We start from the raw sequence: 72,089 nt of genomic DNA, 5'->3' as shown, positions 1-72,089 counted from the left end.
ATTCTTTGGGGAAAGCCATATGCTTTGAAGGCGACTGAAAGGTGTGTGTGCAGCCACAGGCATTATGAAATGTGGGAGATTTCAGAAAATAATGATAGGGTATTTTAGAAACTATTTTGACTTTTAAAAGCTATAGTCCTGGCCACAGACTCACAATACACTCCTCGACCACCACTTTCCCCTCTCTGTGTTCCTCCTTTCTTGCTCCCATGCCACGGTCATTGCTACTGTGAAAACTGCCTTCTCTTTTGCTCTTCTACGCCCCTCCCCGACTTCATGCAAATCCAGGATTATGATGAGGCAATGCAAATCCTCCACCGCAGGCTGTGCAATGTCATCTTTACATTTTTTTTATATAGAGGGAATAGAGAAAACACCCACCCCCCTTTGTATGCCTTGGTGATGTTAGTGGGGTGTTTATTTTTAAAGGTGTGGAACACTTTGCAAGCTTAATATGCAGCGTCTTGCAGGGAAATATTGTAACCAGCAGATGCACATCTGCAAGAGCAGTGTGCATTATGAAGAGAGTCCCTTTTCCAGAGCTGTGATTAATGTTCTTAATTGCATCTCATTTTCCCCACAGCTGGCAGATGAGGTGATGCCTCTCATTGTGCATTTGTGAGGGGGGAAACACTGCTAGAGCATTTTGTCACCATAGATTCATCCACTTAAGAGGTTGCTAATAGGCGTTTTTCTTTTCTCTTCCACTTCCACTGCTTGGAAAGGACAAATTAATTATGGAGAGAACTCTATAATTTGAAAATATAAAACATTTTGTATGGCAAATGTGATCTTTAAAACACAAAGTTTAGAGATTTGGCTTAATTCACAAAATTAAACTATTGTTATACCTTTAACACTGTAGTACTATACCCTTCTTTTTCTACAATTTTCACTCCTGCTACTACCAAGGCAACACCCTCCACTTTTTCCTCATCAAGTATGAGAAGTCTTTACATATTTGCGAATTAAGCGCCAGTGGAGGCACTCATTACAGATGGGTGAAGAGGCTCTCAACGGCGAGTGAGCAAGTACCGTTCCACTCCTGCTGGTGTACGATTGGCATCAGTTTGCGGAGTGCCTATGTGTGTGTAGGGCTCCCCCAACCTGAAAGAGTCCTGGGCCCCTGACTGATTGATGACGTTTCTTCTCCTTACATACATATGCAGGCCTGCTTCAAACTGATACCAGGCACACATTGCCCAGGAGCATAGCTAGCGTGCACATATATATCTAGGAGCAAGGCTGTCCTGATGACCCTTGAGAATGCCTTTACATGTTTGTAAAATATACAGTAGATAGGGCTTCTGAAAAGGAGAACCTCTGTTGGACTCTGAGAAATCGGAGACAATCTTGGCAAATCTGGAGTGTTCACTCAGAAAAGGACGTAGCACTTCCTTTTGCAGCTGGCCAGAGCCAGTAGTCCAAAAAGGGAGCAAAAACATGACCTGTGCATCAGGACTCTGAAAAATAAGGAAAAATGTGACCTGTGGGCCAGGTCTCCAAAAGGTGAGCACAATGGTGGCCTGCAAATCAGGGCTCTGAAAAATGAGCGTAAACTTTTGCTGACCTTTGGTTCCTTCTAATTTTTCAGCTTCTTTACTGCACATTAATGTCATGCTCATTTTTTGAATCGTGACTAAACACCACTTCTTTGCTCATTTTTTTGAGTTCTGACCTGCAAGTTACATCTTCACACATTTTTCAAGACCCAGGCCACAAGCCCCATTTTCACTCTTATTTTGGAGTCCTTACCTACAGTTCACATTATCTCTAATTTTGGGGCTACTGACCCGCCAGGCACTTTGGGGGTGTCATTTTCACTCCCTAACTGCACATGAAGGTTTTGCCCATTTTTTGACTACTGACCCAAGGTCACATTTTTGGTTGCTGACCTATGGGGTTGCATTTTCACTCATTTCCCCCCCTCCTGACCCTTGAGTCAGCTCTTCACTTAATTTTCAGCTCTATAATGGAGGGTTACCTTTTCGCTCATTTTTTGTTCTCTTGACCTTCAGGTCAATTGGTTCACTCATATATTTTTTTTGGCTCCTGAACTTTGGGTCATAATTCCACTCATTTTTCTGAATCTTGACCTTTATGATATGTTTCTCGGCCATTTTTTGGAGTCCTGACTCACGGGTTATGATTTGGGTCACTTTTCCTGCCTGTCACGTTTTCATTGATTTTGGGGCTCCTGACCTGTGGGTCACATTTTCGCTCTCTTTTCAAAGGCTTGTTTCATGGGTTACATTTACAGTCTTTTTTTGGCTCCTAGCCACTGGTAACGTTTTTGCTCATTTCTTGGCTCTTCCCCCCGTTACCAGGGCTATTGGCAAGCTAAGGGTGTAAGTGATATGATGTGCTGGCAGTGGTGCAGGAAAACTATTATTAGAGGGCAAGTTGGGGTGTGTTAATAGCGTAGGTAAGAAAATACCTCCCTCTCTAGACGATGCCAAACTCAGACATGTCAATACAGAGGACTATATAATACAGCAGTCTATTAAAATGGCATTTAATTAAATTGTTAGTTATTTTTATGACAGCTGAGAGGTTAGTTTGCTGAACTTGTCATACTAGCATTGACCAAAGGAATACCATTATTTCTTGGAAGGTGTGTAAGGAATTAGCCCAATCTTTGCACAAATACAAGGTGTAAATGAAACTGGAAAGGTGCCCAATATGCCAAAGACATGCTTGGATGCCATTATAATTCTCCCCATGGAGAGCAGTTATTCTGCAGCTCTAATTTTATTCCTATACAGCTAGCATTCAAGGAATGATAGTATTTTTGAACTCTCTGTGTGGCTGGAAGTGTTGACACACATCATTCTAACTCCACCAGAAGCTCCTTCCCTGATTAGTAAAGGTCTAATTCCTTCTCTACTACTACATCTACTTCTGCTCCATTGACTATGCAAAAGACTTTGACTGTGTCGACCAAGGCAAACTTTGGCAAGTTCTTAAAGAAATGGGAGTGCCTGATCACCTCATCTGTCTCCTGAGAAATCTCTATGTGGGACAAGAAGCTACAGTTAGAACTGGATATGGAACAACTAATTGGTTCAAAATTGGAAAAGGAGTACGACAAGGCTGTATTTTGTCTCCCTGCTTATTTAACTTATATGCAGACTTCATCATGCGAAAGGCTGGGCTGGATGAATCCCTAGCCGGAATTAAGATTGCCGGAAGAAATATCAACAACCTCAGATATGCAGATGACACAACCTTGACGGCAGAAAGTGAGGAGGAATTAAAGAACCTTTTAATGAGGGTGAAAGAGGAGAGTGCAAAATATGGTCTGAAGCTCAACATCAAAAAAACGAAGATCATGGCCACTGGTCCCATCACCTCCTGGCAAATAGAAAGGGAAGAAATGGAGGCAGTGAGAGATTTTACTTTCTTGGGCTCCATGATCACTGCAGATGGTGACAGCAGTCACGAAATTAAAAGACGCCTGCTTCTTGGGAGAAGGGCAATGACAGGCCTAGACAGCATCTTGAGAAGTAGAGACATCACCTTGCCAACAAAGGTTCGTATAGTTAAAGCTATGGTTTTCCCAGTAGTGATGTATGGAAGTGAAAGCTGGACCATAAAGAAGGCTGATCGCCGAAGAATTGATGCTTTTGAATTATGGTGCTGGAGGAGACTCTTGAGAGTCCCATGGACTGCAAGAAGATCAAACCTCTCCATTCTGAAGGAAATCAGCCCTGAGTGCTCACTGGAAGGACAGATTGTGAAGCTGAGGCTCCAGTACTTTGGCCACCTCATGAGAAGAGAAGACTCCCTGGAGAAGACCCTGATGTTGGGAAAGATGGAGGGCACAAGGAGAAGGGGGCGACAGAGGACGAGATGGTTGGATAGTGTTTTCGAGGTTACCAGCATGAGTTTGACCAAACTGCGGGAGGCAGTGGAGGACAGAGGTGCCTGGCGTTCTCTGGTCCATGGGGTCACAAAGAGTCGGACACGACTAAACGACTAAACAACAACAACAACAATTCCTTTTCTGTGTTGATCCCTCCAAAAGCAAACAAAGCTATGAATCAGAACTGCAGCAGTCAAGGAAAGGAAAATGTTCATAGACTTCCAAATCAGACATATAATTACAATATAATACTAGCTGTCAAGTCTTTCACAAACAGCAGACGTATGAGTGAATGTTGGGGAAATACTCCTTAAATATTAAGAACCTGAGCAGGCAGCAACTAATGTCACTCTTGAGACTGCTATTAATCAAGCTGGTAAAAATCAAATCTACAGAAATGGGATTCAGATTTTAAAATTGGAATTATGTAAATGTCAGATAAGGGTAATATGGGCAATGTCACTGGAATGAACAGTTTAAAGGGCCTTGTCTTAAAAATGAAACACATATGCAACACCTTTGAAAAACATGGCTTGGAATTTCAGTACCAGGTTGAAATCTCTCACAAAATTTTCATTAATTTGCCATCCCAAATGCTCTGTTAATGAAAAGTACAGCATATCCCACAGGGACATTCTGTTTCCTACCATGAGAGAATGGTGATCATTTTGGTTGCCATGATCTTGCACAATTCTGCTGTGTGATTCCCCCCGCCCCCAAAATATGCTTTTGGGAGGTTGTGATGTCACGTGGTACTCCCAAAGCTATGCTTTCGGGCTCCATGCCCCTAACTGCTTTTTTGGGGGGTGGGGGGACAGCAGCAAGAAATCATGCATGATCACAGCAACCAAAATAGCCACCGTGCTCTCATGATTTTTTTTTTTAAAAAGGGGGGGGAGATGGTGTCTGGGAAGATGGTGTCCCAGATTTTGGCCCCTGAAGGAAATGTGGTGTGGAAAGGCTAATTTTGCTGGATTTCTGCCCACCTAGATAGATAGATGATAAAGGTAAAGGTAAAGGTACCCCTGACTATTAGGTCCAGTTGTGGCCGACTCTGGGGTTGTGGCGCTCATCTCGCTTTATTGGCTGAGGGAGCCGGCATACAGCTTCCGGGCCATGTGGCCAGCATGACTAAGCCGCTTCTGGCGAACCAGAGCAGCGTATGGAAATGCCCTTTACCTTCCCGCCAGAGCGGTGCCTATTTATCTACTTGCACTTTGACGTGCTTTCGAACTGCTAGGTTGGCAGGAGCAGGGACCGAGCAACGGGAGCTCACCCTGTCGCGGGGATTCGAACCGCCAACCTTCTGATTGGCAAGTCCTAGGCTCAGTGGTTTAACCCACAGCGCCACCCGCGTCCCAAAGATAGATGATAGATGATAGATACACACACAAAAGGACCTCCTGCAGTCCACATAACATTAAGCGATGGCCCATAGCTCAGTGGTTGAGCCCCAGTTTTAAACATCTTTAGCATCTCCAGTCAGTGCAGATAATACTGAGCTCCCTCTGCTCTTGTTATTTTATTTTTTGCAATAAACATTTCTCTTTAAGAAGCTGGCTATGTTCCTTCTCTCTCATCACTCACGGAAAGAACAGAACAGGATTTGAAAGGCATGTGCGGTTTCTGCTAAGCTCAAGTTACAGCATGTGTGGCAACATGTGCCTGAAGATGGCCCCTTAAAAACAGAATGCAAAAGAGTTGACCATTGTTATCCCCCCCCCCCAGGTGAATGCGGTGAAAATTGAGGAACTACATGGAAAAGAAATGGATGCTACTGGAAACATCAGCAGTTATTCAATTGCTGGGATGGGCGATGCCTGTGCAATCATTAGGACTGCTTCCTTTGCATTAGTGGCTGTCAAAGCACTCTCTCCCTGTCTTTCCTGCTTTGTATTTCAAAGGCACTGGGAGAATGTACTGAAATGAGAAAAGAGTTTGTGCTCGTTCCAGTAATGCCTTCCAGCACAGATGGTCAGCAGCAAATGATGAGGCCTTTCAAAGCATCTAGCCTAGTGAGCTAGTGAGACAAGGACCCTCACAACCTGTCATACTGTGGCACACCACTTCAATTTCTGAGCGGTGTGAGATTTCAGGGGTTCCAGGTGCTTATGCAGGGCTTGGTTTCCTTCAAAATGAGAGACAGCAGAAACTGTGGTGTCTGTATGATAGATGGTTGATTTACCCATATGTACAACCTAAGCCTACGATGGAGGGATACATGACTGTAACAGACCATCAGGGTCTTTCTTCTCCCATAGCTGCTGCCTTGGATTCAAGCAGAAATCAGGCATGGCTCTGAGTCCCTGGCTTCCCAGCCTGCTTCTTCCTTCCAGCTTCTAGTTCACACAACTCAGCTCCCAACCTTGGCCTTTGTCCTTCTACCAGTGAGTTGAGAGAGTGAGGGGGAAGGGAGATATTGAGCACAGAACCACTGCCTTTGTTGCCTTAATGGCCCATACTTTGAAGGCCCTTACCCTCAGGAAGCTAGCCTGGCTATTCCAGGAATCAAATCTGTGTTGGATCCAGGAGTTAGAAGAGGGCTCAGGGATACAGCCTAACCCCCCCCCCAACTCGTAACAATATTTGGAGATGCTGTAGCAGCTAGTACCTGAACTACATGGGGAAAATACATTGGAGATGATGAGAGAAGGGCAATCTGTCCATTTTGGTTTCTCATTTTCCCAATCTTAAATTCAGTTCTCCACATTTCCACATTTGTTTACAATCCTTAATTTTTTAAAAAGGTCCTCATGAAAATTCTTCAGCAGTTTAGTGCAAATTTCTCCCCATGGACACAATGTTTCGTATGTAATTTTGCCTAAGATATACATTTTTGCAAAGCAATGTTCCATACTACAATGCCGCCTTGCATGTTATTTTTGTTCAGCTATGCATCTTTATGCATGTGTTTGTTTGTTTGTGCATTTTCATATGGATTACTTGGCTGGAGCATCGTACTGCAATTGGTGGAGAAGTATATCTGTGCAAAGGGCCCGACAGAGTTTAATTTAAAGGGCTGATTGAGTCATCAATTTTTGACACTTTCCTAAGGCTTATACATATTTTCTAGCACTAGGTGGAGGTAGACAGCCATGATGAGGAAATGCTTCCCAGAGTCAAATACCATAAAATGACATATCATCTGGTTAACAGACAGTGAAGAAAATCATTTGAATGAAGTATCACTTCTGCTACCTAATTTACTGAGGGATATTGATGGCAGCTGACCTAGTGTTTACAGCGCTAGGTTCTATTCTTTTGGACAGAGATCAGGTTGTATCATCCAGATGTGTACACAGTCTGATGAAATCCAGAGGGAAACGGGAAATTTAAAGGAGTCCCAGATAATGGAAGCAGATTTCCTGTTAGCTTTCTGCCTTTTAACAGGGCTGGTTATTTGTCCATTAAGCCCAGCCCTGACAGCAACCCTCTAGGGTTGTTAGGGCAGAGGTCTTCCTTATCACCTTCCTCTGGACCCTAGAGAAATGGCAGGGATTCAACCTGGGACCCCTAAGGTACGTTTATGGGGCTGCCACCTTATGCCCCAGAAGCAAAAGTAGAAAAGTTGGAACTGAACATGCTCTAGGCCTGTATTTTGGGGACTGGTTCCAAGGTGGTTGGCAGATGGAGAAAAATATACAGTGAAACCAAGAAATAAGACCAGTTAATGTTTCATCCCTATGTATATTATACATGCAAAATGTGTGCTCTGTCACTGAACTATGAATCTTCTCTTGTGGTTCCTGCTCCGCACAGGATTGTTCCTAGTACCATTACCTTCTTGTACCTGCACCAATTTCCTGCCCATTTCTTCTCTTTGTCATCCCTGTCTCCAATCTCCTATGTGTGTCTGTGAATAGAAACAGCACTGGTGACCTATTCCTGCCCTGAGTTTTTGTTTTGGTAATTTCAACCAAAAGCATCCAGGTTCAATTTCTGGCATTTCTAGGTAGAGTTGGAAGAAAAACCATGTCTGAAAACTCTGGAGAGCAACTCTCAGGCAGTCCTGAGGGAGATAGACCAATGGTCTGACTTGGTATAAGTTCCTTTAACCTATGCTTGGAGTGACAGCAAACAAATTTGCTCCAGTGCTCCATCATCTGTGGCTGCCCTTCAAATATTTGAAGATGCAGTTGAAGGGCTCTTGAGCTTGGGCTGCAAATCCACAAGGAGAGAGGCAAAATCTAATGCAGATGTTCCAAATGGTTATAGAATAATTGCTTGACTTTGTTCATTTTAATGAAGTACCCAGCTTCTTCTAATTCCAGCATTTAAAAATTACCTACAATTTGCTAGTGAGTGTAAGAACAACCTAGACAGAGGCATAAATCCGAAACAATTGTTGTTGGGTTCACGGCCCTCTATAATAATAGCCCACTTTGTCTTTTTTGAAACTGCCTTCCTGCAGTGGCCAATATTTTAAACCCACTGCCCTTGAAATTAGGACAAAACTAGACTGAGGGTGATGCTAGAAGTGTTGAAAGCATCATTTTACTTAAATAAAAAGGACCACTGGTTAATTCTTACTGTCTAAACAACCTGCCCAGTAACATTTGTTTTATTGGATTTCTGCTTATTATCTTGTAAAAACATTAAGACAAGAATAAGTGTTGAAGTAGTTTGAATTTTAATATATTTAGTCACCCTGTTTGTCTTATGCCGTAACTCAGGGACAAGGCACAGAATCTGGCTGGACCCAACCTATCATTTCAAGTTTATAGAAGGTGGTAGCAAGCTTTTGCTTATTCCTCTTTCTTTCTCTTAGACCAGGGCATGGGTGGGAAATGGGATCTGGCCCACTGGCACCATTTTTGCAAACCTGCAGGGGCCAAGTTGGACAGGTGGGTGGTCAATCAGCTGACATCACAAGGACATCATGGCACAGTGACATCATAACAAAAATGACAGGCAAAGCAGTGTGTGCAGCACTCCCCAAGCAACAAGAGTCAGCTGATTGTTGCCACTGGCGAAGCCATGCACACAGAGCTACCCAAATGCCGACAATCAGCTGATAGTTGGCATTTGAGAAGAGCAACACAAGGGGGATCAGTGGTTCCCATTTTTGTCTAAGCCCCGTCTTTACACCTGACATCATATATCACATCTGGAAGCCATCTGAAGGCAGCCCTGTATCGGGAGCTTTTTGATGTTTTTATTCTATTTTTGGATATGCTGTAAGCCACCCAGAGTGGCTGGGGAAACCTAACCAGATGGACAGGGTATAAATAATAAAATTATTATTATTATTGATTATTAAGTAGAGTAGGTAGGTGTGGCTTGGCTGAATTGGCTTCATGGACCACATGGAAACTGCTGGGCCTAAACAGCCTATGGGGCCCCATCTCTGCTCTAGGGAAAAACAATCTGACTCAAATTTTGGATATTTTAATGTGGTATTATCAACTCTCTCCCCCCTTTATTTTCCCTAAGCCACATCAGGCAGAGATCAGGAGGAAATGTCATTGGCGTTTCCCAATATAGAGTTGAAAATTTAGATCCAGATTTCGTCTTGCTTAGAGAAGACCCATCAAAATGAATGGGACTGAAATGGGACTAAGATCTATTGATTTCATTGTCCCTATAGTTCACACACATTGTAGAACATCCTTCCTCCTCCCATTGAATAGCTGATGGTCCCCACCTGCTGTATCCACAGGATATCCTAGATTATTTAAACTGATAGCGGGGTGTTTAAGGCACATTGGCATTTAAGCTAGCAGCTGGACACAAAGCATGTCTGAAATAATAATAATAATAATGCAAGACTCTTTTTTATTATATAGCTTGGGAGCCAAATGGGATATTTTGCGTGCAAATGCAATGTGACAGCAAAAATAAATGAGTGAATAATGAAAAGAGAGTTTAAAAATGAATATTATGGGCTACACAGACAGGGAGAAGAGGGCCTTGCTTCTAAGGAGTCCTTTATTTGCAGTGGATTACAAATTAGCAGTAGCCCAAACGATAATGAGCGTATTGGAATGTAAATGAGCTCATTATTAATTTCTACAAGCTTTAAACCAAATTTAGAATAATAGGAGGAGGAGGGCATGCATTAAAAGTACAGGAAGAATAGAGTCCATAATTATTTCCATTCATTCCTCAGTCTAGAACTAGCTGGGTTGTTACGAGAGAACCCTAGGTCTGCATTGCTGATTCCTGCCCTTTGCTTAAAATTTGAGAATCACATTTCGCTTAGGAAATGGCAACAGCAACAAAAAATACAATAAGTAGATACATTTAAGGCAGGAGCAACCTTTTGCCATGGAGATGCTGTTTAAAATGGCCTTTGGTTGCAGAAAGATTTCTATATAGATGCGCTCGCCACATAGAATGACACATTGTGAGTTGCCATGCCCAAGAAGCTGCCAGGAAAATTAAGGTGATTTAAAACATGATGTTTCAATATACAGTGGTACCTCGGGTTACATACGCTTAAGGTTACATACGGTTCAGCTTACAGACTCCGCTCACCCAGAAATAGTACCTCAGGTTAAGGACTTTGCTTCAGGATGAGAATAGAAATTGTGCTCCGGTGGCACGGCGGCAGTGGGAGGCCCCATTAGCTAAAGTGGTGCTTCAGGTTAAGAACAGTTTCAGGTTAAGTATGGACCTCCGGAACGAATTAAGTACTTAACCCGAGGTACCACTGTATGTGGTTAGTATGGGGAAGGTGATCAGCAACCATGGGGAGACCAGTTTTGGCATGATCCCTGATATGGATGCTCTCTAGTCCCCAGAAAAAGGTAGAAACATCTAGTGGCAGAAATGGACCAGTTTATATCTGCATCAGGTGATGGATTGCGTGCATTAATAAGCTATTTTCTACAAGCAGTTATTTTGTGTACTTCAAACACAACACTTTCTCCAAATGCTTTATTCAAATTTTCAGCTGTAGGTGGTCAGGTGTTCTGAGGAGAGATCACATATGTTATGTACTGAGTTGAATAGGATCCAAAAGGCAGCAGTCTGATTGGTCCTAGAACAATAGGATTCAGAATGCAGCAGTCTGATTGGTCCTAGAACAATAGGGTTCAGAATGCAGCAGTCTGATATGCTGTTGGTCCACAGGAGCCACCCAATCCAGCTCCAGCTGGAAGTGAACCCGCAACCAGATTGGCCTACAGGTGAATCCCGGAATTAGCCAATCACGTGGGGCCCATTGCGTAAATTATGTATATAAAGCAGACATTCTGGGGGAATTTCCCTTCCTCCTCACCACTATGAGCTGAATAAAGAGCATGAAATCCACTCTCGACTCCAAGTATATTTCAACATAGAAGTTCATAATTTGGAATATGAATGTGTCCAGCTCTTAATGCTCAGTTGTTTTACAAATCAAGCTTTATTTAGGTGGTGATGATGGGGTCAGATGGATTTCCACCCCCATGGTTGCTACTGGGAATTCCAGTTCTCGGGGACAACATGAACAGGTAAATTTGATTTGTCAACATCTGTGTGTAATCATTGACATTGTGAGCCTTGATGGAAATTTCACAAACATGAACTATTTTTCTGAATGTTCAAAACCACCCTGTGATCTTCGGATGAAAGGCGGTATTGAAATTTAACAAATACATAGTAATAATAATAAGAAAAATGCTCATAGTTAACAAGCCACTACAAGTTTGAGCTGAGAAGAGCTTACGTTATTAGTTATGAGTAAGCAAGCAGTAAGAAATCAAATGATGTGCCTGCATGTGCAAGCTAGCTTTGAAAAGATAAGGAATGATCACTTTTTTTCTGCACATGAATTGCTTTAGCCTTTTTTTGCAGAGTTGTGATATTAAGATGTTAGTCAATTGAAGGAGAGCTTTGTTGGTTTTTTATTAAGCCCCACAGTTTTTGCTGCTACAATTCTGCTCCCTCTCTCAGCTCTAATAGTTCAGCTTGAAGATTATTACAGCGACAATAGATAAGGAATAGGATTGGCAATCCTGCAAAGCCCTTTACATTCGCATGCCTTGGGCGGGGGGAACAAACAAGTTCTGCAGTTCTGAGAAGTGCTATTAGATATGGGTAAGCGTTTTGGGTCCTGCTCCTTCACTCTGCTCATTTACACAAACGTCTCTGGTGAAATACTTGCAACATCTCTAAACAATGTCCAGACAGATTTCGTACCACGAGGGCCACTGTTCCCCAGGATGCTTCAGTGAGCACCTTATTCCATCTTCAGCTGGTTCTAGATTCAGACACTTTGCACATCATAAGTCGAGCTGATATCTACCAGGAGCAGGGCCTTTTCTGCAGTGGCAGCTACCCTCTGTTGTCTTGTGAAAGTCAATGAGGCTTGTCTGTTGTTGTTGCTATGAGGTTGGGTTTTTTTGTGCCACACTTTGCCAAGTGTTTGCATTAGAGCATCACATTGGTCTCCATGTATTGCTGATGATTCTGCTGTTTATTTTAAATGGTTGATACGCTGTTGCACTGTGTTTTACCATTCAACGACCTTGAGGTTCCTCTGGATTAGGGGCAGACTTTGGTCTTTCAAATTTCAACGGCAGCCTGTGCAAGGCCAAAATTTGGTACCCTGCACCTCTCGCCTTCCAATCTGCTCAATTTACTAGGTCATAGGCTAGTACACCCCAGGTAGTGTGGTTGCTGACCTTGAACCAGACATCCTGGAGAGTGAAGTCAAATGGTGCTTAGAAAGCACTGCAAATAACAAGGCCAGTGGAAGTGATGGTATTCCAGCTGAACTATTTAAAATTTTAAAAGATGATGCTGTTAAGGTGCTACACTCAATATGCCAGCAAATTTGGAAAACTCAGCAGTGGCCAGAGGATTGGAGAAGATCAGTCTACATCCCAATCCCAAAGAAGGGCAGTGCCAAAGAATGCTCCAACTACCACACAGTTGCACTCATTTCACATGCTAGCAAGGTTATGCTTAAAATTCTACAAGGTAGGCTCAAGCAGTATGTGGACAGAGAACTCCCAGAAGTGCAAGCTGGATTTAGAAGAGGCAGAGGAACCAGAGACCAAATTGCAAACATGCACTGGATTATGGAGAAAGCTAGAGAGTTCCAGAAAGACACCTACTTCTGCTTCATTGACTTGATGCTTTTGAATTATGGTGCTGGAGGAGACTCTTGAGAGTCCCATGGACTGCAAGAAGATCTAACCTATCTATTTTTAAGGAAATCAGCCCTGAGTGCTCACTGGAAGGACAGATCCTGAAGCTGAGGCTCCAATACTTTGGCCACCTCATGAGAAGAGAAGACTCCCTGGAAAAGACCCTGATGTTGGGAAAGATGGAGGGCGCAAGGAGAAGGAGACAACAGAGGATGAGATGGTTGGATAGTGTTCTCGAAGCTACTAGCATGAGTTTGACCAAACTGCAGGAGGCAGTGGAAGACAGGAGTGCCTGGCGTGCTCTGATCCATGGGGTCACGAAGAATTGGACACGACTAAACGACTAAACAACAACAACAAAGTTGTGACACCCTGCAGTACCCCCTAGGCTCAGCACCCAGTGTGGCGAAACCGGTTGCACTGTTCTAAATCCGCCTCTGTATGGATGGAAAGATGAGCTAAAAGAATTAGATTTATGCAGCATTTCCAGGTTGTGAGCTGGCCATTCTAACAAAGTTACTTCCACTGGCTCTTTGCTGGCAGGGGAGATTTTCAGGCACTCTACAATCAGATGCAAGATTGCTAGGGTGGCCAGCCACTTAGGAATGCTGCCCAGCCCTGAACGACGTTGAGCTACATTTCCCATGATCCTTGGCAAATTGGCCACACTGGCTGGGGTTGATAGCAGTTGGAGTCCAAAATCATATGGAGACTCCAGGTTACTTACCCCTAAGAGAGTTCATAACGAGCTCAGGTTGGGATTTCTCTGCCTCTCCTTGCCATTTCCAGTCTAACATTTCAAACCTTTGACAGCTATAGCTCCCTTGGTACATTCTCTGTTCTTGTCTCGCTGTATCTATTTCATATCACAAAAAGGCTATTAATGCAAATTTATGTGAACAATTCTTTTGGTCTGTAGCTTTTTCATTATTGCTCTATAAAGAGGCCTTTTCATTTCACTCGAGGAATCATGTGTGTTGCCTATTTTTAACTCACACATTTTTCTGCATGGGCTGCATATTTTAAACACTTAATTCTGCTGCAGAAAAGCTCCCATAACCTTTGCATTCAGAGGATCCTTCTTTTTCGGTAGGATTCACATTGTGCCTTGGTGTATTGTAGCCAACGTTGAAAATCCTGCTATTTTTAGCTCCCGTGACTTCCATATACAGTTCAGATTGCTTTCTGAAGCTTTTCACTGCATCCTTAGCTTCTCTTGTTTATTTTTTTTTAAAAAGCACTGATGGACTTGATTTACTTATTGTCAATCTCTTCTTCCTCCCTTTGTCAAACTGAACACGAAAACAAAGTTGCTTCCATCGGCTCTTCTCTAGCAGGGGAGATTAGCAGGCGCTGTGCAAACAGATGCAAGATTGGATGTCGGCCACATAGGAATGATGCCCAGCCCTGAATGATATTGAAATGTAGAGAGACAGCCATGGTCTATTTTTGGTACCAAGCTGAATTTCTTCCGAGCTCGTTGTTTCACTAGCTAGTACACTGCATCATTGTTGTTCACCTTGAAAGCCAGGTATGGTTCCATCACCGTAGTAAAAGAGAAGTCAGGGAAGAGAACGGAGTCTTACGGAATTGTACAGACCAAGGCTACAGCATTTGGAAGCAGGCTGCTAATCTGGCCAATGGATGCTGTCACAGTTCTGGACAAGCTGCGTGAGCACCCTTTCTCATGAGACTCACCCAGAAGGGCCATAGCTCAGTGGAGAGAGTGTATGTGTCAGGTTTCAGAGAATCTGATCCTTCCCATGATAGCAGCCAAGAAGCAGAGGAACAATCAAATTTCTCAACACTTTATTACTATTCAGAAAGATAGACAAAGGATTGCAGTCTTCCCTAAATAAAGGCGTTGCTCAAAGCAAAGTCCTGCCCCCTACATCTCTCCTATTCTACATCACCCATGTGTTGGCTTTCTGCCTCTGAGCTCTCTGTACTACTACCCCCAATGCACACCTGGTCCTGGGAGGGGGGGTCAGGAATGCTTTCCAAAGACCCTGAGTCTGTCAGCTGTCTCTCCCCTGCTGCTGCTTCTTCTTGTTCATCTTGCTGTTCCTCTTCCAATATTTCCCAGCTTCTCTGCTCTGCAGCCCCTGAACTATGCCCTTCTGCAAACCACTGTTCTAAATCTATACAGTCATACCTCGGGTTGAAGTAGCTTCGGGATGAGTATTTTTGGGTTGCGTGCTGCGGCGACCCGGAAGAAACGGAGCGCATTACTTCCGGGTTTCGCTGCTCACACATGCGCAGATGGTCAAAATGACGTCACGTGCATGTGCAGAAGCGGCCAATCACGACCCAAGCATGCACAGATGTGCGGACGCGGGTTGCGTTTGCTTCTGGACACAAACGGGGCTCTGGAACAGATCCCATTCACATCCAGAGGTACCACTGTACTGTCCTCCTGTTCTCAGGAAGGTGCATGAGGAGGGGGGGCAGTCCCCACCATTCCTCCTCAGTCCAGCCCCTGACAGAATGCTTTGCATACAGAAGGTCCCAAGTGCTGACTATTCTCTTGCCTCAAGCCTTCTATTGTCACCTTACTTAACCCCTTAGAACTTGACCCTGAACCCACTCCTGGCCCATCCAGATGTATACATTCCAAAGACTGACTCTTGCTGAGGCCTAGCAGTGGGATAAAAATACCCACTGTGGCAGCTGCTAAGCTGTGGCATTCCCTTCCCACTAACATGCCTGTGGCACTTTAAACATATGATTTTCATTGTATGCTGGAGAGGCACCTCTTTACCCTGCCCTTTGACACCTGAGGGACAAATTTTTAGGATCCACTCTATTCTTCTGATTATTTTAGGAAATTTCAATATTGTATTTTTTTCCTTCCTGTAGCCTGCCTGGGGATCTTATGGTGAAGGATGGGTAAGAAAACCAATAGCTAGACCAATTGTTGCTCTTAATAATATTGCCACGTTATTCAACAGAGTTGATCACGATTCCTTAAATTCTGCCATGCACTCTTCCAGGCAAGAAATATGTACAAAAATATGTAAACTGGGCAAAAATGCATACTTAAATGTGTAGGAGAAATTATTAGGAGAAATTCTCAATAAACCGCTGAAGCATTTTCATGAAGACTTTATTTTTCAAAAAAATTGCAAAGTCTTGCGGAAATGTCAAGTATGGAAGTATGAGGCACTGATGGAACCTGAAATTGACAGATGCGCCCATTCTTGTATTAGGCTTTGGTATATAGTATCAGGATTGCCAGTTGACCGTTGACCAGCAAAAAACCTGTGTCTTGACCAGTTAAAAATCTGGTAGTCCTATGTATGCATCATTACACTTTCTGACTAAGAGAAAGAGAGGGAAGGCTTGAGAGAGGGAGAGATCTCTACCATGATTAAGAAGATCTTTCTGGTACTTTACAGATATATTAAAAATGATAAGATGTGAGATCTACAATCCAAGCAACCTTTTAGTCCAATTTGGACAGGCAGGCAAAGTAATAGGAATACCAACAAACAATGGAAGGGGATATAAGGAGAAGAAAAGAAAAAGGAAATGGCAAAGGACAATCACACACAGCGGAGCAATCCCTCCACAGGATTATCATTTGTTATTTACTTTGCGATTTCACCATTTCTTCCATGGCAACCAGCAGTCAGAAGCTCCTCTTCTGCCTGGGAGAAATATGATTTCTTTGGACATGGAACTAGATAGATAGACAGATAGATAGATAGATGATAGATAGATATGGGGGTGATGATTTGCTGTACATCAAATACAAGGAAATATTTTTACAAAGAAAAGCAATTAAGGCTGCAATCTTCTGCATGCTTACCTTTGAGTATGCTCCATTGAACACTTCTGCATAAACACATAGAGAACTGTGCTGTAGAGAAGCCATATCCTCTGACATTCAGAATATGAAGTGTGAGCCCATGGAGTTGTACTGAGTTCAACGAGACTTGCACCTGGGTAAATGTGTATAGGGCTGGAATCTAAAAAGACAAACATGCAGTGCCTTAGATCCAAATGCATCCAAGAATACAGATATGGACAAGGAGGTTTTGAAGGCATAATTACTGTTGCATGCAATGGCAACATGGATCAATTCCTAGCATTAACATTTTTTAGTTTTGCAATTCTCTCTCTATAAATGATCCCAGAATGTCTCACTTTTTCTTAGGATGTCCCTATTTTCATTGGAGAAATGTTGGAGGGTAGGGGGTTATGTGACCCCCGAGCCAAGGAAATAAGTAACTTCACAACCTTTAGAAGTCACATGAAAGCTCCCCTGTATAGGGAAGTTTCTTAATGTTTAATCTTTTATTATGTTTTTATATATGTTAGAAGCCACATGCCCACGGCCAAACAAGATGTGATTAGGATCTCCTGATTTTTAAGAACAATCTTTTCCCTTATACTATTTCCCCATTTAAATCATGCCTCAACAATAACTACAGGGACCTGCAGTATGCTTGAAGAAGAACTGAGACCCAGGGCATCCCTTAGACTGATTCCCCAAACTCATAACAGAACAAAAGAGTTCTCATTTGGTGGGAGAAGTTGCAAGATCCCATCAGCTACTGGTTCTCTGACCAACTAAAAACTGGATTGTGCTTGAAACTTAATTTTCCTTTTCACTCTCTGAATCAGCAATTCATTTTAGAAGAGACTTCTTGTTTTGGGTTTGCTATCTTCATGCTTGAAGCATTAAACATTAGCCATAAATCAAATGAGTGCTTAAACATTTATATGTGCATACTATGCATACTTTTTTTAAAAAAGGCTGCATGCCTATTAGAGACAGAAAATTAAAAATGCTAAAAATATGCTTGACTGTGACCTAGTTCCATTATGGAGAATCAATTTCTTGCTTAAGTAAATGCTTGTCAGCATGACCAACCAAAAAAAACCATTAAGGAGGAAAAATATGGATATTTCTTATTTTAAGTAGAGCTGTGTTAATGTGGCATATTTTTAAATTTAATATATATATTTCAGTATGAAAATATATCCTAAAAAGGTCTACCTTGTATTTAATGTTAGGATTCCTTCTCCCATAAAAGTAATACCTGGGGGCGGGGGGGAAATCACAGCATTTGTAAGAGGATCACTATGTTCTGTTGATGGAAGGAAACTATTCATCAAGTGCCAGAAAGACTGAAGTGGCTGGTAGAGCATGTATTTTGCCTGCAATAGGTCCCCGTTTCAATCTCTGACATCTCTAGAAAGATCTGGGAAAGAATCCTGTCTGAAAAACCTACCAGTCAGTGTAGACAATTCTGAGCTAGATGGACCAGCCTTCTGACTCAGTATAAAGGTGTTTCTTAGAAATTTTAAAGAACTGAACAACACATTATTCAATAAATAAAACAATGACTAAATAACTGAACAAAAAGGTGAAATAGACAGCAACAAAATCAAAGCTATGCCTAACACTTGACAGTTCAGGAGCAACAATGGACTGAGGGATGTTGTAGCCCTGCAAAGCTTTTCTTTCAAGTTGAGTGTAACTTCCTGCAGACTGGTAGACCCACCATTCGATTGGTTCCTTGTTCTCCCCCTCCCCCAAACACAAGCAATTACTTATATTGCGTTTCTGTTTATTTATATTGAGTTTCAATTTATCCATTACTGACTCCAGGCATGAATATAACATGGGAAAATGGAGATCAGAGTTCAGGGGTCCATGAGGAGAATTGGGACCTATCACCCCCCCCCGCCCCCACTGCTACAGACATGTGGAACATGGTGTCTCATGCATACTAAGTGCCAACATCTTTGGTGTGATTTACAGTTGTAGAGTTCACATATAAAATATATGAGATGAATAAATAAAAGTGTGAGGTTACAGTTGCTTCTGCTTGGAAGTAACCAGTCTTGCTGTTAAGCCCTGCCTCATAGTGCTTTGTCACTGGCTGTGGTTTATGCAGTGTAAGATGATATCAATTTAAAAGGCATTGTTGTCTTTTTTCATATCTGGTGCAAAATGTGGTGGGACTCTTGCTCAAGGACATACAAGAACCTCTTTCTCAAGGGGAAGCAGGGGCGCCAACTATAGGGGGTGAAAGGGGCTTTGGCCTCCTCAATATTTTTGGGCAGGGAGAGGAGGCCCCTCCCAAAATTGAGGGGGCCGCTATCCCCCACCACTGCCAGGCGAGCTCTTGTCCACCCGGCGGGATGTGCGGAGGGCAAAGATCACCCTCTGTGCACCCCAGTTCCTGCCACCAGGCGAGCGTTTGGGTGCCAGGTGAGGAGGGGGCGCATCACGTGATGCCAGGCCCCCTCAATGAGGGGGTCATGTTGGCACTCCTGAGGGAAGGGAAGAGAAGTGGTAGGCATCAACCACACTGGAATATAGGAATATAGTCAATCTCTAAATTCCTTTGTCCTGGCCGACGGAAGATGAAAATACATTACTGAAAAACTATGGAAGCACCAACCTTTTTAGTTGTGAGATCCTTCCATCCACAGTGTGACCAGAATGATCACCCCTTACCAATGCTGCCAGACATGGCTACTCATTTTGTAGGCCCAGAACAAAATGAACTTGATAGGAAAATGGAATTAATCACAAGAACAAGGTAAAGGGTGGAGTTTTAGTTCCAGCCCATAATAACTGGAGACAGCATTTAATTCTGTCATTATCCATCAACACAGTACTCATGCAAATAAACCTCCTATGTACTTTTAGTTGGGAGTTCCTGAAGAGGTGTGTGGTACATCAGATGACAGTCTTTTGTAAGTGATTTACAGTCTGTGAATTAAAATCAATATTATTAAGCCAATCGCTTTACTGATCATTTGTATTTTTTATATTTTATATTTGTATGTTTTATATTTTATTGTTCTGCTTCCCTGATATTTAATGAGATAATGGCATTCAAATACTTCTATAAATAAGAAATATATACAGTCATACCTTGGATCTTGAACGCCTTGTGAGTCGAACATTTTGGCTCCCAAACACTGCAAACCTGGAAGTGAGTTTTCCGGTATGTGAACGTTCTTTGGAACCCAAATGTCCGATAGGGCTTCCACAGTTTCTGATTGGCTGCAGGAAGCTCCTGCAGCCAGTTGGAAGCTGCACCTTGGTTTCTGAATGTTTTAGAAGTCGAATGGACTGTTACGAAAAAGGAGCAATGCAGAAGCAAGCACCAGGTGGCTGGAATGGTAAACAGAATGTGGATGTTATTGGATTGTACCGTGGGAACCAGGAACAGTTTGTAAAGTGCTCTGAGAGCCGGATGTTACCTCAGAGCAGCACATGACCCTGTACTGGAAGTACATGGGTGGAGTTTATTCTCTCTCTGCATTGGGAAGCAGAGTGTGCAGACATGTTTTCTCTGTACTGGTGAACGACAGAAATAAAGACATGTAAATATATTTCTGTCTGTCTCTTTCCCCCTCCCTGGGGGAGGAGTGGTGTGTTCTCCTTCACGTTGAGGAGAATCGCCGAAGAGACCTCCCTTGATCTTGCCGGCAGACGCTGGCAGGGGAGGTCACAAGGATTCAAGCCGGGCACCTGGAGGGTGGCCAAATTCCTAAGAGCTGGAGGCTCTGCTTGCTTGAATTCCGACAACTGGTAGCAGACCGATGGTTATCTGATCTATGAGAATCTGCATGAGAGGTGAGAGGTCGATGAATCGTTGCCATCCTCTGCACCTAAGGAGATAAAGAAAAGCGTCTGCCTGCAGCCAGAAGCTGAACAGAACAGACAGCTGGACACCGAGAGGAGTGTATGCTCAGAAGGTATGCTGCATTTTGAGCTAGAGAGAATGAACGCAGAAAGGCTTATTTTCTGGTTCACAATAGCTGCGTTTGAAAAACAGCTCTGAAAGAGCATGCTTGCATACCAGGAATTCCTGTGGTGAGATAAGGAGTTCCGTCCTGAGCAGGTTGCTAGGCAACGTCTGCCAGTTAAAGAATGCCTAAAAAGAGCCTGGGAAATCGAAAGTGTATCTGCGCAGCTGTGCAAGGGTTTTGAAAAAAAACAAAACAGCCCAACAGTTTGCCTGCCAGTGAAGCAGTAAACACCCAGAAGAGACTTTTGGAGTTTACTGGCTTGAGAAAGTGAAAGCTGGCTTGAGATTGACTGTAAAGCTGACCCTTGGATTCAGCATGGATGCCAAGAAGGGGGGAGTGCCCCTGAGTGCCGTGGTTATAGATGAACACAGCCGGCATGCTGCACTGGAAGTAAAGGACAGGGGGAGGGAGGAACGGAGTTCTAATTCCCCCACCGATGAGGCTACTGGAAAGGATGCTGTAGCTTTGAATGTTGTCCAGTGTTACAGTTGTGGACAGGCTGGGCATCTTCAGCGGAACTGCAAGAAGCCACGTCAGCCAAAAGGAGCGAAGGACCGCTCAGCAAAGCCTGAGGCGTCAGGCAAAGGTCACACCAAGACTTCGGTGAAACCTGGAAAAGCTTTGATGGCGAAAGGAACCACGCCAGATGTTGGGAACGCGTTTATTATCGACACTGCAGCGACGGTTCATATGTCCCCACACAGAGGACTCTTTTCAATGTTTAAGAAGCAAAGCTTCACTGTGACACAGGCCAACGGTCAGGAGCTGGAAGCGACCGGAAAAGGGACTGTCTATCTTAAGAGTCTGGACTTGACAATAAACAATGTTTACTTGGTTCCTGAATTGAAGTTCAATCTGCTGAGTGTTTCGCAGATTGCAAAGAAAGGACTGAAATTGTCCTACGATGCTGAGAGCTGCGAGATCTACAAAGATGGAGAGTTATTTCTTTCGGCCAAACAGAAGGATGGACTTTATTTGTTGACTTTTGCACAAAGTGATTACATGGAATGTAATTCATCTGTGTCTAACCTAGTTTCTCTTGCAGGTGTGAGCAAGAAGGTGACCGGAGTCAACAGAGCATTTCAGCGGGTGTATGCTGATGTGATTGGTCCTCTAGAACCATCTAGAGGCAATGCAAGATATTATCTTGTGTGTGTGGATCATTTCTCTAACTATGTCTGGGTTTATGTGTTGAGAAAGCCACAGGAAGCCTTGGAGAGGTTTCAGGAGTTTTGTGACAAAGTTAGGAGTATGCATGATGCTAACATTGATTGTCTATTCACAGATGAGAAGCAGGTTTTTCTTTTACAGGATTTCCAGCGGTTCCTGCAGAAGAAGGGGATCAGACACAAGATTGCTGTTTCAAAGGAAGCGTGGAACAGGGGTGTCTGTGTACGGGTGAACAGAGAATTGCAAAAGGGGATGGAAGCGCAATTGCTAAGTTCACATCTGCCACATGAGTACTGGGCCGAGTCTCTAATGTCGTTCTGTTATACGAAAATGAGAAAGGTTTCAAAAGAGTTGGGAAGTTCTCCTTTTGAGAAACTGTTCCACAGAAAACCTTCTGTTGCCCATTTCAAGGTTTTTGGGTCTCATGTGAGAACAGAAGCTCCAGGTGGAGTAAAGAATGCCAGAGGCATTTTTGTGGGGTATGAAAAGGGTCTCTACAGAGTAATTTTGTCTGAATCTGGTCAGGTGATTCTCACAAAATTTCTAGAGAGTGCTCCTGAACAGGAGAGAGTGATAGTACACACATTTCCCACTGAGGACGATTCAGATGATGATGATTTCACTGATTTCAGCTGTACAGAAAGTGATGACACAGATAGCTCGGAGAGCTCAGTTGTCACAGTCATTGAGAGGAAGTCTCACACAATAGATAGGCCTTCACAACTGAAGGATGAACCACTGTTTACCATTGGAACTAGTTCTCCAAAGAGTCCTGAGACTGGACCAGTGAGCAGAGAGGATCAGCACCTCATACGTAGGTCTGAGAGAGTTACAAAGGGTCAACCACCCAAGAGGTACTCAAAAGAGTTTGCTAACTTAGCTGTTGCATGTGTTGCTGTTGTAAACAACCAAGGACAGGTTGGAGCTGTGTCTAAGTCAGAGACAGACACAACAGAGAGTTGCTAGCCAAGGTAATGCAGATGCACTCATTCCTTGGAAACCAGACAACCAGAGAGGTACACTGGGGAAACCAGTGGCGGGGAGTTCCAAGGGTGGAACTGAAACAACAGGGGAGTGTTATGTGTATAACAACTGTTTGTTTTCTTCTCTGGATCATGCTTTGCTTGCTGCAACACGCATTGATTCTTTTGGGGGAGGATGTTACGAAAAAGGAGCAATGCAGAAGCAAGCACCAGGTGGCTGGAATGGTAAACAGAATGTGGATGTTATTGGATTGTACCGTGGGAACCAGGAACAGTTTGTAAAGTGCTCTGAGAGCCGGATGTTACCTCAGAGCAGCACATGACCCTGTACTGGAAGTACATGGGTGGAGTTTATTCTCTCTCTGCATTGGGAAGCAGAGTGTGCAGACATGTTTTCTCTGTACTGGTGAACGACAGAAATAAAGACATGTAGATATATTTCTGTCTGTCTCTTTCCCCCTCCCTGGGGGAGGAGTGGTGTGTTCTCCTTCACGTTGAGGAGAATCGCCGAAGAGACCTCCCTTGATCTTGCCGGCAGACACTGGCAGGGGAGGTCACAAGGATTCAAGCCGGGCACCTGGAGGGTGGCCAAATTCCTAAGAGCTGGAGGCTCTGCTTGCTTGAATTCCGACATGGACTTCCTGAACGGATTCTGTTCGACTTCTGTGGTACCACTCTAGTTCTAAATCACGTTGACTCTCTTGGGCTGTCAATGCCTTAGCAACAAGAGGACTTTCCTTCGGTGGGGTGGGGGCCTCACTGTGATTATTAGTATTTGATTTAAGGTAAAGGTAAAGGGAACCCTGACCATTAGGTCCAGTCGGGGCCAACTCTGGGGTTGCGGCGCTCATCTCGCTTTATTGGCCAAGGGAGCCGGCGTACAGCTTCCAGGTCATGTGGCCAGCATGACTAAGCTGCTTCTGGCGAACCAGAGCAGTGCACGGAAACACCGTTTACTTTCCCGCCGGAACGGCACCTATTTATTTACTTGCACTTTGACGTGCTTTTGAACTGCTAGGTTGGCAGGAGCAGGGACCGAACAATGGAAGCTCACCCCGTCGCAGGGATTTAAACCACCAACCTTCTGATTGGCAAGTCCTAGGCTCTGTGGTTTAACCCACAGTGCCACCCACGTCATGATTAATGCTAAAACAGGCTTCTAGGCATTTTGTAAAGTATAGAAACCAGTTAAACGTTAAAATACAAATATCCATAATTAAAGTATGCCATCAAACAATCCCATTAAAATAACACAGTAATTAAAACTGGAGACTTGGGCCATTGTCAGCTGCCTGTGCATTGAAATGGAAGGGACAACTGAACACAGAGACAATGGCCTATACAAGCCAGTGGCACTTTTTAACAATGTCATATTTCACTGGAGGCTTAAGCAAGATGGCAAACAGGATCTGTATGGCACCACCAATGAGCTCTCTCTCCTGAAACAAAACAGAAGACTGTTATTGTTGTGTGTGTGTCACCAACTGTCCTCCCAGTGGCTCATTATTTGCATAAAAGCAGGTAGTCTGCAAATATCAGAATGGTATCTGCATTTTTCACCTGCTCACACCTTCATTTTCTTCTTCAAATCCTACTTGGGGAGTTTCTGAATGGTTTTCTCATCTTTAATATAGCTAACACCTGCAATCCTTTTTAACTGACTTACCTTACCAACTGGTCTCTTCAAAAGTGATTGGGGGATTGCAGCCCTTATCACGAAAAGTCCAGCTCCGTTAGCCAATATTCAGCCAAGCATTCTTAAATGTTATCCTTGCCCTCCGTGCATATTTGTGTAGGTGCTATTCATTTGAATGACATAAACACTATACCAATCTTGGAGCGGCAATAGGCTCCAGGGATTCCAAGCACTTACCCAGGATTTGGTTTCCTTGTAATGAAGGTCAGTTAGGTTAACTCTTTATTAGAAGAAACAGGCCTAGGGAGCACAGCACCTCTTCTTTTGTAGACCTTGCCCCTATGAGGCAGTTGTGGTGACCGAAGATCATCATCATACCACAGCTGCCTAAGTCTCCTTATCTCCGGGGTCTTTCCCAAGCAATCTGAGACTATGCCGGCATGCCTGCCTTTCCTCCTCCCACTTCATACCTCTCTTGGTCCTGAGAGACCAGAGGGGGAAATGCCCTTACTTCTTTACCAGCCCGACTGATCTCTGCTGCTTGGCATCCCTGCTCTCATGCTTCCACCTCTGCTTCTGCTCTTCTCCCTGTCACGGACTCTCCCTTCTCACTAAACCCTGTTACCTCTTCAGCTTCTGATTCCTCCTCCTCCCAATCTTCTTCCTCTAACCACTCATCAATGTCCCACCACCAATTCCCAGCATTTGAGCTTTCTTCCCTTGGGGATTCCCCAGCTGGTGCCTCCCACCATTCCTCTGTGTCCAGCCAGTCCACGACACTGTGGTTTTATTTATACATATATACAACCTGAGCATAAGATTGGGGGGGGGGGCAGGGGCTCACAGCATTAACACTCACAACAGATCTTGCTTCCCCTCTAGATTTCCAGGTGAATCCCAAGTCCAGCTTTGCATCTGGCAAAAAGCAGACATCTCTCTATGTCTCCCATAATGCCCTCGACAGAAGAAATGCAAAGAAAACCCTGAAACAAATTTGCAGCCATTTATTAAATAGAGTAAAGATCAAACAGTAATAGGCTGTGGCTTTACACTGCTTTGAAGTCGGGCTTGGCAAGTATTGGTTAAAGTATTTTTTAATCTATTGACAAAGGTTATGATATAGATTATTGCTCCTTCTTACCCTCTTTTATTGTTAATTCATTTTGAAAGATAATTGCATTGCATTTGACAGATATTTTGTTATTCTAATTCTGATGATGTTCTACTTAAATTTGGATCTATTCCCTCCCCCTTTCAAGTAAAAACATTGTTTGAAGTTGGGGAGGAAAAAAGGAATAGGAAGACAGGTTTCTGCACAACACAAGACTACTTTGCCCATCACCACATTTTCCTCTGTTTACTTCTGTATAACCTCCCCCATCCAATCTTCCTCTTGAAAAGCTAAAAGCACAAAGGGTGACTTGAGGGTACACAAGTGTGCTAATCATATGTCAGAAAACACCTTTCTAATTTCTAAGCAGATGTTGGGTACCAACCTTTCAAGCTCAAATTCATGCTGGAGGTGAGAGAAAGAGGCGGGAGGTCTTTATTTTCCCACATCTTAGAAGCTAATTAAGACTCCACTGAAGAGGGTCATTGCTTCATTATGGACATACAGTGGGATTGCTTGGATCTGAGTGAAGTCCTTTCTCTCTCTTTTTGACCACTAAGACCACAAAGCCACATTGATCAGGTTGCACAAAGGAGAAGGGATGCATGCAGATGCACTTGAGGTTTTATCTTTAAACCTTCACAGCTTGCATCTTCTCTTCTTACTGTGTCAATTTGATGTGCTCTGAGCTTTTCTGGGTCACATGTCACAGAGCAGATTTTGCTAGAAGGATGAGCAAAAAGGCAAGGACACACTGTTCCATCAGAAGATCAAACTACATTACAGAACTGTTTTAAACACAGCCCACTTCCTATTAATGTGGGGCCGGCGAGGAATGAATACCACACAGTGGCAGGGCCATATTTTAGCATTTGTGAGCATGGTATTTTGGGAGGGACATGATACCAACTTTGGGTTGTGACACAGCCACAAAGACCAGGGAGATAGTGTACATTACAGAAGATGGAGTAGCTCACTTTGAAGGATGGGCTCTTTGGCAGATGATAACCTGTTGATAGACCCCAGTTCTGACCTCAAAAATGCAGACCAATTGAATGAGCACCTCAGGTCCTCAGGTGAATCCACTCACTAAATTGCCCAGGACTCCAGGCTGTTCATAGCTACTTGCCTAGTTTGCTAGTATACCTTCCTAGAACCTGTTGAACATTGCTAGAGGGCAAAGCACGATCCATCCATCCATCCATTCATCCAAACCATTCATTTAAAGCGCATTTATGGTATTTTAGCAGTCATGGCTTCCCTAAAAGAACCATGAGAACTATAGTTTTCTCCCTATAGCTATAATTCTCAACACCCTTAAACTACAGTTCCCGAGATCCTTGCTGTGGAGATCCATTACTGTTAAAGTAGCATCAATGTGCTTTAAGTGATTCTCCATATCTTTAATATGGAGGATAACATATTGACTTCCCAGATACGGCTGTTGTAAGGATTGAGATATAATTCTTACGAAATTCTTTGAACCCTTGAGATTGCTGCACAAATGCTAATTATTCTTCATGATTATTCAGCGACACAGCTCTCTCTTGTCTTGCAGCCATTCATCAAGAGCATTCCTCAACAAAGCTTAGTGAATATTGATTTCTGCCTCTGCTGTAACCTGAGGTTGTGTGAGCAGAGGATGCATGGATTTTGGGTTATAGAGAAGAATATTGATTGCTGATGTCCTTCCTGATGAGGCATAAGCAGTTTCTAAAAATGATTTCCCTGTAGCCTAATTCTTCACATCGCAGTAAGTGACATGATATATTGAAAACAATATTTGTTATTGCACTGTTGTCCCTCGTTGATTTCAGGGTTTCTAGCAATGTGGCTAAAATGCGTAGAATCATAGAACTGTAGAGTTGGAAGGGACCTGGAGGGTCACAAATTACAAATCCCTGCAATGCAGGAGTCTCAACTACATTACACATGACAGGTGACTGTCCAAGCTCTGCTTAAAAACCTCTGAGGAAGGAGAGTTCCCCCACCTCTTGTGGGAGTCTGTTTCACTGTCCAATGGCTCTAACTGCCAGGAAGTTCTTCCTGGTGTTAAGCTGGAATTGGTCGGGTCCTAGCCTCTGGAGTAGGAAAAAAACAAGCTTGCTCCATCTTCCATGTGACAGCCCTTAAGAGATTTGAAGATGGCTATCAATTTCCTCTCACTCTCCTCTTTTCCAGTCTAAACATACCCAAGTCTCTCAACTAGGTTTCCTAGACTGGAGAAATTAGCACATCCATTAACTCCAGTATCTTGAGAAACAAAGACTTACACACCCGAAATGGAGACCTACAGATTAGCATATGCATAGACTTGTAAAACCATATATTTCATTTGATTTAAACACCCTTGTGACTTAGCCACAAAGATACAGTCCCATTTAATGATTACCTGTTAGGTTCTCTTCTCAGCTCTCCTTTAGCTTCAATGGAGATTTCCATGCCATGTTTCACAGTACACATATAGAGACATTACAGAGTTATTTTTCATTTCAATGTACAATTAAACAATTATCCTTAACACTACTGTAATTGTGATAGAATTTAGGGCAAGAGCTTTTTAAATATCTCAATGATTTTGCTATCAATTTTTGACTTTATTCCTTTCTCGGTTACTCATGCCGCAGGGTTTGTGGGAACTGATAACATGTAATAATAATTTGTAATCCTATTTTATTACGAAAATATATTCTCACATCATGATCAAGGAACATGGGGGAGCCAAAGGTTAATGCACAAAGTAACAACTTCTGTTAAAGAAAAATGCATTAGGAGCTACCATTATTTTGTACAGATGAGTTTTAAGCTAAGCTTCTGAAGAAGTGATTTTCCCGTGTGAACTAAAATCATACTTCAAAACTTTTTCAGGTCAGTCCTTACATTTAGGGTCTGCTACTTGTGATACTTATGAATTCACAAAGACAGACATAAATGACCTGATGGCTAGTTTATTTACATAATAGCTACCTTAAAAAGGAAAGAAATAAGATCAATCCCAGTTTTGCTTAGTTTTAAAACTTGTACAAAGTTTTCTGGACCAAAGTAAGGTTGGTGCAAGTTGTGGATAAAGGTGAGCGAATATTCCCCGCCCCCCGTACACACCTTCACAGTATTATAAGACCACTCAGTATCTGCCCCATCAACCTCTTGATTCCTAGATGAGAGAGCCAACTTCCTTGCTGGCCATGGTCTCACATAATGCTAGCTGCTTTGCTCCTTCTCAATCCTTTTACCTCAGTGCAGTAGCTAAGCAAAGCACTCTTAGCTACAGAAGCTACTTGGGACTCCGGTGACAGGTTGGAATCCAGGAGTACACCCAAACTATGAACCTGTTCCTTGAAGGGGAGCGTGAACCCTCCCAGAACCGGCCAAGGCAAAATCACTTGGACCCATGCCTAGAAAACACAGGAAAGTGGAAAACTGCTTGGACCCATGCTTTCCAAGCACAGAACAAGTAGAAGGGCATACACTCCAACAGGCTGCAGAGGAAAAGCAGGACATGCTCTTACATGAGCCATGCTCCTGAGTGAGTCACATGACTCATGTAAGAGCATGCCCACCAAAAGTGTGTCTTTGGGGGCCACGCTCTCACTGGAGCCAAACCAGGACATCCCAGGGTCCAATCAGAAGCCAAGATGGCTTCTGTAATTCCAGAATGTCCCATTCAAAGCGGTACAATTGACAGCTATGGAAATGTGGATGAGCGCTTAAATAAGTTGCTGTTCCTTCAGATACTGATGTTTACTGAGGTAGCTGTTACTTGAAATTACTGTGGCATCACACTACTGCAGTTTTACAAAGACAACTTTGAGACTTTCAGTCCCTCACCAAAACCAAACTGCCATTAACCCTGAGCCACTCCTCCCCAATTAATCTCACCATAGCAAAGGTTTGAGGGCTTTGCTGGATGTCTTCAGGGTGACCTGTTGCTACTGGAGGCACAGCCTTTCCCTTCAGGACTTCAGTTGAAGTTCTCCCTCTAGTTCAGCTGCTCCAGGAACTCAACATTCATTGCTGGCCTCCTGCCCTCCTGTTCCTTTGAAGACTTTCTTCAGTAAATCTCCCTATTCCCTTAGCTCTTTTTCATTCTAAGCCAGTGATTCCAGTACTTCAAGACTTTTCTTTGGGCTTCTTCAAATGCCTGCTATCTCTCATCTTGCTGAAGCTTCTACTGGCTTTTCTTCAGTTTTTTCCCCCAGACTAACTGACCAGCAACACCAAGCTCTCTTCACACAGAGAGCAGCTATTTATGCTCCAGTTTTTCTCTCCCTCCAGACAATCAGTTTAAAGAGGACTAGAATTTGCCCCCTATCATACCATTTCTGTGATTCTATTATTCTAACCAGCGGAGGATCTTGGAATCTGAAATTTCGGTGGCACCCTGTGTGACCCCAAAATTTGGTGCTCCCTGTCTTTTGCCTTCCATTCTATATCATAGTTGTGGCACCCTCTGTGGAGCTCCTGAGGCTCTGCACCCAGTGTAACCAAACCAGTGGCATTCCACCATTTCCTTCTCTGCTCTAACATCCAATGAAGGTGAGGCAGAACATTTACTGAACTGACTAATCAAAAGTACTGAATTTCAGTCTGCTGACACAGTGTAAACATGCAGGCCCTCCTTTCTTATAGCTTTCGCCAGGTGTTCTGTACCTGTCAACAACCAGTCAAATAGCCACCAGCTGTGTTTACTAGTGTTTCAAAGTAAACTCTTTATATTGCATTGTACACACTGAAACTCCCATGCAATTCAAATAAACTATTTTTACCTCAGTAAATAATACTTTAAAAAAGGCTGTTTTCTCTACAGGGCTCGGATAAATAATTAAAAATACTCTATATGTTACTTTGTCCTGGGTACAATGTTCCAGTTTTCCTGTTTGATCATTTTATCTTCTTGATCCTTAGTATGACATTTATAACATGTATCGACTATCTTCATAACTAGTACATCAGTACATGTCATAGCTAATTGCTGGTGTATTGCAGAACCCCTGCAAAACAAATTGTTTAATTGATGGAGAATGTTCTAAATTTGATTTTCATGATGAAGAGCAACTCAAGCAAATGCTTATTCAACTAGTTTGCTTTGGGATCATGAACATATTGCAAATGGGGCTGCTAAATGGAAGCCTTTTAATCAAAATGTTATGGTTCATTAGATTTGTATAATTGAAAGGTTAAATGATGATTAACTTTTAATGCAACTCAGTGTAAAGCATCTTTCTCCACTCCTAGCAATGCACATCAGTCTAATACAAGTCTAGAAGTTTCAGCCATAAAAGAGAGATATTTTCCTTATGTTAGTAGAGCAGGACAATTTGTGGCCCTGAAAATGTTCAACTCCCATCTGTCCCAGCCAAAATACCTAATGGTTAGGGATGAAGGGAGTGGTTTTCTAGCAATATCAGGAGGGGACCACAGGTCCCCCACCCTTATTGAGAAAATCAAACTTTTCTTATAGTAGAAAGAGCAAGCACAGCTGGTTTTGTGAGCATGGGTTCTCATGTTGACATTCCTGCATTGCAGGGGATTGGGCTAGATGACACTCTGGGTCCCTTCCAACTGTATACAGTGGTACCTCAGGTTACATACGCTTCAGGTTACATACGCTTCAGGTTACATACTCCGCTAACCCAGAAATAGTGCTTCAGGTTAAGAACTTTGCTTCAGGTTGAGAACAGAAATGGTGCTTTGGCAGCGTGGCAGCAGCAGGAGGCCCCATTAGCTAAAGTGGTGCTTCAGGTTAAGAACAGTTTCAGGTTAAGCACGGACCTCCGGAACAAATTAAGTACTTAACCCGAGGTACCACTGTAATTATATGCTTCTATGTGCATGCTTGAAATGATACAAATGTATTTTTATGTTTGGGGTCCACACTTAACTACCTGATCTTATCTTTACTACAGTTTACAAATAAAATTCCACATACCCCTGCATCAAAGATACTGTACTAAACATGAGATGATCCTTTGTTATGGCTTTCGGTGTCTTTTCCTGGTTAGCACCACACTAGGGCAGCTAGTGTGGAGAGTTCAAATTATTGCAGCCCAAGTAAGTTTTGGCATTTGAAGCCCTCAGATTCTAGCTTATCTCTCTTTAATCACATCCTACTTTCTCCACAGCTCATAAGATCATTTATTGCTTATCTTCCTTTCCCCTTTCTTTTAACCTCACATCTATGCTATGTTTTACAGATATTACTTCCATGCCAATATCCCCCCCCCCACTTTGTTCCTGAGCCATAATAGTCCTTCAAAGCTCGGCAAAGCCTTCCCTGAACCATTAGACTGCTCCCTGTGTCTTGTTCTACATTGTAGTGGAATAAATGGGAGTGGTTCATTTGCACCTTGTCTGGTGGACTGAATGTGACAGAAGTAGGCTGTTGCTCATTGGTAGAGCATGCAAAAGGATCAGGCCCTGGCATCAGCAGGTAGGAATGGGAAAGACGCCTGTCTGAAACTCTGGGATGATGTTAGCAAGGAACCCCAAAATGTATGTGTACATTTAATGAAAATAAAGACCAAGTAGGACCAGAGATATTTTAGTGACATGTACAAAAATAAAAGAACTTTCCCTGTGAAGCAGGGACAGCTGGAGAGATGACCTAAATCCTACAATATCTTCATCTGGAGTATTTCCATGCATATGCACATTATTCTGCAACCAAAAGGGAGAAAAAGAAAGGTGAAGACTGGCATTCATTGACTGAAATAGATTTGGTAAAATAATCTCTCAGGTGCTGCTACATTGTGAAGTTTACAACGTCACAAAGTGGCCCGTGATGCATTGGCTTAATTATTGTGAACTAGTACTGTAGTGACATACAGCCTGATTAATTAATGTTTTGAGGGCAGATAAGTGCACCAATTGGGACCACTATAAGATTTAACCTTATTGATTTTCTCATTACAAGCCTTGGAAAAATTGTGACTGTCTTTTCATGTGTGACTTTGATTGCTATCAGTACAGAGCTGAGGGGGAAGCATTTCCCCATAAAATAAATTATTGTGTTTTCATGGTTTACTTTGCCATTCTTAAATGTTTTCAGTTTCTCTTCCATTTGCTAAAAGCTGAAATGAGCCCAGACACCAAAAGAGTTGCCTCCTGAGCTGTTCATTTCCCTTTTCACACCATTTTTGTTGCTGTTTGATTCCCAAATGTGCTGCAAATAACAGATTGCTGGCCGTTTCAGTTGGCTACTGAAGTTTTATCACACTCAGCTAATCAGCATATGACCACATAATCAAAGCTGATGCTAGCAAACTGGATTTGGAAGCACCCAATGAGTTTCGTTGGTGGTTCTTTTACATATCTAGCAACCACCCCAAGATTTCCTAAGTCAACTGTATTCATTTTCTTCCCCCTCAGACACCATTTTACTGGCTTTTCAGCACCAGGTAAAATCCCATCTCTTTGCCTGGGCTTCCATGAATAGCTAATCCCTAATGCATTGGTTATGTTTGGCTTTACTGTACTGCTATTTTACCTGTTTTATTATTGATGTGTTGTTTCATTGGATTTTAATGGTTGTTTTAATTAACATTGTTACCCACCCTGGCATCATTTGATGAAAGGCAAAATATAAATGTACTGAGCTTTCACTAGGGTACCCTTGAGCACACTTATTTCAGCGGGTGTGAGCATGAATCAAACTCTACTCAAGGGAAACTGTAAATGTCCCCACATATATGGATGGAGGGTGAGGTTTTCACTTTTTCACCCTGGATGTCACATTAGAGTAGGAACTTTGTGCATAGTGTGATCTCCTTAATTTCAAATGGTGATAATTACCCAGACTGGGCCTCTGTACTGTTTGCAGGATATCTGTATGCAGTCTGCTCTTGGAAACACAACTCTTCCCAAACATTGAGGAAAGAAATGAAGTTTACAGAAGTCTTGCCACACCAGCATTTTCTGGAACAACTTTATGTGCTGATGTGTTCCCATCAATATTTTAGCTCTTTAAAACTGCCAGCATTTTGAACTAGAAGTGATGCCAAATGACTTGACCCTACCATTCAACAAGCTGTGCAGGAAGAAATACAGATCAGCTGAGTTCTTCTAGGGACAATTGATTGTACTGAAGTACCTTTAGTGCCACTGAATGACAAGGAGCATGCTTCAGGCAACACCTGCAGAAACAATCTTCTTGTTTTCACACACCCGTTATCAAAATCACACACCTTTCTTTTCTCAGATCTGTACATCTAATCATACAAGAACACTTGGCAATAGGAATGAAAACAAAACACATGACATAAAAGCAAGGTCTTTCTGATGGCAATCTTAAAGCACTTGGCTTCTTCTTATTTACGTTTTAAAATAGTAACAGGTAGGTATCCAAAACCCCAACAACAATGCACACAGGTGCCAATGGGTTACCAGAGTCTACAATAAGTTCCGCCACAAAAATGTTGCTAAACTTAAGCCCCAAGTTTCACAAGGCATGAATGCCACTTTGACACACTGAATCTTGGAGATCTTAGGAGGCCTTTCTTCTGAGAAGACAGGAAGAGGATTGGACTTCAAATCCTGTTAAACTTGTTGTATGGTCAAATGCTGGATTTGCTATAGCTGGCATGGGGAACCTGTTGCCCTCCAGATGCTGTTGGATGACAGCTTCCATCATCCCTAACTGTTGGCCATACTGGCTGTGGTTGATTGGATTTGGGAGTCCAACAAAGCTCTGAAGTGCTGCAGATTCCTCATCCCTTTGCTACAGAAATGTATTCTGGGGCAAAGGAACCAGTGGATTCAAAGCCTTTGGGAGGGGACTTAAGACTATTTTTCCTTCTCTCAAATTAGGCAACGGCAGGGCTTTTTTGCAGCCAGAACTCAATTCTGGCACCTCTCAGGTAGACACCATTGCCATTATCAGAGAACAAGGGAGGCATTAATGGTGGTTCTGGCACCTCTTTTTCTAGAAAAATAGCACTGGGCAAAGGGCTAGGTTACAGGTGTACATATATGGCTTTCCTACACTTGTGTGCTGTAGATTTGATGATGGTCAGCTGAATATGTGAACTGATCCCACTGAAAGGCATTAAAGTTAATGAGAATAAAGTTTCATCAGTGTTGTGATGTTTGCGATGGTCTAACACATTTGCACCAGTCATCACCTCATGTACATGCCTGTGTGAATCTGAATGAAAGAACTGTTGCTTAGTTTGTTTCCAGCCCAACTGAAGCATTTTAGAACATGTCCTCTAAAAAGTCAAGGTACAGTTAGAGAAAACATCAGTTCTGCTCCATGAATTTTCATGGGTTATACTTGCATCTTGATAAATGGCCCTGTACAATGATCAACCTAAGATAAGTTCACATCTGTTTTAAGGTCAATATAAATCTCCCTTGTCCAACACGACTTTGGGTGGGAGGGAAAATAGTAGGATTTATTTTACTGCTAATCAGATTTCTGACTGGCAGGTCAAGCAGTCATAAATGGCAACCTATCATGAACTCTTCTGCTAATGAGCTTATTATTATGGCTATCAAACTTACCCCCTAATCATGATAGATACCAGTGAAAGCTGCCACTCTGCGTCATTAGGCTTTTCAGTGTTTTACGTTTAATAAGGAAAAGCCCAGCATCTGGTGTGATCTGCAAATGAATCTGTATTAAGAACTCATACTCATTCTGCATGAAGAAGAGAAGAAAGGAAGAGGCATGAAATAAACCAGATAATAATCAGGTCAGCTAGCAAGCATTAGAAGTTACAGTGCTTCGCATGACCGGAATGTGCAACAGATCCTATTTTAGGAAAGCCTAAGACCTTAGGCATTTCCATTGGAAGATTTGGGTCTTTTGCCTTTTTTGAACAAAGTTTTGGAATTCCTTATATTGGTAGGCTTGCCATCTTATCCACTCATTGACTTCATGACTGAACACCTGAACTGAAAAGGTCAACAAAACCAGATAAATATTAAGTGTGTGTGAGAGAGAGAGAGGTGAGGAGGTGTTCTCATACTTTTAATTGATTGACAATGTGGTGACATGGCATGATGATGGAGGCAGCCACAAAGATGCTGTATGCAAGTGTGTCCATTGCAGCACCCATGGGACATGCTGCCTCACAGGTTTTCCCTGGCACCAACTGAAATTAGGCTTGAGTTAAGCATTTTATTATAGTCAGTAGAATAAGTCCCAGTACGTGTTTGGTTGCAAAGCCTGTGATGTGCCCACAACTGTTTCCCTGTTTCCAGAGGTGTCTGTGAGCTCCAAAAGGTTGGTAGCCCTTGCGATATGTGTACCCCAAGCTACAGTTTTACAGATGTGAGAGAGACCAAAAATGAAGAAAGACACCAGGAGGCACAGCGAAGGAAGGGCCACGTTCGTGTTAGCCTCCTGATGTCTTTCTCACTGCCTTTGTTATCAATGACAAAACTCTGAAGTTGCTGCTTGGGGGATGTAGATGGCAAAGCATATGTTCAGTATGCATCATTCTTACCCTTCTCAGCCAACCTTCCCACTCAAGGAGAGTGCCATGTTTATGTTGGATGTTTGTTTACTGTCACATTTTGCAGACTAATATGTGGAAAATGTGTGGGCGCTGGAAATGTCATGAGGAATGACATTTCAACTGCATCAAAACAGTAAAAGGAATGGGTAGATCAGTCAAGTCACACAGTATCCATAACTCAGTTTCACTAGACAGCAGAAGGGAAGGAGTAAGCCTTCTCACCTGACATTGCCAGGTGACAATTGTGGAGAGGCAATGCTTTTTGCCCTGCTCCAAATTTTCAGGACTACTGAGAACTAAGGATATTGCCTATTGTAAATGTTGCCCAAATCGATGCAGCATGAAAAACTTATTTCACTGACATTCCTGGAGCGACATCCCCAGCTGTGCACATCCAATAGTTTTACAACATTTTTATACTGCTGGTTTTAACTATCTCCTGCAATATGTTATAGGCTTGCCTAAAAATCATTTGTATATAATTATGTTATTAGGAGCTGCCCTGCACTTCCTCCAAAGGATGGGTTATAAATTTGAAACAGTAAATAAACAATAAATAATGCTTATTAAGGGCTAACTGCTATCAGATGTCATAAAGAGTGAGTGTGGAACAGTGGATGGAGGATTAGATTAGAAATGTTTCTCAGTTATACTAATGTTCACCACACATGGAGGTCTGGCTACAGGTTATAAGGGACATTGGGCAAGCTGCCCTCAGGAGGTTAGCCTGGCAGCACCATGCCCTCCCTAGTGGCAATTGCTCCTGAAATTTGTTGTTGTTGGCTACCTGACTACCCACCTGTGGTAGCAGTGATCATGTTGTACCTGTATTCCAGACACCCATGTTCCACCTGTACTTACTGTTAGAATTTCTGCTCCATGATTGCAGTCATGGGATTTTTGTCTATGACATGACGGTGTATGTTTTGAGTCCACAAAGTGGGAAGTAATGGAGACAGGATGTTTGTGTTACTGGGTTACGTGAAGTGGGACTATTGTCCTTTGTTTTTCTCTCTCTTTGAAGTCTGATGCTAGAGAGAGAGGGAGTCATATTGCAGTGCTCTCTGTGTGTTTATATATAATAAAGTAGATTAGCTAAAATGCTGAGTTTCTGAGGTCTGTTCTGCAAGCTGCGCAAACTCTGTGGATCCCTAAGGTGCCGATGTCTGTTGGCATCGGTTGCTGTGATGTTCGGGATGAAGAAGGCTTTTGAAGCTCCCAAACAATTGACCAGGAGGGAGAGAACATGCCAGTCAGGCATGTGTCTCTGCCAGGGTCCTACTCGAGAGTAGGACAAGCTCCTGACACTTACTGGCATCCCCCAATGTACATTTGTCAGAGGTTGGACTGGTATAATTAACATGGTGGTGCTGGCTAGGAGCTCAGCATTACTGCCAGATTGTACCACCCAGTCACTGCTGGGCAATACGACCCTGCGCACCTGTACATGGTGACACCACCATGTTAATTACACTGATACTGTCCACGCATGGTACATGAACACTAATAGCAGAGCCAGCATGAATAACCTAGTGTCTCCAGTGGGCTAAGACATGCAGAGCTGGATAGGCTGTCTCCCAAGACCCCTGCAGCCATCCAGCTGAGCATTATCGTTTCTTGGATGCCAAACGTCCGACATGACTTCCATGGCTTCCAATTGAATGCAGGAAGCTCCTGCAGCCAATCGGAAACCACGTCTTGGTTTTTGAACTGTTTCAGAAGTGAAAAGGACTCCTGGAACGGATTAAGTTCTACAACAAAGCTGGCACCATGTCTCTGTCCATGTATATATGTTGTCTGTACTGTTTGATCCAAGGTATTTCTTATGCTAACATTGTTGCATACAGAGTATGCACATTATTGTATACAGAGCATGTCTGAGGCTGAATACCTCTCTTTTATGAATTACTCTGTTAGGTTATTTGGACAGAAAGGATCCTGTGTCATTACATAGGATGAGACCAGGGAGCTTACTGGTTTAATCCAGCTATGCAGCGTTGCTATTCACATCAATACATACCAATTCCTATCCACAATATTTAAAAAGGAAATTTCATATGTCTTTGTACTCTACTTTGTGCAATCCAACTTTAAGCCCTGCTTAATGTTTTCATTTCCCAATATCTTCTGCAACAATGCAGTTTTTACAAAGGTTGAACAAAATTAATATCACTTAATAGGATCAAATCAATAAAGAGTTGAACTCCAAAAAATAATTAGCAATACTTCACCAGACTGCCTGCTTGGATGCCTGCCATTAATCAATAAGCCCAAGCAAAATAATCCATCCAAAATGGCTCATTTGTTTTTCAGTGTACTTTATATTATTCATGGGTGCCATTAGACAAGGCTAATAGAACCACAGTACATTTCTTTGATTGGGAAAGCAAGCAATAAAAAGTATTATTCTGTTAGAACATAATTTCCATTCTGTTGTCCTTATGAACTCCCCTCCCTGTAATAATTGGAACTTGGAACTTTCAATAAATAATTGTAAATTAAAACTTGCTAGAATTGACATTTCTAGTGTGGTAAAAAGGAATATTTCTGTCCTGTTGTGCTGTACTCCAAAATCAAATGTATGCACTCTAATCCAACAGAGAGGACATGGAACTAGCAGGACCATTCACAAACAACCCCTTTAAGAAGCTAAAAATCCATAGTAAGTCTATGGCATCAGCTTCTCCAGAGCATTGAGGGGGTCCGATGTGACATTGTGTGACATCTTGTTTTCGTGTGTCTGATGTCGTGAGGAGACAGCGGGTGGAGCCCAATGGCCTCTGAAAATTGAGGGGGCTCAGTCCCCTCAAAAAATACAATGTGAGAGGGCCAAAACTGTCTTGGCCCCTAGGAGTTGGTGCCTATGACAGGAACCAGGGCATTTTGTAAAGCTTGGCTACTCGGGTTCTCCGCCTGGGGGCAATGCCATACACTGGAACGCCTTCCTCTCGCCAGCAGTGGCAGAGCTGGTGAAGCAGGTGGTGGAGCACTGCCTCTTGCATTTCTGCTGACCAGTTCTGGGTGGAAGAGACTAATTTCCCAAACAGTCTATGGATAAATACATAATTGTATATGCATGCCTCCTTTCCACGGTTCGAACCATGCTCAAGGCAGCTTACAACATGAAAAAAATACTTAACTACGGCATATCAAAAGGAGTCATGAACAATAAGTAAAACATTAAAAAATACACGACCAAACTGAATAATTTCCCCACAAATCACAAGAAGATCTAAAATAAAGATGCACTAAACTAACAACAACAACCCCTGCTAAACAATACCCCAGCCCAATAGCCTCAGCTTTCTGTAGCTAGAGTTGGTCAGGTCCCTGCCCTCCCAGGCCAGGTGGAAAAACACCTACAAGGCAGGGAGCAGGACCTGACTGGTCAAGATGGAAAAACTCACACAGCATTTCTTTATTCCAGGTGTTAGGAGATGTTGGACTCCAACCCACCTCAGTTCCAGTCTGCATGGTCAATGGTAAGGGTGCAAGGAGTCAGACTCCAAAAACATTTGGTGCACCACACATTGTTCTCCATCCCTGCTCTGGAAGAAAAATGCATGCAGCAGACAAGTTGACAGGGACACAAAGACACACAGCATGTAGGCACTACTGAGCAAGTGAAAAAACATGTGCTCCTGAAGGTGAACTGGAACTCCCTCAGGATACACTTCCAATGGGTCCCAAACACATTCCTTTCTAATGTTCTTTGATTGCAATGTACAGTATAGCCTTTTGGCTTGTTTTTGAAAGAGGATAAATTTTACAAGTGCATCTGAAGCACTGTTGAGTGAACTGACATTTCAGATGAGTCCAAAAGTCATGTAACATGCGACAGAAAGAATAAATGCTGTCAGCCATAGGTGACTGCCATGAAGAAGATGCAAGCTGAAATTTACTGGAAATAAAACTGAATTCCTTATCTGACTCATGCTTATGAGTCATTGCTTTACTGGAGGGGTTTAAAGGTAGACCGAGGTTTTAAGAGGACCTCAAACTGCCATTTAAGCAACAGGGTAAGCACAAAACTAAGAGGTTTCTTTTTTTGGGGGGGGGATACATTCTGGTATGAAATAGGATGAACTGGCTGGAACACTGAATGTGATCATAACTGTTGACATTAACCACTGCAGTTCTGATTATTTGTGCATTAGTATTGCTACACAAACATTGCTGTGGCTATAAAGTATAATTTTGCAGTGTATTTATTTATTATTTATTAATATTTATTATTTTATTATTTATAAAATACAGAGACAGACAGGTCCATATTGTGGTTTCAGATAAACAAGTGTTCAAAATAACCTGAATGTAAGTACTGTAGATAAATAGGGACCGCTTACCAGCGGGAAGGTAAACGGCGTTCTGTGTGCTGCGCTGGCTCGCCAGATGCAGCTTGTCACGCTGACCACGTGACCCGGAAGTGTCTGCGGACCGCGCTGGCTCCCGGCCTATAGAGTGAGATGAGCGCACAACCCTAGAGTCTGTCAAGACTGGCCCGTATGGGCAGGGGTACCTTTACCTTTTTATGTTACAACCTGGCCTTCCCGTTTGGACAAGAGCCAGGAGCATTCTTATGAAAGAACACCAAAGTTGCCCACCAAAGTTGTGGGTTGCAGTTGATCCATCATTTATATTTTGAACTTGGTGATTGTTTTGTTTCTCAGAAGCAGGGTCAGAGATGTTTAATGTGCTGTGAGGTTTGGCTGCTGTAAAAGAAGCTTCCATGCTACTCCTTCCAGCTTGCAAATATGCAAACAGATTCTGATGAAGTCTTTTTGTTTTTTGCTGATACACGCAAACAAGCTCATAGCTTTATATCTTGTCAGTCGATGATTTAGCACTTGATGAGTCACAGCTGAATGTGTGAACCACTGTTAGATGTTAGGCATAGCATGCAGACTGTGATGTGTAACAGTTTCACTCCTTCCTCCTTACGGATTTTGTGCTTGGTTTTCAAAGCATTCTTGGCTAGCTGGCTTTTTTGGTTCAACAAGAACTGCAATGCTATGAGTCCAAGCATAGCATTGCAGTTATGTTGCAATGTACAGCTTGCATGATTGGTTGTGACCCACCAATCTGAATAGTCCAGCCCATCAGCCTTAGTGTGGAGTGCCAAGTGCTTGCAGTTAAGGAAGACGACCAAAACAAGAGGAATCCCTAGTGGGCCACAATACATGAATGAATGGCTGCAATTGGCTTAGCATGACAAAGGCTGATATGTGCAGGGCTAGTTTAGTATCATCCAAGTTGAACACAGGGCTAAGCTACACAACGCCTTTGCAGAACATGTTCCCTGAAGTCAGAGAATTGGGGGGCTGGAGGTCATTGGTATGCGGAAATTAGAGGATTAGAGGAGTATGTTCTTAATCTTTTCCATGTCCTTGAGGTTCCCTTAAGGAATATCTCAAGTTTTTCTCCCAACTTGGTTTGCTTTTGCTTTTTGGGAGGAAACTGGCTAATAACAGTCTGCGAGTTATTTGCAGGGGGAAATCAGTGGGAGCAAAGAGTTAATCTATTATCCAGTCCCAACCCCATACTCTTATTGTCTCTTGTAAATGCAAATGCTACAAATGTTGTTATGAAGCCAACACAGGGGTTAGAATCCTTGGATTTTTCTTCTTGGTGTTGGTGCTGACCTTTAAAGCCCTAAACAGCCTTGGTCCTGTATACCTGAAGGAGTGTCTCCACCCCCATCGTTCTGCCTGGACACTGAGATCCAGCACCGAGGGCCTTCTGGCGGTTCCCTCATTGCGAGAAGCAAAGCTACAGGGAACCAGGCAGAGGGCCTTCTCAGTAGTGGCGCTCGCCCTGTGGAACGCCCTCCCTTCAGATGTGAAGGAAATAAGCAGCTATCTTCTTTTTAAAAAACATCTGAAGGCAGCCCTGTTTAGGGAAGTTTTTAATATTTAATGCTGTATTGTTTTTAACACTTGATTGGAAGCCGCCCAGAGTGGCTGGGGAAACTCAGCCAGATGGGCGGGGTATAAATAATAAATTATTGTTGTTGTTATTGTTGTTGTTGTTTTGTTCTACTCAGTGTATGAGAAGCCACGTAATGTAGTGAATAATGGTTGGAATTGTAATAGAAAGACTCATATTCATATATATATTTTCTGGCATAAATTTCATTGAGTGACATTGAGTTAATCACCATCTCTTGGCCCAACCTACCCCATGGGGTAATTGGGAGGATGAGGGTTAATGCTGTGAATCCCTCCATTGCAGACTCAGGTTGTGTTGTTGTTGTTGTTTAGTCGTTTAGTCGTGTCCGACTCTTCGTGACCCCATGGACCAGAGCACGCCAGGCACTTCTGTCCTTCACTGCCTCCCTCAGTTTGATCAAACTCATGCTGGTAGCTTCGAGAACACTATCCAACCATCTCGTCCTCAGTCGTCCCCTTCTCCTTGTGCCCTCCATCTTTCCCAACATCAGGGTCTTTTCCAGGGAGTCTTTTCTTCTCATGAGGTGGCCAAAGTATTGGAGCCTCAGCTTCACGATCTGTCCTTCCAGTGAGCACTCAGGGCTGATTTCCTTAAGAATGGATATGTCTGATCTTCTTGCAGTCCATGGGACTCTCAAGAGTTGTAGGTGTGTGCAAATAAACCATATATCATTAAGCCACCACAGTTTCCGCTGTCCCTCATTCCAAAGGAAACACAAACCCTGCATTAGCACCTGGAACCCGCTGGAATATCACGCCACTCAGAGACTGGGATGGCGTGCAACAATATAAACAAGAGGTAATATGAGGCCAATAACGTTCTGTGCACAATTAGATTAAATAAGATAACAATGAATGAATCTCTGAGAAGCCTCTCAATGGCACTGAACTTTAAAAGAGCAAACTTCAGAACGAGGAAGAAAAGGTTGAAAAGGTTTAGCAACAGGCAGAAGAGTAACATTAAGAAAGATTAAAAACCACTGACAAAGTCTGTAGGCTATTTATTGTAAAAACACCGTCTCACTGGGGCACATTGTTTCTGTATCTGTGAGGGCAGGGGTTGGGGGGTATCAAAAGCAGAAATAATTCTTTCCAGTATAACTCGTGACCCATCATGAAAAAGAGAATTGTAATTGGTGTACAATGGTTCACGTACGTGGGATTAAGCATCAGGTCTTTTGTGGTGCTTTTGCTTGTTTGCTTTAAAATGGTTGATACATCGGGAGCAGTTCTACCATTTGACAGAGTCAGATAACCACATCAGGAGGCCGATGTCCAGGGGGTGGCAGTAGCTGTTCCTGGCTATATCTTCTGAGCCCCCAGACACTCCTCTCTGTTGCCACATGGCCTCTCCTGGGGTCCCTCATCTGTTCTTCTGCCTCAGGTGTGGTGGAGGATGCTATCCTTTCATCAGTGTTGAAGAACAATTCAAGTGGCAGTCCAAGATATGGAATTCAGTGGGGCAGCATCTTGTCCTTCGCCTCAGACAGCCAAAACTAAAGCCCACAGGCTGAAATCCTATACCCCAATTACCCACGAGTGTGCCTCATTGAAACAAATTGAAATTACTTCTGAAAACTTACGGAAGATCAGATTGTATTACTAAGATTATTGATTTCTATGGGGTTTAATGTATTTTATGTTGGACTTTCACCTAAATAGCTAAGAAACGCAAACAAGGTTGGCTCCCCCCTTCTTCTTTTGCTTTCCAAGTAATCTGAGCGTCTTCCTTGAAGGACAACCAGCTTCTTCTGCTTAGCCTTCCCAAATAATTTTGTCACATTCAATTTCTCTGCAGTTAATACCGTAATAGTGGCTGACAGGGGTGCCAACTTGAATAAAATATTGTGGGTGCCCAGGTAAGCCTCACCCAGCATAATTGATCATATCACATACCATTTGAATGGGAATGCACACATACCATTTGAATGGGAATGTCCATCAATTTTGTGGGGGCTTGGCCCCCTCAAATATTTTATTCCCCTAGGAGTTGGCTCTTATTGTGGCTGAATGTGTGAAAGGGCTCCACTGAACACTGATGAGTTAGATAGATGTGCAAGAGTAATGCTCTCTCTGCCCCCGCCCATGTTGGTCACTTTCCAAAATGATTTGTTCAAGGTGTATATCTCCTTATGACTTGCATGATGCTGCTGGCACATTTTCTGTGCATTAAGATACTGCACCATTGGCATAATCTCTTGCTTAAAGAGCGTTTTAGTTCAAATCAGAAAAATATTTGGAATGCGTATGCCTAAATTTCAGCATTGTAAAGGGAACACAACAGGGCAAGACACTTCCTAATTTGTATAACCCTTTTATTGGAACTCAAAAGTGTTTTATTTCTCACAATACACACACACACACACACACAGAGAGAGAGAGAGAGAGAGAGAGAGAGAATGAATATATGCTGGTTGCTTCCAAAAAGGGTTTGTTCAAGGTGTATATCTTCTTATGAGTTGCATACTGCTGCTGGCTCATTCTAAAGAGGATTTCCCACAAGACAGTGTGTTCACTGAGATAAGGGATAAGCCAGAGTATTCTGGACAGCATGACTCACATTTCTGTAGCAAATAGGGCTATCTGAATCTGGGCAAGCCATGGTATTGGCTAATAAGTCTCTTACTGTTGCAAGACAGTAATTATAAAATATGGGTTAGTGTTATTTATTCAGTATGACTTATTTGGGTTTGAGTTATGAAAATATTTTGTATCTGGTCCACAACATGGTGCAGTGTCCTCAGACATCCCCTTGGTGCCACCCAAGATCCCTGCCCTTCCATCCTTTTACTGTTTAAATAAATTTGAATTTTGTTGTTTGAGGAGTGTTGCCTACTTTTGCTCAGTGTTTTACTTATTTTGGGGTGTGTGCAGATGTTTTGCCTGTGTGGGTTTATTTTTTTTTTGGGGGGGGGGGAGGAGAGGTCTGAGCACCACCAGCTTTCCTTTTACAAAATGATCCTTTTTGTAGTGCTCTTTGACTATTTCTCGAATTTTCAAATGTGACCCCAGAAGGTTGGGAAGCATTGTTTAGAATCTACTCAAGACACTTTTAGGCATCAGCAAACTTGAAAGCATACTGCGACAATGAAGAAAAAGAAACCTAAATTCTCAAAAAAAGAGCAGCAGATCAGTCCTACTCAGCAGAAAGAAAACCTCACTAAGCTGCAAGGGGGAAAAAAATCCATAGCACATTTATCAAATCTATTAAGTTCAACTCCCTGGTGTGATTCCCCCTTTTCAGTAGCAAGCAGCAGCTCTGAGTCTTCTTATCTCTTCTCCAGTAATGTCAAGGAGTACAAAATGCATGACACGATGCCACTGCATTGTGACCTTTTCCACTGCCCCACTACATTGGCTTCTGCTTGCAGGGGATATAATATATGCTTCAAGAAAGACATGCTGCCATATTGGCTTGCCTGTACACTGCAGTCATCTGCTATTGCTGTCTTCCTGGGGTCTCTTTACTGTCAGAGGTGATTTAGGTGGTGATCAGAGTGTGGGCATTTTCAGCTGAGACTGAAAACCATGGCTCTGTTTATTAAAAGTATTTATGTACCACCCATCAATCAAGTTTCCCAGGGCAGTTTCCACAAAGCATGGAGCTGGTGATCCCACAGACGTTGTTAAACTGCAACATCCATGATGGTTGAGGGTACTGTCTGGGGACCGATGGAAGTTAGACTCTCACATTACCTGGGAGGCAACCACTCTCCATTTCCGACAGAGATGGACCAAGGGCCTCACTCTGTCAAAGCAGCATCTTAGGTTCCAGTTCTCTAGAAGCTTACTCTGTGGATTTTGTCTCCTAGATTTGTTTCAGATGTTGTTCATTGGTCTTTTGATTGGTATTTTGGCTATTGTTCTAATTTCTTATAACCCCTATTCCCTGTGGCATCAAGAATGAGTGGCAGTATAAATATAGGGGGGGGGGGAGAAAGTGAAACACACAGACTTTGCTATCCCCAAGGAACACTTCTTAGGCGAGTCAGAGTTGCTGGGGGGGGGTGTACTTGGGTCATTTAAGACATTGTTCATGTTTAGTACATTTTTATTATATTTTGGGGAGGAATACAGCCTGCCTGTTATTACGGCACTTTACAAAGAACTCTGTAGAAAGATGAAAGCTATTTTTCTTTCTTTCTTTTTAAAGGAGCAAGAGTTAAAGTACAACTAAATAAGAAAAATGTTTTTATTAATCTCATTCTGCTTTCTTTAGCAGAGGCAGCATAATAGACACCGAGGTGAGAACACTGCAACAACAAACAAAAAATTCTTTTAGCTTTGCACCTTGTAAAATGTGCTTTGAGCCTCATCATCTGTGTAATAAACTTGCATTGCTTGTCTATGAAAAATCAACTTCTGTGCCAAAATATTATAGGAGAATACACTGGAGGAAAGCTGTCAATTTCAGTATCATTTTTTTCCAGTCTGAAGTTCAGTAATTTCTCTATCAGTCTGCAATTTTTTAGAAGTCCACATGAACATGTAGATGCATTTTCATGCACGTCTCGCAATACACACATTATTCTATGCAATTTTCTCTATTGTGCATTTTTGCAAGAAATTTTCCAAGAATGTAATGCATTTTTGTATGGGATTTTCATTAGTGTACACATTTTTGTTTTCATTTTGCCCTAATACTGTTTTGAGTCATCCCTATTGCTACTTATCAAGAGCTTTTTATGTGGTTGAATATGACCATGACACCTTCCACACCTGAAGCCTGAAGTGGTACAGCCCCAAATTCTAATACCTGTAGTACTGCATAGTACAGAATGGGTAGAATGATTTGGAATTAGAACAAAACCACCTCTTTCTTCCTCCCTTCCTGATCCAGCACTTACTTCCTTAGTCAATAATCCTATACATGCTTATCTTGGAGTGAGTTCCACTGAATTCAGTAGAAGTTACTTCTGAGTAGACATGCCTAAAATTGCACTGTTAGTCTTTTCCCCTCTGCATGATGTATTTTTTGTGTGAAATGTTAATATGGAGTATTTCTACATTTCCATGCAGCTGATAATAATGTAGTCTGTTTTGTAATGACTCTGATCCTTCCGTGGTGAGCGAGTTGCTTGTTCGTGGTGGTTGGGGCTGATGCATACAAAGCAAACATACTGAAAAGATGTCCTGAGGTCTAAGTCTAATGTGAAGGTCAGTGGCCTAATTTATTATTAACCAGCGGTTGCCAAATGTGATTTGTGGAACTAAATAAATATTTTGCAACAATATTCTTTCCTCATTGTAAGGAGTCAGAAGCAAGACATTTTTACTTGGGCTCGTTTTTTTTTTGTGCTGGAGATTAATCAAAGTTGGTTTCTATATTATTTATTTATTTTCACCCTTAAGATTCCAGGACAGGTGAAGCTTAAACATAATAATAAAAGCCAATACATTATATGCACATTTCAATCCATTTAAGAGTACTGTCGGAGGATGCAATTATACCCTGGCATTTATTTATATAGGAAATTTTTAGCCCACCCTTCACCATGTGATCCCAAGTTGGACTGCAGTTTGATTAAAATAACACCCCTTTTCCTTCTTTAGTACACCCTCATTTGTCACCCAAAGGTCCAAGCTCCTTCCCTAGCTGGTCTCCTACTACTAATGTATTTGAAGGTTAGCCTTTTATGGATTTAAGCAATCTGCTCCTTGTATTCTTTTTTTGTGAGCATCCAATGCTTGCATCTTTTATGCCAAGATTTGTATCCTTTTTTGCTCTCCTCTTTTGGACATGAATTCTGTTTTCTGACAGAAATCTTCTTGCTTCTAATATCTTCCTTGACTCTGCCCATTAACCACACTGGAGTCCTCATGGCCCTGGTCTGCAGGATATGTTCTAGATGGGCTTCTACTATCGTGGTTTTGAGTTACACCCACAGACCTGATGTATTTTTGAGGGGTGCTGGGCCCCCTCAATGTTCAGAGGCTCCTCACAACATCACATTGGGCCCCCTCAATCATCTTGAGAAGCTGGCGCTTCTGGTTATCCCCAAGCATTCAGGAGATATTTAACCCTCTTGGTTTTCCCTTTCAGCTGCTTTTATTTTTTAACCAATTCACTCATTTTTTAAAAAAGTACCCTCTTTGAAGTCAAATGTGACTGAGTTGGAGTTCCTTGGCAATTGTCTGCTTACATATATGTTGAATTTGATAGCACTCTAATCACTGTTCCCAGTTGGTTCAACAAAGCTTGCATCTTAAACCAGATCTTGGACACCACTTAAATCCAGAGCTGTCATTCCTTTGGTCAATTCTAGGGCATAATAATTTAGAGTATCTAGAATTGTTTACTTCTTTTATCATGGATACCTCCTTGATTTCATTCTCCATTTCCAGATCACCCTGGGTACTTTGGCCAAGGGGACCGTTGTATTTCCCCAGTACTAAATTACTCTTTGTGTCTGCTGTCATTATCTACATCAGTTCTGTGGAGGCTGAACCTTTTGGTATTTATAGCTTGTTGGACTCTTTCGTACAGAGTAACACCACCTCTCATACACCCTGAATAGCCCAGCTGGTTAGAGCATGGTGCTGGTAATGCCCAAGTTGAAAGTTCGATCCCTGTTTGGGACAGCTGCATATTCCTGCATTGCGTTGGACTAGATCAGCGGTTCTCAACCTGTGGGTCCCCAGATGTTGTTGGACTACAACTCCCATCATCCCTGAGCTCTGGCCTTGCTAGCTAGGGATGATGGGAGTTGTAGTCCAACAACATCTGGGGACCCACAGGTTGAGGAAGGCTGGACTAGATGATCCTCAGACTCCCTTCCAACTCTACGATTCTATGACCCTTCTTTGTCCTTCCCATAGAGTTTGCATCTGGAGATAAGTGTCCCACTAGTTCTTCCCCTCCCACCAGATTTCATTACACCCAGTAACTCCAGCCTGCTCATCTTGGTTCAATATATGTTCATGGAACTTCCCTCAGGATTCATTAGTAGTGGTACCCACCTTCCCATAAATGGCCTCTTTATAAACCAATCAGTTTTAGAAACCAGTAACACTGATGGCCTGATCAGTTAATGGAGGGTAAAATTGAGATGTCTCCATGTATTATGAAACAGCTTTGGGGTTGTAAGGCTCTAAGATAGCCTCCCTCCACCCCTCAATAAATTGCTGAGATGCTATGACAAGCAACAGATCATATGCAAATGACCTGCTGCAGTTATGCAGAGATGGATCAGTTTTGCAATAATTTTGGGGTGGAACAATTGGGTTCTAGCTGGTTCTGGTTGTAAACCACTTTGGTTTCTTTCTGAGGAAAAAAAATAGAGGGATTGAAGTTTTTAAAAAGAAAATATATAAACTTTTTTATATGGCAGGCATGTTCATCTAATTTATATTCTATCCTAGCTGAACATATTTATTGGAACATTTTGCAGTTTTAACCAAAGGATGTCATATTTCAGAGCTATTGAAACTGAAAATGCCAGTACTTAATTTTAACCCACTTCAGGGTTAAAGAGATTTTCTTTGGGTTGTGTTGATTTCAAGAAGTTAAGACGTTGTGCTGAATTATAAAAAGATGTAGTGCAAAATTCTGGTTCGTGGAAAGCATGATATCATTCTGGCTTCATCTGTGTTCTTATTTCCTCATATTGTGGGACTGTGCAGGCTATCATTACTAATACAAATTCTTCCGAGTACTTTGAAAAGGACAAGAACTGAGGGGAATGCCAAAAATAATGAATGTCGAATGTATCCTGTAGCTAAAAGAATGCCTGGTTTCCCTGCAGTTCCGAACTCCAGCTTGGCAGATGCCATCCAGTAGGTAAAACTTTCCTCTTCCAGAAATCCATTCACCATCATGAATATTTCTTGTAACTATTCCTACCAACTGGTGGTGATGCAGGTCCAAATATTATTGCATCTGTTTGTCACAAATACCTTCGGCCTTCCATGGACAAATAGAGCTGAGGGCCATCAGCATACTGATGGTGGGTATTAATTTAGAGCCAGTGTGGTGTAGTGGTTAGGATATTGGACTAGGACCTGGGAAACCAGGGTTCAAATCCCCATGTAGCCAGTCACCTGGGTGACCTTGGGCCAGTCACTATTTCTCAGCCTAACCTGCTTTGCAGGGTCATTGTGATGATAACATGGTGAGGAGGAGAGCCATGTATGCTACCTTGAGCTCCTTGGAGGAAAGGTGGGCTATAAAAATAAGAAAGAATATTAGCACTGCCAAGTTATTCCTGCTGACTTTTTTCTTGGGATTTACTTCTTTGGGCTTTGTACTGTATTGTATAGAAATCAATCTTAAAATAAAAAAAACCGATCCTAAAAAGCAATACATGCAGAGTGGAGCCATTCCTCCAACTTCCTGGCAGGTAGGTCACTATTGTTTACTGGGAAAGAGGGGGCAAGGGGGTAGGGAGGTGGTCAAGGTGTGAATGCTCCAGCAGGAACCAATCCAGCAGCATTGCTGGTGTGTTTGCACCACGCTGACCTCCTTGCCACCTCGCCTCTTCCTTCCTTTCTCCTAGTAGGCAAGAGTCTCACCTGCCAGGAAGCCAACATAGCAGCTCTGCCCCAAGTGGTAAGCCATTTCTGTACAGCCAGTCTTGGAAATTCTAAAATAAAAATATTTATATAAAAAAATTAAAAGGGAATCAAAAGGGAAATCCCATTTTGGATTTTCAAGGTTTCAAATAAGTGACTATACTGTCATTGTATACAAAACATATTGATGTGTATATATACCAACCGCAGTTCTAAAACTCCAAATACATCACTGCCTTTGTCTTTCACATTTCAGATGTCGCCTCCTACATCTATGTACAAATGTTAACATCTTGCATGAAAAAGTGCTAAAAGCTACTGGTTCTATCAGCTGAAGTTTCATTTGCAGGGCTATGGCATACATTGACTCGTCCACATAAAATGACTACAAATCAATACATAGGCCCAGAAATAACACCCATAGCAGTGCTTTTTTTAGGATTAGGAAACACTTTCCATATACTACTCTCTTGAGGAAACTCTAAATATTTGCCACATGACTGTGTGCAATAATCAATAGGATTTTGTTGCAATTCTGAAGCACTTTGTCCACAGGTAAATGTATTTTTCCTTTTTTATAAAAACTCCCTTATATTAACTATTTATTCTTCTGTGTCTTAAGTAGATTTATAAATTAAATTAGCTGAGATATATCCACATGAATAAGTGTGAAAACTTTTATAGTTGTTTCATTGCATTTAATGTGAAAATGTTTGATTATATCTAACCATACTCAAGAGTAGATACATCCATGGACTAAGTTAATCAAGTTGATTGATTTCAGTGCATCTGCTGTTAGTATGACTTTGTCAAATGCAACCTGTCGGCTCTGATTTTTACTAGTTTTCTGACATGACTTATTCAAAGGTCAGGGAAAGTTTTGAGAATACAGTACATACAATTTTGCATTTAAAGAAAAGGAAAAAAGATCTCTTTCAGAAGGACCCAGAACATTCCAATTTAACCACTTGGTTTGTTTGACATACTTGCACCTTATTTTCTTTTAATGGTATATACAAGGCAGTTAATCACCATAGAATTCATAAGGCAATCCAGCATAGACTTGATATAAGAATCATTGTTCTTATTTTATACCAAAACAGTAGAAGGACAAAAGTTTATGCCCCAGGATTGAATAAGAAGCTCTTAAACTAGTCACAAAAACCAGAAGGAAGCTAGTAACACAGACCTAGTAGGGGAAAAGTTCCACACTTGGGTGCCACCACTTTAGATGCCCTGCTGTTTATAGATATCAATCTAATTTCATGATGAAATACCCCGCCAGAAAGTCTAAGCTATGGAGGAGGCTCATAAAGGGAGGAAACAATCCCAGTGGTACTTGGGACCCAAACTGTTCAGAGTTTTAAAGATCATATGAAGAACACTGATGAAAACTCTACTGACTTCTCTCTGTTATGGAAGGTGTAGAGGGCATCCCTGTCAGAAAGCTAGACAACTGCTTTGCTGAATCTCTCAGTACAGGAAATGCCTGACTCCACCTAGTGACTGAACTATATAATGACATTATCCACACACTGTCATTCAAGAGTTAGTACCCAACTCACCAATCCTTTTATAGCTATTTGATATTTTCTGCTGTTTCAGGCTTCACATCCTCCACTTTTGAGAAGCAGCAGGCAGTTCCAGGATATTTCCTTTTGAGGAATACTGAAGATTTTTGGTATCTTGCAATATCTGTTTATTTACAGATGAAGAGGTTGAATTTGTGGAATGGAATAGGTTGGCCATGTGAGTTCTGAAGCTGTGTCAGTTCCTCAAAGCTAAGCTTGCACAATTTGCCATTTTGGAAAACACAAAGTTCTTCCTATCTGCCCAAATTCATAGTACACGAAACATTCCTTTTAGATAACAATATGCAGATAGCTATGGCTTAATGTATCTTCCACAATGGCTATGTGTCATGTCAGAGCATTAGAAGTCTTAAGAAAACACATTTCCCCCCATCAACTAGCAATTTCCACAAGAATGAAGAAGAAATGAGGGCTGTTTTTCACCCAGCCCTCATGTTCCATAGCAGAGTTTGCATTTATTTAATAATGATGCATAGTTTATTTAGAATTTGCCATAAAGTAGGGAATGGTATGAAAGAATTTTTTTCAATGGTTCTGCTTGCCAGCTAATTTCTGTGGCATGTGCTGCCAAATAATGGGAGATGGTGCTTGAAAGAAAATGACCGGTAGATTGCAATCCACATTTGAAGGTGGAGAGGGGTCTCATGTGTAGCTATTGTCATTATTCCATTTCGAAATGGCTTTTTTTTCATCTTCCTCCTCCTTTTTTTCTGGGGTCATCTCTCTTTCTCTCATGCACAAGTACACATACCCTCAGCAAAGATATCTCCTTGTTTCACGAAAACAGAACAATGCCAAAAATGACTCATCTTTGTTTGCCGGCCTTTGTGTTCATCGTATTAGATGGGAGAGGAGGAGGAAGTATTGGGGAAGGGTGTCCTGACCTTGATGTGGCAATAGCGCTGTAGATTTAAATAAAACAAAATTAGTTCAGTGAAAAATGGTCAGATAAAACTCTGATGGGCTTGTGCATGTGTGGGAAAACTGATCGCAGCAGGAGTATGATTCCACCTCACCAACAACCACCTTATCATTCAGTTCCAAAATTTGTATAACTCTGCAAAAAGTGTCCTTTCAAATATCTCCCTCAAAACCATTATGATCAGATTCCAGCTGAGCTGCATGACAACCTGATATGATGATTCCAAGGATGGCCATTTAAATGTGCTGCTCTCACAGTGCATCCGTCTATCAGAAGTTACCTGCCTTGGCTCACCTGCATTGTTTCCTGGCAACCAGAAGCACAATGGCATTTCTGCTTTCACAAGCAAATCCAGGTTCATCAATGCGGAGTCATATAGTAGCCAGGATCCTTAGCCTTCCACACCAGCAATCTTTACCTTTCATCGCAAAACATCTGACAGACAACCACGAATAGTTAGACCAAACAAGGAAAGTCATAACTAATGTAGATTGTTATGGTTGGAGGGAAGAGAGAACAATCATAGCAGGCCCCTTCCTGTCACATTGACGGCTTCACTGCAGTTATTAAAGCCGGGAGTGTCTTTGCAAAGGACCCCTGAAGTCCTAATCCAGTGAGGGGAAGAATCATGGTGAAGTAGGCTAGGCATGCGGATTCTCTTACCAGACTGGGAGTGACCCACAGACACAGTTTGAGCATGTCTTCATACTGAAGTGCACATCTGGCTGTGACTCAGCCTCTGTAATCTCCATCTGCACTGCAGGGCTCTTTTTCCCAACTACAGTGGTACCTCGGGTTACGTACGCTTCAGGTTACATACACTTCAGGTTACACACTCCGCTAACCCAGAAAGAGTGCTTCAGGTTAATAACTTTGCTTCAGGATGAGAACAGAAATCGGGCTCTGGTGGTGTGGCGGCAGCAGGAGGCCCCATTAGCTAAAGTGGTGCTTCAGGTTAAGAACAGTTTCAGGTTAAGAACAGACCTCCGGAACGAATTAAGTACTTAACCCGAGGTACCACTGTACATTGCAGTGGAGATGTGAATGAGCATCCCCACTTGGGCTACTTGTGCGGCACAAAACTAATTATTGCCTTTGACCATAGGAGCCAACTCCTAGGGTCCAAGGTCCCTTCATCCTCACAATAAAATATTTGAGAGGGTCAGCTCCCCCCACCCAGCTGATGGGCATTGCCATTCAAATGGTGTGCATGTGCTGCATCTTGTGATCGATTATGCGGGGGCAGGACTTACCTAAGCCCCGCCCCAGTCATATTTTATTCAAGTTGGCATCCCTGGGCCTTTGCCTTTTTAACAGATCAGAAATCATGCCACAAGAGATGGGAAGGAGAGCAGAACACAAGCTTTCTTTTCCTATGGCATTGATGGACAACCTTTCATCTCTCAAGGGCTGGATTCCTTCAGGAGTTGCCTGCTGATGGGGAGGGGGGGTGACAGAGTCCAAAGTGGGTGGAGCTATCACTTTCCCCTTACTCATTCCGCTTCCTCCTCTTCTTTCTCTTTATGAAACCTTTCCCCACCCTTCATGCCCAGCAGGTTGTCAGGAGAAGGGTACTTTGCTCTTTTCTGAAGCCTGAAATTAGGCTGATAGCCGTATGTAACCCTTGGGCCACATTTTGCCCTAGGGTCATAGTCCTTCTCTAGGGGAAGGGTTATAGCTCAGTGACTGAGCTTCTTCCTTGAATATAAATGTCCCCAGGCTCAGTCCATAGCATCTCCAGGTAGGGCAGGGAGAATTTTCCGCCTGGAATCCTGGAGAGCCTCTGCCATTCTGTATAGACCATGCTGAGTTAGAGATGGAACAATTGTCTTATTCTGTACAGTGGTACCTCAGGTTAAGAACTTAATTCGTTCCGGAGGTCCGTTCTTAACCTGAAACTGTTCTTAACCTGAGGCACCACTTTAGCTAATGGGGACTCCCGCTGCCACCACACTGATGCTGCACAATTTCTGTTCTTATCCTGAAGCAAAGTTCTTAACCCGAGGTACTATTTCTGGGTTAGCGGAGTCTGCAACCTGATGCGTCTGTAACCCGAGGTACCTCTGTATAAGGCAGCTTCCAAAGTTTCTTTGTAGAGTCACTTTAGTTTAATGTGGCAGCCTGGAGGTCTGCATAAAATAAAAAAAAAGATTCACATTCATTCCAAACCACTCTGTGTCGTTCAAACTATATCCACCCAGATGACCTGATTATTTAATATTTCATTGTGATAAGTAAGCTGTTATCAGCGTGAATAGTATCAGAATGGTAAAAATCCATCAAAACCCTGGGTTAAAAAACAGCAACAACTCAATCAAATAATGGTTTTTTAAATTTTTTTAAAAAATGATCTGCTAGAAAGCACTCCACAAATGCAAAAAAGAATAAATTAAATGACTACATTATTCATCGTTTTTATTGCTGTGATAAAAATGTATGAGCTCAGTATTTCACTTAAAAATGATAAATGCATATTATGGATCTTTAACATTAATGGTTTGCCCTGTCAGTCAGCAAGGCTCTGCACTCTGAAAGGGGCCTCTGATTGGCAAGAAGTCCACCCCTCAATACCACTGACTGTGGGGACATTCCCCACCAACGACAAGCAAGCAAGCATGCTCTGATTGCCAGGGATGGAGGCAGAGAGCAAGGGGCAGCAACTGCCGCCACTCCCCAAAAGTGGTGAGAGGCCATTATGGATCTTTAACATCAATGGATTCCTTTGTCTCAAAATGAAATTTAATTGGCCAGCATTTTGGCTATTTACTTACATGGAAAATGTAGTTCTTTAGCCATGTCCGTAACTTGCCTGAATCAAGTGTGCTGTCTTGTGTGCTTTAGCTGAGATTCCTACATTGCAGGGATTTGGACTAGAAGACCCTTGGGATCCCTTCTAATTCTTTTATTTTTTGTTTCTGGTCCTCAATCTGTTTATCACAACAGAACAGAGCTCGCAGTTCATGCAAGAGCCTGTGGAGATCTCATTTTGTGTACTGGACACTGGCTGGGCCTGGCTATCCTGGCTGACAAGCTCAACCCAGGCTTCCCTGGTGAAAGAGCACACCAGCTTCTGCTGGTAGGAGAACTAAAAATTGAACCCTGTTCTCTTCCCATTCAACACCTTTGGGAGATTCAGATGAAAGCTCTGACATGTCAAAAGTACGTGTGAAAGGGTCACAGGGTTGTGTGGACTGGCTCTAACTCCCCATTACCAGAGGACCCATTGACCACCCAGGCCCACTGGTCATCCACACCACCCAAACCATTTTTTTTGTTATTTTGAGAAAGGTGAGGACTGGAGCTTAGGGGAAGGACTATATAGCTCAGTGGTAGAACATCTGCTTTGCACACAGAAGCTCCCAGGTTCAAACTGCAGCATCTCTAGGTAGGATTGGTAGAGACTGTGGTCCTCTGTTTCCATGGGTACTGACCAAATGATGGGGCATCCTGGGACATGGAGGAACTCTCCACACATACATTGGAATGCATGTAGGTCTCTTTCTCACTGTTACCAAGCCCATGGCTGACAGAAGCTTCAGCAGTGGGTGAAGGGCTAGCCCATGTCACCTTTTGGGCACATCAAGCTTTTTTAAGAAACACACATTCTGAAAGAGATGGACTTTGCAGAAGTTTCCCTCTTCTTTCCTGTAATGCTGCCTTAACGTATATGTCCCAAATGAAACTTTATGTAAACAGCAGATGTACCATATTTTTCGCTCTATAAGACGCACCAGACCATAAGACGCACCTAGTTTTTGGAGGAGGAAAACAAGAAAAGAAATATTCTGAATCTCAGAAGCCAGAACAACAAGAGGGATCACTGCGCAGTGAAAGCAGCAATCCCTCTTGCTGTTCTGGCTTCTGAGATAGCTGCGCAGCCTGCATTCGCTCCATAAGACGCGCACACATTTCCCCTTACTTTTTAGGAGGGAAAAAGTGAGTCTTATAGAGCAAAAAATACGGTAATTAACACAGACCCAGTATTATATAAGGAACAGGTATATATAGCACAGGAGAAGTAACCTAGATATAAGTGACACATGCAATACTGGGTTAATTAAAGGAAAAGATAGAGCCTTCTCCAGTTCCTTCACTGGAACAAAGCATAATTAGGTCTTGCCTGAACTCCTTTAGACCCAGATCCCTGCTTCTGTTGGGTACAAAGGTAAAGGGACCCCTGACCATTGGGTCCAGTCGCAGATGACTCTGGGGTTGCGGCGCTCATCTCGCTTTACTGGCCGAGGGAGCCGGCATACAGCTTCCGGGTCATGTGGCCAGCATGACTAAGCCACTTCTGGCGAGCCAGAGCAGTGCACGGAAACGCCGTTTACCTTCCCGCCGGAGCGGTACCTATTTATCTACTTGCACTTTGAGGTGCTTTCAAACTGCTAGGTTGGCAGGAGCAGGGACCGAGTGACAGGAGCTCACCCCGTCGCGGGGATTCAAACCTCCGACCTTCTGATCAGGAAGCCCTGGCTCTGTGGTTTAACCCACAGCACCAATTGTGCTGGGTAAGGAGAAGCAAAAGAAGACTCCGGTGGCAGGTTGTTTCCAAACATCAGGAATCACCAACATTGCCCAACATGCAAAAGAAAAGGAGGAGGTGGTAGGTGCTGATGCTATTCTTGAGATTTTGCTACTCATCTTCTCCAGGAGAGTCAGATGCTAATTAATAGGCAGCATCTCTCTTCATGGTTGCTTCTGCTTGGAAAGGAAGCCAGCCAGCCTTTTTTTTAAAACAACAACAACAACAATATCTGCTCAGTTTGGGCTCACCCTCATATGGTTCCACCCTTCAAGTCTTCTCCCATTTGAGATGATGCCAAGTGCTGCGTTGCTTAATGGAGGCAGCAGAGCATCACTCTTTCTCCACTGGTCCAACCTTCCAGTGAGTAGGAAGTCGGGCCTCTTCCAAGGCATTTTGTCTGAACCCCTTTCTTTGTTTGCTTATGGCAGCAACAAATTACCTCCAGATTCACCCAAGTTATATCCAGAACAAATAATAGTAAAGCACAATTGGTCACCTTTTTGTACCCAGGGCCCCTTGCCCACAGCTCTTTACCCATTTACTCTAACAGATACATTAAGGACCTACCTTTTTATTATTTTTAAAAAGGTTCACAAAAAATTGTACCTGATTTTATGTGCATTTCTCCTAATGCAAGTTTTGAACGCAATTTTGCCTAATATATATGTTTTTACAAATAGTTTCCAATATTTTTAAAAAGGCAATAAGCCATTTTCATTTTTTATGTTATTATATATATATATATATATATATATATATATATATATATATATATATATAACTCCTATTAAACACTTTTTTTCTATGCATTCCTGGGGTTGGAGAAGTGCATCACAACATTTGAAGAAGTGTGAATTTTGAAGGATAGCTGTGCTTCAGTTTGCATATTGGTTTGGGAGGTGTGAATTAGGAGGTTCACATTAAAATGAACCTTAAAATGTGAACAGTCTCAACAAAGGCAGCATGAGAACATCTTCAATAAATAGATATCACCCAAACAACTTTCATATCACATGACATTATTACCGTACTTGTATGCTTTGTTCCACCAAAGCCTTATATCTTTGCACGCATGACAAGCCTGACAATGGAGTGCAGATTTTCAGAGGCATTCACTGGCTATCATACTGGCAAGAAAGATGATAGACTTTTTTTTCAACCAAACTCAGCATGTTGCCAATTGTGCCTTTTGAAAGTCTGTCTAGAAGACACACTGCATGAGGCAGTGAGAATGAAAACTTTTGAAAAGGAGAGGTATAAATATTCGGTGACGTAATACCTTGATACCTGACACAAAGTGTGCATTTCAAAGTGTTCCATTCTAAAAGTTCTAACAATTCCCCATACAGTGCTTTGTATTCAGAGCCCCATACATTGTCAAGGGCTCATGTGTGTCTGTGTGTCTGTGTCTATGTCTGGGATGCGGGTGGCGCTGTGGTCTAGACCACAGAGCCTAGGGCTTGCCGATCAGAAGGTCAGCAGTTCGAATCACTGCAAAGAGGTGAGCTCCCATTGCTCTGTCCCTGCTCCTGCCAACCTAGCAGTTCAAAAGCACATCAAAGTGCAAGTAGATAACTAGGTACTGCTCTGGCGGGAAGGTTAACAGTGTTTCTGTGCGCTGCTCTGGTTCGCCAGGAGCAGTTTAGTCATGCTGACCACATGACCCAGAAAAACTGTCTGTGGACAAACGCCGGTTCCCTTGGCCAGTAAAGCAAGATGAGCACCGCAACCCCAGAGTCATCTGCGACTGGACTTAACGGTCAGGGTCCCTTTACCTTTAAGTATATGTATATGTTGTCTGATAACACATGTAGGGCTGAGGTCAAAATAAAAATTAGCAGGGGGTTTGGAAATCCAGACCTGCTTAAGGGAAGGGGCTCAGTTCTGCAGTGAGTTCACACTGGATCCAGACTGGCTTCCCAAATCTGCCAAGTTATTCTGGGCCTGTCCACAACTCACTGGTGATCTTGATCCTGAAGTGTGCAGATCAGATCCTTCCCACTTACCTTGCTTCCTTCACAGAAGCATCCATATGGGAAGATAGGAATGGTGTGATCCGCATCACAGAGGATTAAACAATATCTGAGGTGCTACATTTTTTGCAGGTAACCTGCTGGATACATGCAGCCCTGAGGAGCCTTCACTGCAGCCCTTCAGAAGTTGTGTGAAAACCTTGCTCTGCTGCACAATTCCCCCACCACTTAATTTTGCTGCATCCCGAGTTTATGCACAGTGCTACAGGTGCTGCAGTGATCCCCCAATACATCCAAGAGCTATTTGATGAGCTGGGGAAGGACAACTGAGAATGGTCATCCCCATGCAACATCCTTTCTATGTAAATTGCACTCCCTGAGCACATCAAACCGGTGGTTGGTGGGTTGGGTGGGATGCAGTTGTGATGGGAAGGGTGGTGTGCCAGGAGGGGAGAGCTTAATGTCTCTTCCCAGTATGTGCCCTCCCCGTGAGTGTTTGTGTGAATGAGTGTGCCATCATTCACACACGCCCCCTGGCATCCCCACTCACCTGGCTGGCGCCCACACCCACCAGCAGGCAGCCAACCAGGTGCCTCTGGGGGGCGTGCCCAGCAGCTTAATGCTGCAGCACCAGCCTCTCCTCAGCCTCAGTCTACGTCGTCCCGTCGTGAGTCACCTACCCTCTACTCCCTTTGAGCTCAGGGTCTTAGTCTCTTGGCCTTGCTATGGACCTTAGGTTGGTCGCCCCGGTTGTCCGGGGGGCCTGGTAGGAATTTTTCCATTTGGCATTAGGCTTTTTGGTTTTTTCTCCTACCTCGTAGCAATCGTCACAACTTTTGTGGTATTGGTGGGTAGGTTAGGCATTGGATTAATGTGTTGTGGTGTGTCGAAGAGCTAGGTGTGGCCATCACCTATGCCTTCAATTTGTGGGTATTCCGTTAAAGGAATCTGGCGGTCGTGTATTCCGTCCGATGCCTGCTTGGCGGGAGGCCATGGCACGACCCTCGGTGACATCAGGGGTGAGCCTATAGTTGGATTAGCATCAACAGGCTCCACCTACTGTTGAATAAACCCACCTCCTATAGTCATCCAATGCCTAAGCCAATACCTTTTCACTGCTGTAATCAATAAAGTTGTGGCCTTTTCTTGCCCATTAACCTTATATCATGTGTCCTTGCGTATTCATTCCACATTGCGGGGGTCGGGTCCTCGAACCACAACCTATAGACTCTGTTTCCTTGCTGCCAGATTTCAAAAATTATCTTTCAGGAATGAGAAAATACTGCTTCCAATTTGGAGGCACAATTCTCTTTATTTTTCATATAATGATTCATCATTTTTTACTAACTTAGTGAATGATGTTTTTTTAAAGGAACTAGGGGCTACCACCCCTGATCGAGTTATTTGTCAACCCCCTCAACCCCTTGCCAACCCCCAACCCCACGTATATCATTCAACTCCCATCCCCTAACAGCTCCTTTATCCTCTGCCTAACCCCCTGTTACCAATCCCCTCCTCCCCAAATTCTCCCTCCCCTCCCCTACAATTTGCTCCCAACTCCCCTTCCCCCAACAGCTCTCCCCAAACTCCTCCCTGCCCCAAAAGCTTGCCCCAATCCCAAGATCCCCTTGTAGCTGTTACCACATGTACAGATCCTTTGGGCAGTGCCAGACTAAGGGGAGAAAGACTTCAAACCATGGCTGCAGTCACAATGACAGGGAGCATGTGAGGGGCTGCCTGGGCTGCCCACCTGCCAGACCCATACACAGCTGAGCCACCTGCTTGCTCAGACTCCAGGCTTGCCTCTCTCTGTTGTGCAAGCAAGCAGGTAGGTGGGTGGCAGCAACAGCAATGACAGAGGGTACATGGAAAGGCTCCCCTGTTCCCCCCACCTGCTCTCTCACTTGCTTACTCTGTCAGTCTGCTCACTTCCACTGCTGGCCTGTTACGTTTCTCTAGCTCACTCCACCTGCTGCTGGTCATGCAAACTGCAGCGTGATGACTTTTGTTACAAAACTATTCAAGACTACCTTGGCTAGTCAACACCAAAAAGTTACACAAATGAAATGAGGTTAAGGGTGGTTATTTTTTATTTTTTTAGGGACCCAAAGAGATTTTGAATTCATGAATGTAGATGATGAATATTGTGACTATAATAAAGGAAATCTTGAGACACAATGACCCATAAATTGGTATTTTGAGCTACAAGTCGATGCTGCTGATTGCTACTGGATACAGTCCAGCAGAGTTGCTAATGGGAACATAAACCAAATCATCCATTCCGACTCAAGAGACGAATCTCATTCCAAAGTGGGCTTGACGTGGGAAAAATGCCTCTTCAGATTACCAACCTAAAAAACCCATTAGTGGTTCTATAGTCAGTGCAATTCAGTGTGGCAATGCCTACATTTTGAACCAGGAGAAAGATGGAAAATTTATATTAAGCTTAATGGTGAAAAGACATGTAAGACTCCAGTACAAGGAAAAATAAAGCAATCCAGATCATTTTCTGATGGGCCTGAATGTGGACTACTTAATAGAAATTTATGACCAGTGTCAGATTTATGTATAGGCTAAGTAGGCTGATGCCTAGGGCCTCTAAATCTAGGGGGCCTCACCAGTCCTCCCGCTCCCCAGTGCCACAGTCTCCTCTTTCCCAAAATTGCAAACCCGACTTCATGCGAGGGCAGGGCAACCCAGGCCCAGCAACTATTAGACTCAGGGCTAGCCAGTAGGGCCCAATTTGAAGCAGTGGGGCACAACTTGCCTTTTTTTGGGGGGGTAGGGCCCCAGTTCACAGCCAAAGTCTGCAAAATCTTATAGATATAAATAAAATCCACCTAGATTGCCCTGGTGCAGGGACTCCCTTTGGAGCGGCCCGCGGGGCCCAGTTGCCTTAAGGTCAGCCCTAATGAGACTGTGCAGGGGTTGGACTGACAAGCCCTGCACCTTCTAGGTCCATGGTGTCACCACTCAGAGGACAGACTCAAGGGCTTGTTAAGGAAATAAGGGCGGGACACTTATTGGAAATCAGTTTTGTCACCTCTTCCCCCCCAAACCCTGAGACAATGAGCCCAGCCATCTTTTATGCACAGTCTCATAAGCACTACACTACAGCATGGCCATAAACTTGTATGTTCAACTGCTAAAATATACACCGAATATGTAGCAATGGAGATTTATGTTACTGCTTTATGAATGAACACTGTGTTTTATGAATGGACTCTGTATTTTGTGATTTACCTAAGAGCCACCAATAGGGAGCTCTAGAATCTGACAGCTAACCAATTGGGTACTACCAAACAGTGACCCCTATTGCTGAAAGCAGGTAACCAGCAGGGAATGCTTCAGCTCAGCCTTTGCACTGTTGACTGAAGACCCCCTGCTGTGCAGAAAATGGAGGAGGCTTGTAAATTGTATCCCTTCTGGAATCCTGGCCAACTCTATTACACTGGTGTAAACTCTGGTGCACCAGAAGCACAGAATAGCAGCAAATAAAATCTGCTCATACATCAGCAACTGATAAGACTTGTCAACCAGTTTTTCCAAAGTCTTCCTAAATTATAAAGCTCCAAAATACAGGCAAAAGACAGCAGGTCTGGGAAGAGCAAGGCATACAATGGGCACCACCAGTGAAAAGGCCCTGCTCCGTGTAATCCCTGCCCTGTCATTTGATAGAGTGCCCACTTGCCCTCCTTCTTGAAATGGAATGCTCTCTATTGGAGTCTCCAGGTCCAGTACAAAGACCATAAGAAAGGAGAGCAGGGACCTTGAAGTTCCCAACAGCTGTTAATCAATAAATCAATCAATCAAGCAAGCAAGCAAGCACTCAGGTCACCTTTGTCACAGTCAGGATGTGTATGTCCTGGCCAGGCCTGCACCCAGTCTTGTTTTTGTACAATTTTGTTTGTCCTCAGTAACCAAAATTATATTATCAACATATACAAGCAGAAAAGTTGTTTTCCTTCATTTGCAAGGAATTGTAAAAAACAAAGTGGCACTAATAAAGAAAAGTTCCAGGGTGGCCACAGAAAGCAAACTAAAAATGCTTTTGCAGTTCATCAAAACTATCCTGCAATATCAGGTTATAGGAAAACTGGTGCTATTAACAGAAATCCTTCTAGTTGGTTAATTGGTTTGGCAACTTCCATGCACATGACGTGTGATGCTAATTATTTTCCCCAAGCTATGAGATTCAGGTGAGGGTCAGATGCCTTGTCAATCCCAGCAGGTATATAAGAGGACGACCCGGCCTGCCCAGGCCCATGATATTCCTGAGAAGAATGTGCAAGTAGCACTTGCCAAATGCACTACTTACATAATTTTTATCATTTCTTATGAAGATCAGTTTTGAACAAATTGAATTTAAAAAGACAAATTGAGAGGTGTTGGGGAAATCACAAAAAAGCATTTGGCATCACAACATCAGAGCAGGGGATCTGCAGAAGCAGACAGTTTTGTTTTGTTTGTTTACTGAAATTTTTATTATTTTTAAATTAAAGATGTGCAGTGGGGAGGGGGCTCAGGGGCCACATAGAGTTATATCCTAGCACCACACTAGGGAACCAAAAGAATAGTCAGCTTAAAAAAACAATGGGGGAGGATCTCAGGGGACACAATAAACCTGAGTTTTCCACATTCTCTACAGCAGGGAGAGAGAGAGATGTTCTTGTCCAGATTCCTGTCTGGTGTGTCCTCTAACCCTTCTGTGACACTGTGCTCCATTCTGGCATGCGCTTCTGCAATAATTTTGGACAGCTTGCATCACCTGAGATAAAATTGGCAGCAATGTTTACATCCTCTCTGTGTATTATTCAGGCAAACTGTAAGCACTTCTGTACAAGGATTGTCATTACCAGGATCTCAGTTGGGACCCAGAGCGCTGCTGTGCAGTAATCATGGCTGGCTGCCTGCCTGCCTGCCAAAAATAAGCTATTTCTTCTAAATTGATAAAAGCGGGCAGAACACACACACACACACACGAGTATTCAGCATTTTATGTTTGAAGATGCACATTTTCTCTGCTTTTGGAACATTAAACATTGCGTTAGTATTCACTATTTGCAATGGATTAGCTTTCCATTGTTCCTATTGTTCACTGGACTCATTGGTTTGTGTTCCAACAGCGGAATGGTTTATAACTATATATTTATAATAAAGCAGCAAAACTGTCACAGACAGCATAGCAAATTAGTTTGATTTCCCCCCTCACTGTAGCCTTTTGTTATTTGAAATTAAAAGTTGATCCTTGCCAGGGAAGGGCAGGATCAGCAGATGGTTAGCACCAGAGTCTAGGTTACTTGGGCTTGGCTAATTATTGCTAGTGGCCAGTCTAATTTGCTCCAGGTGTAGGTTTTTAACATGCCTCATCTTAACAGATGTAGCTTGTTCTCTTCTTTAGATTTTCTTTACCAGACTCCCTTTGTTTCCCAGGACAGTATTCTTCTGGGGTTTTAAAACCGCAGAGGAATTGGTAGTATAATTACAGTAGTTTGGTAAGGTCACATCAAATATAAGCTCTTCTGGTAAGGTCACATTAAGGGTGTGTTCACCCATGGGGTTTATTGAATTAGTTCCACTGATTATAATGAAGGGCTTCTGTTCTGATTTATAATGTCCCTCTCATGCTGTGTTTTTAACCACTAGAGCACCATGTTGTGCTAAATGTCATTCACAGTCATGGTGCTTCTGAGCTCTTGTTTTTCTGTCCTTTCTTCAAGTTTTACCTCAATTAGTCCCACCTCCCTTCTTCAGTATTTGGCTTCTGGCTGCCTGTTTCCTTCTTTTGCTCTGCTGGTACAGATTGATGGTCCCTCCTCATCCCTTTTCATTTTCTCCTTGGACGCCGCCCCCAAATGTTTCCCCTCCTCCTTTTCCTGCCTTCTGGGTCTCCTTCCTCCCACTCCTTCCTATTTCCCACAGTTTGTTACTTGCCTCCAACTCTTAAATTGGGGGTGGGGTGGGGGGAGGAAAGAATGTCTTTTCTGCTTGTCCTGCCTTTCCCCTCTCACTTTCATGGTGGTCATGGCCTCTGGCAGAAGCAGTCTACAAAGCAAAGGTAAAGCTTGCCCCAACTAGGGAGTGGGGAAAAGGCAGCAAGAAAGACCTTCTACAGAAGGGCTGCTCCAGAGCAGGCACCAGGGAAAGCTATAATGGAGAACTTCCAAGTTACTATGGGTTTTCAGCCTTAAAAAACATATATATTTTTCTGGAAGCAAATACCTTGGGAATGGGCACTAAACTTGCACTTTATTCCACTGGATTTCTGGAAACAGCTTTTACATCATGTGAAAGATCTGATATAATGTGGACATTAGCAATGAGGGAAATAATAATAATAATAATAATAATAATAATAATAATAAATTTATTATTTGTACCCTGCCCATCTGGCTGGGTTTCCCCAGCCACTCTGGGCGGCTTCCAACAAAGATTAAAAATACTTTAAAATATCACACATTAAAAACTTCCCCGAACAGGGCTGCCTTCAGATGTCTTCTTTGACATCTGATGGGAGGACGTTCCACAGGGCAGGCGCCACTACCGAGAAGGCCCTCTGCCTGGTTCCCTGTGGTGGGAAATTAGTGTGAATGCAACCTAGGTAAAGTTTTAGTAAAGAAGGCCTTAACAGGTGTATGTGACATGAAGAGAGGTTCCAAAAAATGTAACTTGAGCGGGTCATAATATAGTGGGTTTCAGGACCATGGAGAGTTCCCAGTCCTATTACAAGCAAATGAAGGATATTGTATCACAGTGATCACCTCCAGCTGTTTTGGGACTACAATTCCCTTCATCCCTGACCACTGGTCCTGTTAGCTAGGGATGATGGGAGTTGTAGTCCCAAAACAGCTGGAGGGCGAAGTTTGGCCTTCACTGTTGTATCAGCAAAAGAGTGACAAGGTCTGTTCTGCAGCAGGCCCTGCCTCCCCAGACCAGCTGACTGTGCTCCCTAAAGAGTCATTGTAGTAGTAGTAGTAGTAGTAGTAGTAGTAGTAGTAGTAACAGCAGCAGCAGCAGCAACAACAACAACAACCAAATTAGGGGGAGTGGAGCTGTGCCGCCACCTTGCTTCTTTGACCAGATAGGAAGTATGCATTACCCATGATGGTTCATGTATTGGCTAATTCATAATACACACACATTATTGCCATTTCAGTGGTTTGTCACTTAACCTTTGTGACAAGTGCAAGGCCATGTTCCAAGGTCATACTTCAGGAAGGAAAGTTGGAAGCCTACACAAACCCCTTAGTTGAAGCAACTTTGATTACAAAGGAGGGTAGGAATGACTTTTCTTCACCATATTAGAAGTCTGTACCTTTTCTTGTACAATAAACCAACATTCCAACACTGTGTTTGAGTCCTTTATGTTGCCATGGTGTTGCCTGGGTTTTCCTGGGAGGTGATGCTCTCATGCTGTTCCTTAGTGTTGCAGGCTGCCAGACCCTTTTGCTTTCCCTTGGTAACAGTTGCCAAGACTGCCCAGAACTGTCTCACCCCACAACTAATTATGTTTTTGCTTATCCCCTGTTTCCCCCAGGCAACTAGCCTTATGAAATTTATTAAAACCAAAACAGAAAAACCTGAAACATCTCATCACAAAGCCTGAGCGTACATACATCATCTGCCACACAAGGAATCACAGGGGTTCTGGGGGTGAAGGAGGCACTCCATCTGGCAAGTTGATTGTTTGTGTGGCTTCTCATTTGGATTAGGAGATTCCAACTATGCCACACACACACACACACAGAGAGAGAGAGAGAGAGAGAGAGAGAGAGAGAGAGAGCGAGAGAGAGAGAATGGGCATCGATTCACTGAAATCAAGTTGGAAGCTGCTTTTAATAACAGCAATGAGCTGCCCAAACATGGTTCTCTAATAAGGTGAGTGACTGCATATGTGAATCAATCCTTTCCCCCATCAGCAGCAAAAATGTCTTGAGCATTTGTGATATCACAGCAGCTCAGCCAATGTTGTTTGGAAGAGGGGACATTTTATTCCGATAAGGAATCTGTCTCTTTGTGTCACAACCTGTAAACCCTTTAACACCCCAATTTTTATTCTATTAGCAATGTAGCTTTTTTCCTTCATTACATGATGTAGAGTGAGCTCTGCATCTACCCTCATCAGGAGCCTATTCGATAAAAATAAAGACACCCACCACCAGTAGTGGTGGGACAGAGATGCTTACCTGACCTCCTGGCAAGTGAGTTACTGCTCCTCACTGGGAGGTGAGGCCAGCACTCACCAGTGGAGCTAATCCAGTGTTCCTGCCACCACCACCATCATCCCCTGTCAATCTGGTTGGGTTTCCCCAGTCACTCTGAGTGGCTTACAGTGCATACAAAAATGGGAAAACATCAGGCATTAAAAATTTCCTGATACACTTGTGTCCACTACCCTCCCAGCTATTGACCTGCTATTGTCTACCACTTTCCTCAATTGTAGTTTCTCCAAAGTGCAATACATTGAACCCACTCCTTGCATTTTTCTTCCTTGGTTTCCCTTCTTCCGTTCATGTATTCATGTATTGTGGGTGATATATGCCCTTTGTAACCAAATGAAACATATTTAACACATTCAGTATTGCTCTTCTCTTTTAGCCTCTAATCATGGTTACTGCCCACAGCAGATCTTCCTCATTTTTAATGAGCAGACAGAAGCAAATCTATTTTCTGTGTGTCATGTCACACAGGGCCACAGTAAACAATAGGTAGGGATGGATTTGTTGAATGAACTTTGGAATCTTATTTCACACCAGCAAATTAACACATCACACAGCTAGAAGACTTCCCACTCTCCAAAGAAAATAAACTTAACATTCATCTTTTGCTGAAAACCTATTGAGAAATTAAGCTTAAGAGTTACTTTACTGTGCAGAAATACTTTTTGGTATGATCCCATGGTGATTGCCATAGGCTTTGAGTGTGCCCTTTAACATTCCCAGACCCTTGGGCACATATAAGTTTGCTGACATAATGCAGCGCATGACACCATTACTAACAATGTTGATGTTCTCCCCTTGCAATATTTGGGACTCCTCAAAGGCTCACAAGCAGACTAGGCTATCCTGCACACAAAGAATTGGCACATCTGCCCCAGAAAAGAGAGAGGTCACCGAATCTCATCATAAGAAATCCAAGATACCTCCCATTGTGAGTAGCAAATAAGTCCAATAACCTAAGGGTATGGTCAATGCTGCACAACGGAAATAATAATATTGTCCCACCTTACAGATCTTTTATATAAGACTACTAGGCAAACTATAAGAAGTGTGTTGGAACACTAAAGTTTTGTTTATTTATTTGTAGTATTTATATACCATTTTTTTCAGAAAATGGTTCACATAATAATATTATTACAAGAATAAGCATGAAATTGTTTTAACAGTTCCAAAAGAATGGAAAAAGACAACAGGTTTGTTTAGAAAAAGCTGTTGCTTCTTCTTCTTCTCCCCTTCCCTTGGGGCAAGAGGGTCCTTCAGACATCTTTGTGGTGACAGTTGGGAGAGGGACAGGTCACACTGGGACCTGGATGGTGATAGTTTCATAAGCGTCTTTGTTCTTCCCTTCTCTGAGGGCAAGGGAGTCCTTCAGACAATTACTTGCAATTAGCACTGAATCTCATTGTTGAGGGACTGGATAAATTCACTATATTCCCTTCCCAGATACGGAGACATTCATGCTCAATCCTGTACTCCACTACACTAGACCAGTGAATATTGATATTTTCTTTCTCTGTAGCATGAAGGAGCCATCATGGATTTTCTGCACAGGCATTGGATATATTCCTAGGCAACTTGATGCATAATGTATATGACCTACAGCTATTTTAGTCATGAAATAATTTCTATCAGAAGGTCAGAATGCTGACTTGACCCCAAGATCCAAATATATGTTTCAAAAAATGAAAGAGAAAATATATGTTTATAGCTAGCTAGCTAGCTGCTTCCTTTCTCTTTATCCTTTCTTTTCTTAGGCTGCTGCTCTTAAAAGAAGGGAATAATATTTAATATAAATTGAGTTGTTTCCCCACAATAACTTGTCAAGGTTATAAATTAAGACATCCTTCATTGTTTCATAGACTTGATTTTTCATAACTATACCAAATTAGCCAAGCGAGTGTTAGCCTGATTGTGACTCAGCGCAAGTGTTTTCTTGCAAGTAGCCTAAGGTGGCCATTGTCCCACTAATAGTCAGATTTGGTATTTTAAGATGCACTGATTTTATGATATCTGACAGCCTAGTTTATTTGTAGTTAATGTCACGGCTGTGATAGGAAATGTATAATTGAAGGAGAGGGAAACAGAAGGGGGGAAGGGTCTGTCAAAGATAAATCTGCCTTCCTAGAGTCACAAAACCTTTAACCCCCTCCCCCCCCAAATCTCCAAGGCATGGTTTGTTTTGTGTTAGTAAAGGTAAAGGTACGCCTGCCTGTACGGGCCAGTCGTGTCCGACTCTGGGGTTGCGCGCTCATCTCGCTTAAGAGGCCGGGGGCCAGCGCTGTCCGAAGACACTGGCGAGCCGGCACCAGCGCAGCACACAGAAACGCTGTTTACCTTCCCGCTATAAAGCAGTACCTATTTATCTACTTGCACTTAAGGGTGCTTTCAAACTGCTAGGTGGGCAGGAGCTGGGACCGAAAGACGGGAGCTCACCCCGCCGCGGGGATTCGAACTGCCGACCATATGATCGGCAAGTCCTAGGCGCTGAGGTTTTACCCACAGCGCCATCCGCGTCGCCGGATTGTTTTGTGTTATTTGTATTGATTTGCTTAATTCATTGGAGATACCAATACATTATAATACAAATAAAGGGTACTATTTGATCGAGGGTGATTTGCCCAGAACCTGAACTTGCACCTAACTATAAATAGGTAGAGTGGTAGGTTTGAGATCCGGGAATTGGTTCTGTGGCCTGCTTTGGCTGGGGCTGTACTCCTAGATTTCAAATATCCCTAGACTTTACCTTGCCACTGGAAATCCAAATGGTTTTAATGACACCACATGCCTAGTTCTAGCTCTGCCAGGTTTGCTAGTTATGGCTGTTCCAGGATAGGACTAGCCTGGCCACAGGATTCCATGCTCTAGTAACCTCCTGGTTAGACCATTGCAATGTGTTTAACATGGGACTGCCCTTGAAAACAGTCCCTTTTCCATGCTCCACCTTCAAATGTGAGGCCTGATGCACTCATTTGCATGACTCATTTGCTCTGCGAGAATGTCAGGTTTGTAAATGAGCACTCCTATGGGGTGGGTGAAAATACTGCACCCTCCTATTCAGGCTCCAGATGCCTCCTCCTCCTCCTCCTCCTCCTCCTCCTCCTCCTTCTTCTTCTTCTTCTTCTTCTTCTTTGCACCCTTGGCTACCCAAAGTGTTCCCCAGCATACACTGATGCTCTCTGCTCTGCCAGGAGGCCAGGGGGAGGAGGTAAAGGTAAAGGGACCCCTGACCATTAGGTCCAGTTGTGACCGACTCTGGGGTTGCGACACTCATCTCTCTTTATTGGCCGAGGGAGCCGGCGTACAGCTTCCGGGTCATGTGGCCAGCATGACTAAGCTGCTTCTGGCAAACCAGAGCAGCACATGGAAATGCCGTTTACCTTCCCGCTAGAGCGGTTCCTATTTATCTACTTGCACTTTGACGTGCTTTTGAACTGCTAGGTTGGCAGGAGCAGGGACTGAGCAATGGGAGCTCACCCCGTCACGGGGATTCGAACTGCCAACCTTCTGATCGGCAAGTCCTAGGCTCTGTGGTTTAACCCACAGCGCCACCCGTGTCCCTAGGGGGAGGAGACAGATTGCCTGTTCTGAAGTGGATGAAGTTGAGGCACACTGGAGAGAGTCCCTTCCTCTGGGTCTAGTTCCCACCAGTCAGCTCCCCCTTTGGTTTTCTTCCACCTCCTACTTTGGGGGCTGCCAACCCAAGCCTATCCTGACAGAGCTGGAGGGCTAATGATAGTCAGGACTTGCAGGGCTATCAGGAGTGGAGCTTGCATATATTCCCATCCCTGCTTTAGCTCTGCACACAATCACTTGGACACCAGACTAGGGTACGTGATCAATTTTGTTGGGCTGGTTCACTTCCTCATTGGATTGTTTGCATAAGGACTGAGAATTTGAGGACTGTTACCTTGGTTAAGGAGACAGGAAAATAGCACCACTGGTGAAGCAGTACCACTAAGGCGGATGACTCATCTAACAACTCACAGTGGCTGAGATATGGTGACTGAGCTCATGAAGAAGAGGAAGACATAATTGGAACCCACTTTCTTGCATAGTCTGACTTAGGATGCCATAAGCCAGTCCTAAAATTAAGGGGTGTGATGGGGACTACGGCGCAATTACGAGCACAGTAAGAAAAAAGCTTTGTTGAAATCTTTTATTTACTTATGACCTTTTTTTTTCCTTAACAAAAAATGCTGGCTTTTGTGTGACCTCTTGCTTTTCATCACAGTATGACTCAGCAAAGTTCCCTCCTGATGTGTACTTTGATTATTAAAGTTACAGTGATATTTGCTCTGCTCCTCTTCTCCGA

At 43.0% G+C, this 72,089-nt stretch overlaps 1 protein-coding gene across 1 annotated transcript in view; it reads left to right on the top strand.

Moving 5' to 3' along the window:
* KLKB1 (kallikrein B1) overlaps positions 1–1,382 on the top strand; it is an 18,553-nt gene extending 17,171 nt beyond the window's left edge. The window contains exon 15 of the mRNA XM_053402413.1: positions 1–1,382. This exon is cut by the window's left edge and continues 1,068 nt beyond it. The gene's annotated coding sequence lies outside the window, so the exon portion shown is untranslated.
* The last annotated feature ends 70,707 nt before the right edge of the window (positions 1,383–72,089 follow it).

This window comes from Podarcis raffonei, chromosome 9 (genome assembly GCF_027172205.1).
Source record: "Podarcis raffonei isolate rPodRaf1 chromosome 9, rPodRaf1.pri, whole genome shotgun sequence".
Taxonomy (NCBI): Eukaryota; Metazoa; Chordata; class Lepidosauria; order Squamata; family Lacertidae; genus Podarcis; species Podarcis raffonei.
The sequence above is the reverse complement of the archived record's forward strand: the minus strand, read 5'-3'. Positions and strand labels throughout refer to the sequence as shown.